The following is a 71,605-nucleotide window of genomic DNA, read 5'->3' as shown; positions in this document are numbered from 1 at the left end:
CGGTGACCGATATGAAAGAAAAATTATAAAAGGCGGTCAAATGAATAGGTTGCATCATGTTGGCAAGAAAACGTCAATGTTGCTAGGAAAATTGGTGAATTGTGCAAAATTTTCTAATACCTTGAAAATGACATTTGGGTGATGGTGACGCGAGGGGGTGGATGCGTCAAGGCGGGCCCCTCATCACATGCCTCCACCAATTCCTTTTGTTTTAAAAGGGAGAAAAGAAAGGGAGTGGGCCCAACCCTTAAGCCCTGAAAGCAACCTCTTCCATTTTGGCTGTAACCGGGACCCAGTGCGGTGTCATATTGGAGAATCTCCCGTCCCCCTGTTCCCTCCAAACGCGCCCTTATCCGCCGTTTGCCCAAATCTAGAAGCTTTTCTAATTCACATTTGTTTTTTTTTTTTTTGAAAAAATAACACATAAAATTATCGTGATATAGGACGTACCAAAATATTTTTACCTCGTAGTACGAGATTTTAATTTTTTACACGTCATGACATACCATCTATATTTCCATAAAAAAAAATGGACGATAAAAAGTTGACCGTGTTATGTGAAATAAACCACATGCTACCTCACGAAAATATGGTGTAATTATTCCTCTTCCATTATATTTCTGCAAAGCGTAAAGGTATTCATATTACAAATCTTACAAAAACTGCTCGTTTTTTATCAGAAGCTTGTGATTTAGTTTTTGAAAAAATGCACCTAGTATATGTGCCACCCTAGTATGTGGGCCACCCTTATGATCGGTTTTGATAATCATGATGTATTTATTTTGATAATCATGATTCGTTTAATTTCATATGTATTTATTATTTCCAAATATTTCGAATCATGATTATCAAAATAAATACATCATGATTATCAAAACCGATCATAAGGGTGGCCCACATACTAGGGTGGCACATATACTAGGTGCATTTTTTGTGGCGGTAAATAAATTGTATGCAGTGGAGTGTAAAAAATTCAAAATCTAATATTATATAGCAAAAGTATTTTGATAAATACTATCTCGTGTAAATTTTCAAAATTTCATATTACACAGTGTTATTTTTACTTTTTTTTCCCCACTATTTTCACATTTGTTGTTGGAAGTTTTCTCAACTTCACTATTATCGACCTTCGAAGGGGTCTAAACAATTGATGCAACTGTTATAAAGGGCCATCTATCCCATCCAAAGGCTTTAAAAATCATTTTGTCATTAGCGTTCGTTGAATCGGACCAAATCGATTCTCAACGTAAAAGCAGGCAAATTCACCCACGAGCATGTTTCTTTTATGCTGAGGACTACTGAGTTCAATATAAAAATGAGGCAAACTTTTTGGCATTATAGTAGTCGGTCGTGTGATAAATTTCTTTATGGGTTGGATTAGAAAAATAGTTTATCAGCTGTCGTAATTACAATAATTAATTGTCTTTGGTCCTATAGTCCTATTAATTGATTATCAATTATATAAGATAAAGATATAAAAACTAAAGAGCGATACGATGAAGTGCCATCACACCATCTTTTTACCTGATTGTTATTTCGACTACTAGAAAATTTTAATATCATTAATGAAATCGGAATAATTCTTAATTACTATATATAGAAAAATGAAAAGAAAATTCTCAATTCGCGTTGATATTAAATATCTTCTTGAAAAATTAAAAATTCTACCAATTCATGGATAAATATTAAAAACCCTATATCGATAAATTAAAATTTTTTACAATAAATATCAAAATGAAATTTTATTAACTTTTTATGCACTCACATGACGCCCCGGGTTGCACATAATTTTCACGTATCTGCTAATTGTGATGGCAACCAGCAAACTCTTTATGGCCAAACACAAACCATCAAACACTTTGTACTTTTATTTTGGAAAAATAGTGTTTTCACACCAATATCGAGTCCACAGCTTTATAGAAATTACAAAATCGCACTTTCATGAATAAAAGCGAAAGTGATAAAAAAAAAGTTTAAAAAGAAAAAAAAGACGAAGAAAAGGAGTGGGGAGAAAATCTTCACTGAAATTCACAGCGCGTCGTCTTCTTGCGGTGGCACCGAGAAAATTTTACCGTGACAAGTGACCGGGATGGGCCCCACATGAAGGGGAGAGGCACCGTCAGATCGGATGCTCCAATCACCGTACATGTGTGGTCGCAATAGACGCAGGCACAATCAGAAAAGCGTGTAGCAGAATCCACAGAAGCCCCGCCCATGTGCGAACCCTGCCACTGAAGTCAGAGGCGGACCCGGGTTTCCCGCCCCGTGCCAAATTAGCCGTACCACACAGAATAGAATGCCAAAAATATTTATCTAACAAATAAATTGCAATTGTTTTTTTGTTTTTTAAATTGAAAAGCAATTCATTCATGAAAAAAGGGCAATTTTTAATTTTTAAAGAGAAAAGGCAATTTTCTTTTTCGACAAACAAATAAACGGAATTAACCCAATATGGCTGATCTAGGAGTTTAAACAGCATGGCTTTCTAGAAAAGCATTAAGTTCGAGTTACCTAGAAGATAATACTTTATATTCTGTTACGCACTTGTATAGCTGAAATTACATATTTAGAGCGCTTATGTGGTATATACATGGATCGTGAGAATTAATCCGGTAAAATTTAAAGCATTCATTATATTATGAGTTTTGGGGGGATTAAAAGTTGTTTTGCATCGATAAAATATTAGTTGTGCGGTAGTAATGCATGTTCAATTTCCATAAGAAAAACACAAATTCGGATATCAAAAAGTGTACATTTTAGGAGTGAAAATATCTTTTAATACTCGATCTCCAATAATTGTGAAAGTAATCTCCCATAATTTTATTTTAAAAATATTTATTTATGTTTGCTAAATTATAATTATCACGAGACTTTTTTTCTTATAATTATTAATTACATGTGACGGGTGTGCATGTTCTTTTCCTTTCGGGTTTCTTATATATATGTACTAGGAAAAGAGAACCCACACTTCGCAGCGGGATAACAACAATTTTAATTAAGTATTAGTTGAATTAATTAGAAATTATTCAACTATATGAATAAATTTATTTAGATAAAATATCACTAATTAATGTTAATATTATACTTTTTTATCATGATTATGTATCATCTTTGAGTTGTTGAAATATCTTTTTGAATTATTAACTATATTTCATAAGCCATGTTACATGTGTATGAGCTATGAAATCCTGGACTCATTGAAAACAAAATCAATATTCGAGGAGTTTCAATTTAGATATTTCAGTTTTCTAAATAACATATTGGAATTGAATAATTATTTTATATGAAGTTTTCAATACTTGGATTATTTATGGAATATTAATGATAAACACTTTATATATATGGATCTTATATCAACTCGAGAAGATAAATAGATTAATTTGAAAATAAGAAGTAAAAGTCCTACATATGTTTTTTAAAATAGGGTGGTAAAATAGTATCTATAATGATTTCGTAAAATTTTAAGTTTTCCACAAAAAAAAATTAGGAAAAACTTTTTAAGGATGCAAAAATATTGAAAAAGAAAGTAAGGTACAAAATAAAATGTGATTCTTTCTCTAGAACATACAACTTATGGGGTCTATACCAGTTAGGGCTACTTTATATAAACTAAATAATATCTATTAGTACTATATTTTTTTAAATATAATATATAATATAAAATTGGTTAGGTCAACATATTGAATCCTCACTCTCTTGAGAGTATATTTTTCTTTATTACTTCCCCTTTGTAGAGCTTGTTGTAATTCTACTTTAGCTTAAAAAAATAGAAGATAGAAGATACTTGGGTTAACTTTATTAGAGCAATTTCTTTCTTTTCTTTTTCTAATTAAAATATTTAATTTTGGGAAAAAGCTGAGGTTAGTAATGGACACGTAAAATGAGGGAGCCAATCATGCGGCGCGTCTTTTAAAACTTTGATAATCTCTTTGTCCTTTTTATTTACTTTCTGCCCATTTTTATTATTTTAATTTCTTTTGGGTTAAGAAAAGTGAAAGAGCCCACTCGGTCGTGAGACACGATTTGGAAAAAAGGGGAGTTGGAAATTCTTGTCATTTTCCGGTTGATTTTTTTTTGCCGGTGACCAGATTAATTTTAGGGATTATTACGATATATATTTTATTATTTTATTATTTTTTCAAATCTATAGTATGTTTTAAAATATATCTAAAAATGTCTATGATTTACAATATATTTCAAATCTATCACGCCGTTAATTTATCCGTTAATAAAACGTAAGTAGGCTCAAAATCTATTCATAATTTTAATTTTTTCTCAAATCTATCATAAGGTTTTAATTTTTTTCTCAAATCTATCCCGAATAAAAGACCACAGTAATAAGAATGGGCTCACTTACGTTTCACGTTAATAATATCGTTAAATGTTGACGGAGAAATTAACGTCAGTATAGTTTTGAAACCATGTATAAAAAATGGGTCTTTATGGATAATTTTTAAACTATGAGATAAATTTGAGAAACGGGTGATACCATATCTAGCATAATAACCCTTAATTTTAATATACTCCCGGTATTTTAAGGATAATCCCGGAATACTCTCCACAGTTTTACTTGCCTCAAAGTACTTCCTAAGAATAAGCAAATCCCCTTAATTCGCTCAAAATCTCTAAATACCGCTAAATGTTTGAATGGAAAGAGAAACATTTATTACAATCCACTTGACACCTCAACAATGGCATAATAGAAAATAAAAAGGAAGAGGGTGTAACACAGTGGTACACGTTCTCGCCTAACACGAAAATGTTCTATGTTCGATAATCGGTGAGACTACATGTGTCAATTTATTAATTATTAGAATTTTTATTTTATTATATTAAATCTATATGCCTCCATTATAATCGAAAAAAATAAAAAAAAATAAAAAAAAAACACAAAGAAAAAGGAAATTGTGGTGAAAAGGAATTAACTATCTAGATATGATTCTTCCATCTTAGAATAGGTTCTCTAGATTTGCCTTAACCAAAAGACCGACGGTAGTGGTTCTAAATTGTTTTCATCAACGAAGAAGAAGAAAAAATTGGACGTCTGCAAAGGAAAATGCGGTCTGACATATGTTAAATTTGTATTGTGGCCCCAATTAAGAGTTATGAGAATTGCACATGACCCTTTATAATTTCCAATCTGCTAGCAGTATTAGAGGTTTGGAGTAAATTGAGATATTGCGGAGTATGTTAAAACAAAGAAAACTATAAGGAGTGATTTGACACTACTCGAAAACTACGAGGTTTATATTGAAATTTTAACATTTGTGCCAATATCATGTAGTATTATGATTTTGCCGTTTTTGTAAAACTGAATAATTATGCTGAGTTTGATTTGTAAGTAATATTTTAAAATCAGATTTTGATTTTGAAAAAAAGTGGTGCAAATGGTTATGTATGTGACCACTATTTGACTTTGTATGAGTTATGTGATTTTGATTTTGAAAAAGAGTGGTATAAATGAGACCCACCCTTTAACTTTGTATAAGTTATTTTGTTTTGTTGTGGATAGAATTTTGTTTTGTTGTGGATATAATTTTATTTTGTTGTGGGTAGAATTAAGTTAAATTAAGATTTTAAAATGCAACTTTGAATCCAAACGGAGCAGTAATTGTGCTATTTAGTGCTTATTCCCATATTTCCATTTATAATCAATTATGCTTTAAAGGTTTTGCTGTGAACTAGGAATTCGAAATTCTCCATAAACTATCGTCGAATGTAGTTCCGACTTAGCAAGGAAAGGGAAAATTGGGATGTCAATGATTCAGTACATATATTTAACACATAAACACTCAATGTGGATTTAGTAGAGACAATTTGAAACTCTTTTTTCCAGCAAAAAAAAAAACTCTTTTTTCGACAATTATAAGGTTATAAAGGGTTAGTTTAAGACATAGTTATAACTGTTTCTATCACATAAGTTTCCCTAGAAGAATAACTTCATCCATTAATTCACTTCTTCCAACGACTTGATTGTGTAAACGTTGTTCTTCACTCTTTCGAAATTCATAATTTTGTTTATTCATTTATCGTAGTACTTGCATAAAAGTGGAAATAAGCGTTGTATGTTGAATAGGAAAAACATAAACCGTTCTTTTAGCGATAAAATTTATTATCCGTTGTCCACACTTAATTAGATTTCTCAAGTTATTAGGTAAAACTAATTTACATTATGAAATTTGTTAGGTGTTATTAGCCACAATATTTTTTTGATGAGTTTTTAACTGTAAAACTTTCTTTTATTTATACTTTCATTAATTTCTTTATTGCGAAACATTTTCTTACAATCAATCTCATCATTTTTCTTTTGATCTCTTAAAAAAAGTTTTGCTAGACTGAAAGAAGTATGTATTGTATCAAATATATAAGCTTCGGGTTAGCAGCCCTTTTATGCATTTACGGTACTATGCTAATCAAATATTATATTTTAGAAATAATTTTCAAAGCAGTAATTAATTAAACCAATTTACTGCAAAAAAAAATAATTTATAATATTGATATTTAATATGAATTATTTTTAAGAACAGGAAAAGTCTCACTTAATTAGTACCTTTTTTTGGGTTAACAATGCTCAATTTAATTGGTATCATAAGAAACTTTCATAATTATATATGTACATCTATTTATTGATAATATATACGCACATGCAAATACAGACTGAAGTCTGCAAAGAGTACATTTATGGAGGTCTCTTTTGAAGTATACTTACGAGTTTTCAACTAATTAAATCGATTATTATTCATAAATTATATTCCTTCTCAAGTCACTTCACCGCTCATATAGCAACACGGCTTATTAATTTTTTTTCTGATTAGTTTTTAAAAGGCAGCCATTTCTTTGGGACTACATCTTCACGATCTTCAATACAGTTCTTTTTCTCTTTGAGAAAATTTCTTGTATTCACAAAATTTACCTTAGGAAGCTAATTAAGCTGCCTAATTAGCTAAACGATACGCTAATACGACCCTTATTACTGGCTACCGCACTCATAGCATCTTGCCGGACATCAATCCACACCCTCGAGAGCTCCAGCTCGCCGAACTTTGATGAAGAAATTTCTAAGTTTGCCCTTCAAACAGGAGATTAGAGGATATGGACTATTGCCGTAGTAGGTCACCCTCCCGATCTCGATTGATCAGTTTCGGGTCATTTCCCATCCCCTCTGCCCTAGATGTACACGGCGACGCTCAGTTCCACTGGTCGGGGCAATACCAGTGGAGTGTCGGGGCTTGCTCGTCCGAGAAGAAATTGCAGGCCTCGTCCCCGAGGAAATTGTGCTCCTCCAACTTCACGTAGTGCTGCGGGTAAAGCATTAGATTGTGTTGTTGGGGCTGGAGGACCCCGACACCCGAAGAAGAGATAGCAGCATTGCTGGGGCTGCTGCTCGCCGCGTTTTCTTCGTTTAGGATCGCGCTCGAGTCGCTGTCAGATGAAAGGTTGGGCTCCTTGGGGTCAAGATTGGGCAGAAGGGTCGGGGTTGGTTTCGTCTCCCCCATCAGCTTCGTGTTCTCAGATTCGGAAGCAGCAGTCGCTTCGTCTTTGAGGGAGAGATTGCTTTGATCGGAGTTCTCGTTGAGCTTCGATTTCAGCTCCCTGATCTGCATCAAGTCCAGAACAAAGGTTACGAAAACGCTGAACTATGGCATGACTTGTACATAACTACATGTAGAGAAGCTTAATAACAAGATAAAGTTCATGCACACAATTTATCTATATATTAATATTTTTACTTTTTTTTTTCCTGCATACAATGATTACTCGGATCTATTACTAAGAAATTATAAGTTTGATTCCTAATCATTCATATTTAATTGTACTTAACAAATTACCTCGTACAAAAGCGATCTAAGCGCAAAATTCTATTGCAACCATGAAAGTGTCATTTGGTAGCTTATACCTACAGCTCGTATGTTTTTATGGAGATTAATTCACACAATTATTCAGGATTTGAACTCGAGACTTCCACTCGAAACTCGCACGAAGCATGATCTTCATGCCCCGTTCCCTATCTATACTATCCCTAACTATCCAGCTTTTTCTTTTTCTAAACTTACTAACCCAAGTAATTAAGTGGTGGAAATAAAAAAATTAGCAACGTAATTATTATATATGGAAGATTAAAAATTAAAATAATTAAAAGAATTTCGGGTATTGTCTTTCACCTCTTTGAGGAGGGCGTCGTTGTCGCGTTGGAGGGCGTCGTAGCTGAGCTTGAGGGAGTCGTAATTGGCCTTGAGTACGCCGTAGTCGCGCTCAAGCTGCTTGGTCTTCCACCGGGCGCGGCGGTTCTGGAACCAAACCGCCACCTGCCGGGGCTGGAGGCCGAGCTCCTGTGCCAGCTTCACCTTCCTCTCCGGCTCCAGCTTGTTCTCCACCTCGAAGTTCTTCTCTAGCGCCTTCACCTGCTCCACGCTCAGCCTCCTCTTCTTCTCCGACGGGCCCCCCACCACCGCCACCTCCTCACCGCAACCATCCTCGTCCAGCCCTTCCAGCATTGACTGGAACTCCCTCCCGTATATCGCCGCCGCCGCCACGGCCGCGCTGCTGCTCCTCGGGCTGCCCTGCTCCTCTGTTTTTGAGGTAAAAAGGAAACATCAGAATTACAGCTGGAAAAAACACGTTTTTTTTTTTCGTATAGAGGAAGTTGTAAAATTTGGAAAACACCTTTTCCCTCCACTTCCCCCTTTCATTTTCAAAGCTTCACTCGGAACAGAGCCAGCCACGGACTGAGCTCTGCTTCGGTGCTCAGGTATTTGAATTCAAGAAAGATGTGAACTTTAATGGTTCGAGTTTGTCTTTCTTCCATTATTGGTGTGATTCTGTCTGCTTACTCAAATGGGTTGCTCTGAATTATGGAAATAAGATGATAAAGACCTGTGGCTCTGCAGATGGACATGAGAGCACCCAAAGAGTCTGAGCTGCCAAGCCTCTTCATTCAATTTGAGCTTTAAACAGACAGTTCTCAACTTCACTGCGATTGAATTTCTCTGTGTTTATATCGATTGGATCTTGAGAGAAGAGCGAGAGAGGGACAGATGGCTTCAAGATCAAGACTTTCTCTCACTTGAAAGCAGCGATTTTGGAACCAAAAGCTCCCATCTCTAAGACCAGACGAAATGGCTACGACAACGACAAAGACCGTCCCTGCAACTGCCGCAAACCCTCTCCCCTCTCAGGCCTTCCTCACCGTTCTCACTTCTCTTTAACAACGCTTCCTCAACCTCTGAACCCATCAAAAGAACAAAAAGAAAAGAAACAGCGCAATTCAAACCCAACACCACAAAGAGAAAGCAAGACCAACACTGCAAACCAATGATGACCCACGTCTCAAGTTTCTTCTTTTTTTGCCCCCCCCTCTCAAATTTACATCATTACTCAATCAATTGCTCCATGGGAGTCTAGGACTGTTCATCTGTAGAGAAAGAAGAAAGTGGATGAGGAGATCTTCAGGGGGACTGGGAGGGAAGATGGGAGGGGATTGGGAGGGAAGCAGCAGCCAACCTAGAGCACACTCACAGAGACCCCCTTTCTTTCTCTCTGAGCTTAAATAACACCAAGAGATGGCGTCAGGGCAAAGGGGCAATGGGTTAGAATCTGACTGGGGTTAGGTGCAGCGCGGTTGGCATTTCGGGCTAAATGAAATGAACCTAAAATTCGCCCCAAATCCAAATCCAAATTCAATTTGCTTTGCTTTTGCCCCTCTCCTCACCCCCACCGGATGTAGCCGGTCGCCCCCCGGTTCCTCTCATGAGATATTTTGTGGTTACGATGCGTTACGTGGTGCGTTTGATTTTAGAGTTAAGTAGAGTTGAGTTTTGATTTTAATTGGGTTGTAATGATTGTATTGTTGAATTATGAAAAAAATGTGAAAAAGTAATGAATAGTTGAGAGAAAGTAATGATCGTATTGTTGAATTGTGAAAAAAGTAATTGATAGATGAGAGAATTTAGTATTAAAAATTGAATTGCATGGTTAAAAAATTAAAGAAAAATGAAAAGTAATAATTGTGTTATTGATTTTTGTTGTGTAGTAAGTAAAGTTAAAGTTAAAGTTAAAATTTTAAAAACTTGATTGCAAAATCAAACGGGTAAATGTCTCCCAATGCATAACGCCATTCTGCAAGCTGAAAAATTATTTTTTAGTATTTTACAGCTTGATTATACGCATCGCAAATTAAGCGTTACGGATGTATTTTAATTCTTTAAGAAGAAATCTCTCATAATGACTTTCTTATTATTTTATCGGTTTCTTAGCCTTTTCTGAAACTAGATGCAAATTTTCAATTTTCACATCGTGCTTTGTTTTTTCTCCAAATCATCTCTCAATTATCTAGGAACCGGATCACATTTTGTTTCGAAAAATTTCAAAAATTTGTTTGATGCATAGCGTTGTGCTAACTTATGCTAATTGAACGTTGGCACATTAACACACATTCATGTTGATTTATTGAACTTGGATACAAAAATTTCTCATGTTTAAATTGATATGGAGAAATTGGTTGAAGGTAAAAAGTGGATCTCGTTCTCCAATTTCGCCGACGGAGTGCAATTGGGCTCAATGAATCCCTTTTCAAAACATTGGGGGTCAAATTTGATTTCCACCGAAGTTCAATGAAACTTGCACCATTTTAGGGGGGCAGTAAGAACTAAGAAAATTAACCCGTATTTTAATATTTTCATCTTACGGATAATTATCAATGGCCCCCAACTATTAATGGAAAAATATTTCCACTGGAATTTCATGTCATGGTAATTTGACCCCCTATATTATACTTCTGCTGTCATAATAAGACTAGTCTTTATCTTTATGTTTAAACAAAATCTGATATTGTTTTAACTACTTAGGAGCTTTAGTTAAGGACATGAATTACTTTTTAAGACAACTGAAGGTTGGTAAATGAAGAACTGATGAGATTCTGACTTACCATTATATTACATGATGCAGCGATGTGGCATTTATATGGTCACATAGTCAAAGTTTAATGAAGGATAATGAATATTGAATATTGAATAAAAAGTTTTAATTACACTTTCTTGTGCTCCTACTATAATTTAAGAGATAACCAGATAATTATTTATATATTAACTTACTAGGAACATAAATATTGAGACTATGCCTTATCTTTAGACTATGACAAATTACTTATTTATAGTACAGAGTGGTCTCTTTTCTACAATTTTAACATTGATAGATTAAATTGTTGTAGTGTATTATGGACAACATTTATTTACAACTTGTTTGTAGATGTATTAAGTACATAAACATTATTCACCCAAAGAAAGTGCATAACTATTTCAAAGTAAAGTGGAGTTAATTTCATATTTCAAATTCGATTATCACTAGTGAAACTATTGATACCCATTTATTTAAAATTTTATTTTCTTGTCATAAATTCACAAATTTTCTTTGTAACTGAAAAAATGAGCTCAATCCACGTACTATGACTTTCTCTCGAAATCAAACTATGATTTTTTTATTTATTTTTATTTCAAAGTTATTTTCTTAGAATTTACAAAGGCAGTTTCATTACAAATCCGTGTAGACCGAGGAGCTATTTCAGCAAGAAATTCAACAACATTCCTACCAAAGTCATGCCCAAGCTTATCTTTAATGTAATCATAGACGGGAATTTTGGTTCGGGGGGGGGGGGGGGGGGGGGGGGGGTTAAGAGAAGGGTCCATTCTCCATTTTTGAGGATAAAGGGGGGTAAATTGGTTAAAATTTAAGTTGAGAGGGTAAATTGCCCAGTCCCCAGAATTGGGGTGTCCCGCGTTAATTTTCAAAGACAATGGGCTTTCTGGAAGGCATCTCGCTTGAACGGAACAGCTCCACTGAGAGCCCAGAAGAGAAGATTTTAGCAACGTCACCGTATCATCGCCGTCACTCGTCCTGGTCGGTGTGATCAATCGCCTGCGTTCGCACGTAGTTTTATTTAGTTTTCAATTTATTTTATAATTTATTTAATTGCTGGCTTGTTACAATTTTAAATTGTAATTATAAATTAGCGTAGGCCGGTTTAGCCGTTTAGGTAGTTCAACAATTCTTCAGGTTTCGGATTTGAGTATTGTGAATGAAAATAAATCGGGATTGGCATAAATTTACTCTCTAGAGGGTCAATTTTCCGAGAAATTTTTATATGTAATGGATATACCACATACCAACAAAAGTGTTGGTTGAGTGGTAAGCAGCTCGCCTCCGTAAGGAGGTAAATACAAGTTCGAATCTCGAAAAATGCACTTGTTGGGAGGGAGAATAACTTATGCTCGATCTCCCGACTGGATTAGTCAGACCCCGTTGGGCTTCTGGATACCAGGTATACACTAAAAAAAAGATTTACCATATGACAATACAACAAGCCAATTGTATTCCTCAATTTCTCTTGATTTTTTAGTAGTATCAACAAAAAAATTATTGTTGACAAAAATATATTATTTTACGTGTCTGGTGATGCAGTGCTACATGATACATCCATTAAACACATTAAATTCTGCAATCTCCTCAAACTTGGATTAGTGACATGATTAGGGAAAAGAAAATGTAATTATTTATAATTGTCCACAAAGACACGGGTAGATGCACCCGCAACAATTTTAGTCCACTGTACATCCTTCCAATACATCCTTCCATTAATTTTAGTACGCTTGCTTTTAATTGCTTCTTCTCGACATTTGGACAAGCAGCTGGTTTACGTAAGATTTCATTGAGCCTACAATTTAATTTAATAGATGGAAATATTCAATCCAAAAGTATATATCTTTCAATAGGTGATGGGCTGAAAATCATTATTATTCTCAACACACATTCACTTATAATATGAAATGCCTACTCTCAGCTCCCACTCTCTCATAGGTGATGGGCTGGAAATCATTATTATTCTCGACACAGATTCGCTTATAACATGAAATGCCTACTCTCAGCACCCACTCTCGCATGAGAGGACCCGAAGATCGAAAGAGCCAAATTCTGGTATATATATATATATATATATATATATATATATTTCTGTCAACCGCAGAGGAGATCATGAGCAGTGTTAGGATAATACCAGGCAGATCTATGGGAGGGGTTTGGCTTTCCCAGGCTGTGATAAACATCGTGCAAGTTGGCTTTCATTCTTATTAGCTGTTGCATTGCATACTCATCATGTTGCTTGAGCCCACAACCCCTACCCACCATACACACAGAGATTGGATCCAATTTTCGTGATAGGCGGAATCGATCACATTTGAAAATGATGAGGATTCGACTTAACGTATCAAATCATAGAATTAAGCTCGTGTCAATACGTGTTCAGCATATTTTTATCCATACGGTGAAATTAGTTTAGACTATATAAAGGAGAGTTCTCGAGGTGAGTTTGTGACGACGCATCTTTTATGGACAACAACACGTGTGAAGATGGGTACTTGTGAGAGTTCAATGCGAAAAACAAACACCACAGAAAAGGAACTCATATATATGATATATATATATATGTGTGTGTGTACGTGAGTTGTGGTCATGTTGGGAACTCGTAGTCCTCACAAAAAGTTCCAAAAACAAATTTGGTCGGTGTTTCCTAAGGTTCACAGGAAATCATAATTTCAAAAGGCCATTAGCATGACAGGGAAAAAGAACAATTAAGTAAAATGTGGTCCCGATGACCGTCCACTTAAACGCCGCATGATATATTACCAACGCACATGTTGATTGAATGGCTCCGGTAATTCTATATATATATAAACAATTTATGTTATAAAAATCGAGCTCGATTTCGCTTGGTAAAGGAAAAGGAAAACAGATCGATTTATATGTTTTTGGACCATCATGTATGGCTACACCTACCCGTTGAGTATATGCCCTTAAGCTTTGAAGGAGATCCTCGCTGCAGAGAGGATCGGTATGGATGTAAATGGATGGAGCTTTTCTGCATCTTACGAGTTACATATATTATTATTATTATTATTTTAAAAAAAAAAGCTCCTGCCAAATAAACTGAAACTGTGTGCATATTTTATTTTATTCATTTATTCATGTGTTTCTGTCGAAAGTTGTCAGAATTTTTTGGGGAGTTCGATTTTATATTATGGGATGTGCCTACGGAGATCTTCTTGAAGTACACAAATCAAAGCACATATGGATACTAGGAACTGACAATGTGACATAGTTTAATAAAGACATATGTCGTTCCTCTTAAATTACCGTTTAGTAATCATCTTCTGTTCTAGATTTAAGGAACTCATCGGCCCATGCTAGCGGGCGAGGAAATTAATTAATGCAATATTTAAACTGAAAATGTAATTACATAAATATAAACCAATCAACCGCGAGGATGTGTCTAAACGGGGAATTGAGCTCCGAGTGACGAACTTTATGCAGTACAAGGCTTTGAATATTGAAAAGAAGGGCAAATATTAATCGCGTTGATTCTATCGTGCCTTCCCAGATATGCATGACCTGTATAGTGCCTTAATAATGGCATACAAGAGGCAAGTACTTCTGTGATTGGCTTTGTTAGCTAGATTCGTACTTTGTCTCCCAAATCATAATCATCACAAAAATATGTGATTGAGCACATGCTCTCATATAATTAAAAGGCAATACATATATATTATATCTTACCTTGGATAACTTCGTACTTTCAAGTTTTTCTAATGTTCCACCTTATTATAATTTCATGAACCAATTTACTGTCCTAATTTCAAGGAATTAAAATAAAAAAATTCTTCCTTAATCCAGCAAATGAACATGAAATTACCACCCATTTATTTTTTTTCTCCATTTGTGCGCACCCGAATTTCGTCTCGTCGGGCACGCGTGAGCGCGCCTACGCAACGCGGCTTGGGAGTGTCCACCTTCCCGGGGACGCGCGACGGACGCACGTGAGAAGGAGTCGACACTTGCCATTTTACGACCCGGAGGTCGAGGGCCGGCAAGTTACCCGGGTCTAGGGGTACGGGGTACACCTAATTGCTAAGGCATATGGTCTGCGAAACCCAAGGTTCCGAATTCGGGGGTTCTGTTACGTGCGAGCCTATATCTTGCATGCCCTATTGGTACTCTAGCTTGTCTAGACTTTCCGTTTTAATTTAATTACCGCTTAATTAAGTTCCGCACATTTTACGCGTTTTGACACCGTAAATTCGAATAACTACTCCGACCGTCCACTCTCCGACCGGAATTCTTACATGAATAAATGTATAACATAAACCTTACATTGTTCCCTCAAATAAAATACAAATTACAACAACTGAATCCCGGTCGGTTCGCGTTCGGTTATTATTCCACTCGTGGCTCGCCGTGTGGTTTGAGTGACCGAAACCGAAATTAAAGCAACGCGGGCTCAGAGAGCCGGGGGTCAGGTCCAACCGAACCAACGGATGGCGAAAGAATCGTGTGACTCTTGATAGCCGTAGGATCGGTCGAGCTCCGGGGTCATGTCCGGCCGCGACTTACTTACTCGATCCGAGTCGTCTTCCACATAGACACTACTAGGAGCGTAGCAGTAAGTCGAAACAGGACCCGATTCCGCACTCGGGTTGCGCGCGCTAGGTGTGTGGGGGCGTTGGACCCCGTGATTGACAAAAGAGGGTGTTGGACCCTGTGTATATCGTATTCCTAGGGATCCGGGCTCGACTTGTAATAAATAAACAGAAAACAGAGAGTTGTGTATTTTAATGTCGTGTTTACGTGATTAGCCAATTCGTGCGGGATTTCGATCAAAAGCGTATCTAATTATTCACATGTACATATGAACAAGCAAAATCAGTCACGGCGGAATTTAATTTTGTCAATTTTAAGTCCGAATAATTAATTAAACCAATTTTGATGTATTTAATCGATTTAATTCTCTTAAAGCCGAGTGAACATGAGATTGGTTCGTGTGAATTCGTTCTCGCTTCAAACAACCGGTTTTAATGTCGAGTAATTAAAATGTTCCAATTCGTGCTTTCGTCGGTTTAATTAAAACACAATCATTTATTTATTTTTTGTTCCATTTTTCCTATTTCTCAATTTTATTTTTTAACACGACAATCACAAATTATCACCGCAATTATCGAATTTATTCATAAATTGAGTCCTACGCATGCCACTAAGTCGGAATAATATACCTAGTCTCGGTTTAAGTCGAAAAACAGTGCGGTTGGACCGGATTGGAGGCGGTCTGAACAGTGCAGACCGGCTGGACAGCAGCTGGGCCGGCGAGCTGGGCCGAACGGACGGGTGCTGGGCCGGGTGCGGCGAACTGGGCCGGACGCGCGGGCTCTGGGCCGCGAAGGGAATTGGGCCGCAGGAGGGCGCGCTGGGTCAGGCGCTGAAGCCGGGCCGAATCTGCGGGCGAAACGGGTCGCGCGTTCCGGGCTGAACCCGAGGCGAAGCGGAACGGGTCGGATCGCCTCGGCTGGATTGGGCAGAGCGGGCTGGGCCGAATCTGCTGGGCTGGACCTACACAAACCAAAAGATGGGCCGAGCCCGTGAGAAGGAGAACGCCGGAGAAGACGAAGATGGGCGGAGAGGGGGTGTCCGGCGACCGCGGGCAGCGGTTCCCGCCTCTAAGCGCCGCGGCGACTGCGCGGAGAGGCGCGGGAGACGGCGGCGACTACCGCCTGGGCTATGCCGTGCTCGGGAGGGGCATTACGAGGCTCGGGATTGTCTCGGTCGAGAGGATTTTTTTGAATTTTCCAGCTCGATTTCCAGATTTTCCGGCGAAGGATTTTCGAGTTTTTCGCCGGAAATCGGTAGAGTTGAGAGGAAGAAATGGAGGGGGTTTGTTCCGGGGAGTGTCGCCGGTCCGTTCCCGAGGAGAAATCGGAGCGAGGGGGAGGGATTCCGAGCGTTTTTTTCGGAGATTCGAGAGTCGGGGGCCTTGAGTCCGAGAGAGAGTCTAGGGTTTTGGGGGGGCGGCCAGAGAGAGAGAGAGATCGGGGCCGTGAGGGAGATAGCGGTTGAGGGAACGTGCCGGGGAAGCGAACGGTAGCGTGTCGGACGAGCGTGTCAGCGATGGCAGGCGGTCGCGGTGGGTGGGCAACCGCGGCGTGTCGGAGGTGGCAGAGGGATTTCAGTGGAAAAAGAGGAGAAGAAGCGGGGGGAGAAAAGAAGGGAAGGAAAGAACAGCGGGGGCGGAAAGGAAGAGGAAGAAAAGAAGAGGGGGCAAAGTGGAAAGAAAGAAAGAGCAGGGGCGAAAATGAAACGATCAGAAACTTCTGACCTGCGTCAGAAATTCTGAGGGTGTCAGACCGGTCTGATGCCGATTTGATCGGTCTGACGCCGATCTGACCCCTGCCCGATTTTTTTTTTTTAAAAAAATAAATAAATAAATAATGCCATCCTTTTGTTAGGGTGGACCAAAATGGGGTGCTGACAGCTTGCCCCTCTTTGGTTGCGTGCTCGGATAGAGGATGCTGCCAAAGATCATGAGAAGCACCCCATCGGATGCGTGGGAGAGAATTGTGCAAGTGCATGGACCCTGCAGAATAGTAATGATGGAACTCGGCCCTACATAAGAATAAAGGTGAGACTCGGCCCCGCCGAATGTTGGAGATGGGACTTGGCACTGCGTAAAAGTAAAGGTGGGACTCGGCCCTGCAAAAAAGTGATGACGGACTCGGCCCTGCATAAAAGTGAAAACGGGACTCGGCCCTGCATAAAAGTAAAGATGGGACTCGGCCCTGCAGAATATTGAACAAGGGACTCGGCCCTGCATAAAAGTAAAGATGGGACTCGGCCCTGCAAAAAAAAGTGATAACGGGACTCGGCCCTGCATAAAAGTGAAGACGGGACTCGGCCCTGCAAAAGAGTAAAGATGGGACTCGGCCCTGCAGAAGAGTAAAGATGGGACTCGGCCCTGCAAAAAAAGTGATGACGGGGCTCGGCCCTGCATAAAAGTAAAGATGGGACTCGGCCCTGCATAAAAGTAAAGATGGGACTCGGCCCTGCAGAATATTGAACAAGGGACTCGGCCCTGCAGAAAAGTAAAAATGGGACTCGGCCCTGCAAAAAAAAAGTGATAACGGGACTCGACCCTGCATAAAAGTGAAGACGGGACTCGGCCCTGCAGAAAGGTGAAGATGAGATTCGGCCCTGCAGAAAAGTGAAGATGAGACTCGGTCCTGCATAAAGGTAAAGATGGGATTCGACCCTGCAGAAAAGTAATGATGGGACTTGGCCATGCATAAAAGTAATGATGGGACTCGGCCCTGCAGAAAAGTAAAGATGGGACTCGGCCCTGCAAGAAAAGTGATGACGGGACTCGGCCCTGCATAAAAGTAAGGACGGGACTCGGCCCTATATAAAAGTAAAGATGGGACTCGGCCCTGTATAAAAGTGAGCGCCTACGTATCCCGTGAGACCGGGAATTAGAGTCTGCCATAGTTCTTGCAGCTTGGTATCTGTGATCCTGACATCATTAGCAAGTCATAGTGAGTTACTAAAGATGTATGGGCGTATCAATGCTATGAAGACAACGTCATTGTGACGCACGATGCTTCAGTTTTGGGTCCCCTGGGTGACCCGTGAAGAATTTTGCTTTGACAAATACGATTGGATCCTGCTTTCGAAGGCCTCGATGCGAGGCCTTCAGGGGTTTTTGCCAGCCATGCATGGGTATAGTAAGACGTCCTCAGTGATGCCCTAGCGACTCTATGGACTGTTCGACGCGCTCATCGGTTTAGGACCCTTCTCGTCAGGGTAGCGCAGGGCGACTGCATTTGTGACCCGCATGGAGGAGTCCCGTGCAAATTTGATCAGACCCCGGCCTAGTCATTCCAGAGTGTTATGACTAGACTCCCGGAAAGGAATGTCTGGGATTTTGGCTTTGTAGTAGCCGATTGAAGGGTGGCTGTGACCCATTTGGAGTTATGTAAATGACAAGGAGAAAAGAGAAAGCTTGGGGAGCACGTTGCCCTAAGCTAAAAGGATACACGGGTTCACGCCTTCAGTGAGATGTACCCCCTTTCTCTTACGTCCTTCCGTTGGTGTTGGCTGTCTTGAACTGCTTGGATTGCGTGCTTGGTCGCCCACTGTGCTTGAGAAAGAATCCGCTTTGGACGGTTGAGTTTGGTAGGAGAGCCGATCGGGGATCGCCTTGGAGTAGATAACCTAGCCATTTCCCTTGGGGATCCCTGGTCCGCGCAGTGTGCGATAGCCTAGGGTGACCGTTTTGTTTATCTCTCATATTACTCTCCTTTTGCTACGGTCACCCACTTCGGGGCCGTACCTCTTAACCTAAAGGGGATAAGCTCTCCTTTTACCACGACTGTCCGCCTCGGGATTTTCAATCGTGCCTCTCTCTTACCCTAGCTTTTGCCTAGGTCGCCCCGAGGGGTTTTCGACCTAGCGGGCTCGATTCTTTTGTCTCTCGAGTTTGTAAGGGCGAAGGATTCAAATGATTCGACCTCCGAGTGCATTGTCGTCTGTCTCCGTCGAGGAGTAGTGTTTGCTACTTCCCCTTTTTTGTCGGGGTTTATTGACTGCTTTTGAATTGGCGGAGCCGGTGCTTTTGGTGAACGTCGGCGTTGCCTTGTTTGTTCATTGGCGGGTTTTTCCCGCGTCTTTTCTCTCTCTCTTCGTTGGCGATTTTTTTTTCTTTTCGCTCTGTTTTTTTTTTCTTGCAGTTGGGGTTTGTTTTGTGCCCCGTGTCTTTGTTTGAAACTCCTCGACCTTGCCTCGCCGAGGCCGCTTTGGTGTGCTTCGCCTCGTGGAGACTCGTTGCATGTTGCTAGCCCTATTTTGTGAGGACTGGCTTTCTTGGAAGTTTGACTCTTATGCACTCGGAAGCCGACCTTCGTGTCATTTGCCCTTGCAAGCATTACAAGTGAACTTCCCCTATTGTCTAAGAAAAGAAAATGCGAGACTGCTCCGTGAACAAACAACTGATGTTGCCCCTGTACGAATGTTAGACGGGGATGCCCCGGTCTTCATTTGTTAAACTGGCCCGTGGCAGGCTCCTGGTGGGATATCCCCGATCGTTTCTTGCTGTCCTTATGGTGCGTGCCTCTCGGAGGGTACACGCTGTTGGAGTTGTCGGATGTTCGAGGAAGACGGTCGCATTGATGCTGAGTGATTCGCTCGATTGTCCTCGTCTTCGGCTTCGTAAGGGGTACTTCATGGTCGGACCCTTTTCCTATCAAAGTAAAAGGGTGAAGGGCCCGATAGAGTTCTCGATGAGGTGTGAACCCGCGAATCGCTCTTTGCCTGCGACCGGCATGTCCCTGTGAAATACAACAAAGGAAGTGATGGATCAGGCGATTATGCGGTGGAATGTGTGGCAAGAAATGTGGAGCGGACCCATGGGAAATCCCTTCGTCCATCGCGTGGCCCATGGGTGCCACGCATGGGGGTCATTCGTTCCCGGGAAACTAGTTATCACCACACTGGAGTGGTTAGAAGGTGGCCGGGGGCGGCATGAGTGTACTTTCCTCCGACACGGGTAGGTAAATGCAGCCGTCCTAGAGATCGAGGAGCCGGGTCCCACGGGGACATGCGAATCGAACAGGTTCGAAAGAACCAATAGGGCGTCCTGAGAGCTGTCCTAATGCCCCTTTCTAGTCAGGAGTCCGTCTGGGAATGCATTCAGATAAACATAAAGAGCGAGTTTAGGGAAGAATGTGTGTTTGCAAGGCGCATGGTTCCCCTTCTGTTGGTTAATATCCACCGCGGTGGGTGGGTCGGCATCTCAAAAGCGCAGCTCGAATAACACAAGTCACTGTGTCGGTTGGTTGCATTTGAGTGGAACCTAGCAATGAAAATAATTATTTTCAGCAGGCGAAAGTGCTTGAAATAAATTAGGAGAAAGAATGTACAGATGCGACGATTTCAAAAACATGCGAAGTTATTTTCATTAAGATCGACATTTGTGTTACAACAACAAAAAAATCCTCTTCCGCCGTGCGGCTTATAGTTTCGACTGCACGTAGGGACCGTTTTATATAGGTAGTCTCATGGGAAAATCAGCTTTTCCTCTTCGGCCTTGTCCTTGCCCCTAGGGCAAATACCGATCAGATTGATAGCCGCGTCAGAGCTTGATCCATGGTCGGGGAGGGAGTTAGCCTGGGCATTTGGTGGCTTGACTTCATTGAAAGAGAGTCGGTTCTTCTCAATCATCTCCTGCAATTTGCCCCGGAGGGTATAACAATCGTCCGTAGTGTGCCCCGGAGCGCCCATATGGTATTCACAATGGAGATTCTGATCCTGATTCGCAGGATTGAACTGAGGATGAGGGGCCACGGGTCTAATTTCCTTAGCTGCCAAAAGTTGGCGATAGACTTGTGACTGGGGAACCGGCAAAGGTGGGTATTGCAGACGCGGCCTAGCTTGCCCTCCTTGTCGAGGTTGCAAAGTTGGGGCTCCTTGAGCCGATGGCGGACTCCTAAAGTTAGGGGCCTATTTGGAGATGCCCAGTGAGGGGTAGGCGCGTAATTATGATCGTATGGTTGCGGGGCCCGTGGCGGAGGATAAGCCGGTGGCGTCGAGTAGTTAATCGGCAGGGCCGGGTATTGCTGCTGGTACTGCATGGGGGTTTGGCGTCCAAGGCTGACGGCATTAACAGACGCGTCTCTGCCATTTTTGTTACTCGTTGGTGATGGCGCAGTAGTGGCATTCTTGGATGACTGCCCCTCCTTTCCGGTCGATCCTTCTATCTTCCCAAGCTTGATGCCCATGTCAAGTTTCTTCCTAGCATCGATCAGACTGGAGAATGAAGAAGTATGGGCCAATAGGTGCAAGTAGTGGGCCCCTGTGAGAGTGGAGTGAAATAACTGGATCTGCTGCGCTTCACTGATCGGGGGGACATGCTTCGCCACTCTAGCCCGCCACTTCACTGGGTAGGCCTCGAAGCCCTGGTCCTCGGTCATTTCCATTGTACTGAGCTCCAATAGGGTCGGGGGCGTCTCTGCACAGTACTTGTACTGGTCGATGAATTTGCCCGATAGGTCCGCCCATGTAGGGATATCCGCGGCTTTCAGTGACATGTACCAGTCAAGAGCCGCTCCCGCCAAACTGTCCTGGAACGTGTGGATAACGAACTCTTCGTAGTCCCAGTACTGCAACATCTTTCCCCTGTAGTGACGGAGATGGTGACGAGGGTCGGTCGTGCCATGTTACCTTTGGAATTCAGGCACCTTAATCTTCGGGGGTAGCCGCATACCCGGGAAAAGACTCCAATCGCCATCACCGGCATCGAGGCGGGAGCCACCTGATTGTAGGGCTTTGATGTTCTCTTCCATCTTCTTCAATCTCTACTCTTGCTCGACCTCCGTCTCTAGGAGACAATTTGTTGGTGGAGCTGCGAAGGCCGCCTGAGTTGGCGTGTTTGGTTCAGAGACAGGGATATTTACGGGAGGTGGTGCTGGGTAGGAGAAGCTGATATGGGGTTGTGGAGCTTGGAATGCGAGAGGCTCGGATGTAAAAACTGGAGCGTGGAGGTTTGGTACCGGGAAGACCATCGGCGGAGGAGCTGCGTAAACAGGAGCCGAAACCGGTATGGACATTGGCGGCGGTACAAGAGTGGTCGGATCCGACGGTGGAGGAGGAATGACCGCCGAGAGAGTCACCGATGGCGAAGGGACACTGGCCGGGTGACCCGTCGGTGCGTGTATTGCAGGTGCTTCAACACCTTCCGGAGCATGGGTCGGCGGGACCCAAGGGTTTGGGTCGACCGTTGGCCCGTACCCTGGAGGCGGAGTAGAGTTTGAGGAGGCGCGGTTTGGGCCCTTGAGCAAGGCCATGAGCTCGGCCATGTCAGCAACCATCTGGTTGATCGTACCCCTCAATGTGGTGATGTCGCCTTCCAATGTGACGATGCGGGCACCATCAGTGGAGGTGGACGGTGCTCGAGTTTCCGGCGATGGGACTGGTGGCGGAACTACTCCCGAGTGTGTCGGAGGCGCGCCCGCAGGGGTTGGTGGTAGCGGTGCATGAGTCATGAGCGGCTGAGAATAGACCGGCGTTGGTGGAGTGCTTTCCTCGAAACTAGCGGGTTGGTTGTTTTGCGCCATCCTCAATTGCCGACGAGTGGGATAACAATGTGGCGCCAGTTATGGTTACCTGCGTCCCACAAGTTTGTAAGTTGCAACGCGAGCGAGTTCTGCTAATTATATAAATGTACAGGACAAATATAGAGAGATGTGGTGTATGAGATGCATGAATTTTAAAAGCTAATGCCGTCATTCGCATTGATCCCCGGGGTTCGAAAATAAATGTAATTTTGAAAAACAAGCCCTAAATCGATCTTCCACCGCGCTCGAGGCGCGAGCGACCACCTCCATGGAAAGCACCGGTTTCAGGCAAGGGCCTGGTGAAGACTATCCTAAGGTGCATGTGAAGGCTTCCACAAGCCCTCTTCCTAGACCTCTCCAGGGAGGTGTTCGCTCAAGCGAGCTCCTGATCGCGTCTCTGTAGCTTGGTGCGGATCCGGGAGAGCTCCCTCTAGAGGTCACGGTTAGTCGGTGAATTCCTTATCTTTCTCAGCAACTTAACGGCGAAGGTGATCGATTCTGATGTTGGTGAAAATACCATGATGGCTGTGCCTAGAGTAATGGATATCCTGGCAAGTGTGTCGATCTTGGTTTGCGGAGACTCGGTGGGATCCTCGTGCGCTGACAGACTTTGTCGAGACGCGAATCAAGAGACCGAGTGTGGCATCCCTTACCAAGATGAAAGGAAGATCAACTCAAGACTCATCAATGCGAATGACATCCTAATTTTAAAAATTTACATGATGCATGTTTACGAAAATGTAAATGTCCACGGCTTAATTCATGTTACAAGTTATATGTACATCGCTCTTAAAATAGAAAAGGATTCAAATTGGCACACAGGCCGACTCGATAGACTGTTGTCGGCGTCGGGTTGAAGGCTTGCATGGAGGCATGGCACTATGCATGGTTCGGTGCTACAGAGACCGTGCTATCTATGGATGGGGGCTCCCGACTCAAGGGTGTGAATTCCTTGAAATCGAGCGAGGATCTTTGGGGGCCGGTTCGGTGGCATAGCCGACTCGATCCGTTCCCTTACTCGGAACCTCTGACTAACCTAGCTTCCTATTTTGGCGCCCGTGGGATTTCGGACAAGGCACCTAAAGCTAGCATGATATGCAATGCATGCGTGAAATAAATGTGCGTAAGTAGATAAGCGGTAAACGACGGAAAGAGGTAAATAAACAAGCAAGCAAGCAAACGGGATTGAGCCCAAACCCTCTAGATGTCCCCAGTGGAGTCGCCAAGCTGTGCGCACCCGAATTTCGTCTCGTTGGGGCACGCGTGCGCGCGTCTACGCAACGCGGCTTGGGAGTGTCCACCTTCTCGGGGACGCGCGACGGACGCACGTGAGAAGGAGTCGCCACTTGCCATTTTACGACCCGGAGGTCGAGGGCCGGCAAGTTACCCGGGTCTAGGGGTACGGGGTACACCTAATTGCTAAGGCATATGGTCTGCGAAACCCAAGGTTCCGAATTCGGGGGTTCTGTTACGTGCGAGCCTATATCTTGCACGCCCTATTGGTACTCTAGCTTGTCTAGGCTTGCCGTTTTAATTTAATTGCCGCTTAATTAAGTTCCGCACATCTTACGCGTTTTGACACCGTAAATTCGAATAACTACTCCGACCGTCCACTCTCCGACCGGAATTCTTACATGAATAAATGTATAACATAAACCTTACATTGTTCCCTCAAATAAAATACAAATTACAACAACTGAATCCCGGTCGGTTCGCGTTCGGTTATTATTCCACTCGTGGCTCGCCGTGTGGTTTGAGTGACCGAAACCGAAATTAAAGCAACGCGGGCTCAGAGAGCCGGGGGTCAGGTCCAACCGAACCAACGGATGGCGAAAGAATCGTGTGACTCTTGATAGCCGTAGGATCGGTCGAGCTCCCGGGTCATGTCCGGCCGCGACTTACTTACTCGATCCGAGTCGTCTTCCACATAGACAATACTAGGAGCGTAGCAGTAAGTCGAAACAGGACCCGATTCCGCACTCGGGTTGCGCGCGCTAGGTGTGTGGGGGCGTTGGACCCCGTGATTGACAAAAGAGGGTGTTGGACCCTGTGTATATCGTATTCCTAGGGATCCGGGCTCGACTTGTAATAAATAAACAGAAAACAGAGAGTTGTGTATTTTAATGTCGTGTTTACGTGATTAGCCAATTCGTGCGGGATTTCGATCAAAAGCGTATCTAATTATTCACATGTACATATGAACAAGCAAAATCAATCACGGCGGAATTTAATTTTGTCAATTTTAAGACCGAATAATTAATTAAACCAATTTTGATGTATTTAATCGATTTAATTCTCTTAAAGCCGAGTGAACATGAGATTGGTTCGTGTGAATTCGTTCTCGCTTCAAACAACCGGTTTTAATGTCGAGTAATTAAAATGTTCCAATTCGTGCTTTCGTCGGTTTAATTAAAACACAATCATTTATTTATTTTTTTGTTCCATTTTTCCTATTTCTCAATTTTATTTTTTTAACACGACAATCACAAATTATCACCGCAATTATCGAATTTATTCATAAATTGAGTCCTACGCATGCCACTAAGTCGGAATAATATACCTAGTCTCGGTTTAAGTCGAAAAACAGTGCGGTTGGACCGGATTGGAGGCGGTCTGAACAGTGCAGACCGGCTGGACAGCAGCTGGGCCGGCGAGCTGGGCCGAACGGACGGGTGCTTGGCCGGGCGCGGCGAACTGGGCCGGACGCGCGGGCTCTGGGCCGCGAAGGGAATTGGGCCGCAGGAGGGCGCGCTGGGTCAGGCGCTGAAGCCGGGCCGAATCTGCGGGCGAAACGGGTCGCGCGTTCCGGGCTGAACCCGAGGCGAAGCGGAACGGGTCGGATCGCCTCGGCTGGATTGGGCAGAGCGGGCTGGGCCGAATCTGCTGGGCTGGACCTGCACAAACCAAAAGATGGGCCGAGCCCGTGAGAAGGAGAACGCCGGAGAAGACGAAGATGGGCGGAGAGGGGGTGTCTGGCGACCGCGGGCAGCGGTTCCCGCCTCTGAGCGCCGCGGCGACTGCGCGGGGAGGCGCAGGAGACGGTGGCAACTACCGCCTGGGCTATGCCGTGCTCGGGAGGGGCATTACGAGGCTCGGGATTGTCTCGGTCGAGAGGATTTTTTTGAATTTTCCAGCGCGATTTCCAGATTTTCCGGCGAAGGATTTTCGAGTTTTTCGCCGGAAATCGGTAGAGTTGAGAGGAAGAAATGGAGGGGGTTTGTTCCGGGGAGTGTCGCCGGTCCGTTCCCGAGGAGAAATCGGAGCGAGGGGGAGGGATTCCGAGCGTTTTTTTCGGAGATCCGAGAGTCGGGGGCCTTGAGTCCGAGAGAGAGTCGAGGGTTTTGGGGGGGCGGCCAGAGAGAGAGAGAGATCGGGGCCGTGAGGGAGATAGCGGTCGAGGGAACGTGCCGGGGAAGCGAACGGTGGCGTGTCGGACGAGCGTGTCAGCGATGGCAGGCGGTCGCGGTGGGTGGGCAACCGCGGCGTGTCGGAGGTGGCAGAGGGACGTCAGTGGAAGAAGAGGAGAAGAAGCGGGGGGAGAAAAGAAGGGAATGAAAGAACAGCGGGGGCGGAAAGGAAGAGGAAGAAAAGAAGAGGGGGCAAAGTGGAAAGAAAGAAAGAGCAGTGACGAAAATGAAACTATCAGAAACTTCTTACCTGCGTCAGAAATTCTGAGGGTGTCAGACCGGTCTGATGCCGATTTGACCGGTCTGACGCCGATCTGACCCCCGCCCAATTTTTTTTTTTTTTTAAAATAAATAAATAAATAAATAATGCCATCCTTTTGTTAGGGTGGACCAAAATGGGGTGCTGACACCATTCACATAAGAGGCTCATGAATCAAGTACATGAAAATAAAAAAATCATAATAGCTAATGAAAAGTACGAATAGTCTCACCACGAGTATTAAATTTGTAATCTCATAGTTAGAGATATAAAATTAGGGAGGTTAGCTTTGGCTCCGCTCCTCGTCGAATTTCTAGAAAATAATGATATACCTGGAAGATGCAAAGCTTTTGAGTTGGACAAAAAAAAGTTCAAGACAAAATGTTGAGTATGGGACAATATTTATTGCGGCAATTGACTTTGGCCCCGACAAAGACTTCTCCATTACATTTCTTGATTTCGCACTCTCCAATCATCATATTTAACGCCAAAGAAAATCATGAACGAAATCAATTCATATTGCATTAAATATGGTCGTAGTTAGTAGGGTTAAAATTATCAATTTATGATTATATAACAATGAAATTTTTTTAATTGGATATTATTATATAATTACTTATATTGAAAAACAATTAATTGATCATATATAGGACCAAAACATAAACTATTCGCATTTGAAAGAAATTAAAATATATTGAGTATAAAAATGTATAAAACAGATTTGTAAGAGAAATATAAAAAAATATTGAATAAGTCAATAGTCCAACTTCATCTAAGGTTATTTTTCAAAGATTATTGTGTAAAATTTGAAACTCTTGTTTGATATTTTAATGATTCTTACGAAGCATTTTATTTTTAGAAATATATATATAAATAATTACTTTTTCATAAAAATTTTCTAAAAAATAAATCACTAATTCTACGAATTTATGTCATAGAACTAAAATTGACTCCTATATTAGTAAATGATCTCATGATCTCTCATTAGTGAACAAAATTTCGAAAAATTAAGAGAGTTGATTTAATCATGTGATTTTTTATTTATTTATTCGGATGTTAACATAATTTCTATTGTAAAATTAAAATTGTTATTATTACTTATAAACTTATTATAATATAGAAATTGAACAAGGATGTCACAAAAATTACATTTTAAAAAAATTGGTAATGAAGTAAATATATATCATAAGGATGTCGTCTACAACAAATCTCTCAAATATATTTACTACTACATAAATATATAATATAATACTTACTAATTAGGACTATTTGTTGCAAAATATATATTGAACTATGCAAAATTAGTCTAATTTTACTATTTAATTATCATATGAAACTTGAAATTAATTATTAAAAATATTTTATTGTGTTAAGAAGCCAATGTATTTTCCAAAATTCAAAATAATTATTTTAAAAATGATATAGAAATGTTTTAAACTCATAATAAAAATATAATTTTCAAAAAATTTATGGTTTTATAGATGAAAAATATTATGACATGGCGCTAAAAGCTTAAACTAATAAATAAAATAAAAAAATAAAATTTTAGAAATAAGAATCTCATAAATATTGTTTTCAAAGACGAGGGAAATGAAGTTTTATTCTATTACTAAACTTAATATATGTCAATCTATATTGATAACTAACAAAAATAAGATGATGCATATCAACTGAAATCAAAATATTGTCATAATAAATAACTTGCTATATGCTAAAAGAATAATTGACTAACTCTTATTTTTAACAAAAAAATGTTAAGATAATATTTAACATTATAATTAATAACTGAAATTTTTTATTATTTTTAATTAGAAAATTTGCGTTTTAAAATTTATGTAATTACAATAAGAAATGATATATGAATATATGAAAACGAATCCGCGCAACGCACGGTACAGAAAATTAGTAAAATCATATTTATGAAGGATGAGCCAAACTTCAAAGACAAGTCGTCACATATGGTTCTCGATTTGGTGCTTGTGATGATTAATTACTCGAATAAGAAAAAGCTAACCAAATTTCCCGCTCGCAATGATTGGCGTATGTATTTGCCCAAAAATGGCAGCTGGAGAAGCACCGTGCATGACTTAGGTTGTTTTCAAGAAATTGGAGGCTTTGGAAAATCTAGATGGGAAATCTTTCTATTTTGAAGAATAAAATTATATAGCTCTGATTAAAAGCAATACACAACATTTATATCTCTTCAAACAAAAAGGCTATGCAGGTCAAAACCTTTCCTTGACAAATGTGACAAGTAATCCCCTGATATCTAAAACGAACAATTTCAGCAATATGTGTAGTAATCGAGAGAAGTCGTGGTACTTATAATAAGAACAAAGCTAATAATGGGGTTTCCGCGGCTTAAAGTTGCGGCTGACGGAAACGTTATAATATCATAAAAGTTCCGAGACAAAAGTAAGTGGGAAAACAATTGGAATTCGTTGGAAGTTAGTGTACCTGTTATTAATTTACTGAATGACTTTGCCCAACGTACGTAGCTTCCGCCAATAATCCATCGGTAATATATGGTGGAATAGAATCGTTTGCAAAATTCTATTGTAAAAACTGTGCTATCCTGGTTTCTTTAAACATAAATGAGAAAAATACAGTAGGAAGTTTCATAAGTTTTTCATTTTTTAGTTTTTTGTCCTATGAGTATCAATGTGACTCACGGTCGTATCCCGTCCAATATGTTAGACGCTTTTGCTTTATTCGTGATTGAGTTTTGACGGGTGATGTTGTATACATTAATGACGTCAAATATTTTTTTTCACCCCCGATGTCTCGGGCTATATTAAAAGGAAGAGGCCCTCGCCGGCGGCCCCACCCAGAGCTATTTGGTCTGAGACCTGAGAGTAAAGCTTGGGCTCAGTAGCCAGAGGGCTCCAACTTGGCCCGCGGCACAATAATCCAGCCCGATATGAGCCATTATTATTATTATTTTAATTTTTTTTTGCAAGTGAAAAATATTTTACGTTTTTAACGTCACCATGATCACCCGCTAATACTCAATTACAAAATAAAAGTATCTAATGGACTAAACTTTAGAACTAAATGAGTACATTGATAACATTTTTTTTTTGCTGGGAAGGTTATAATGAGTCCATCGATACATACTGAATAAAAAGTCAAAAAAGGACATACTGGGAATTTTCACTGTGATATTCGCAAAAAAGAACTGAAGGCAATTGATGAGCTTGTGGATGTTACCGTAGGAGTTATCCCATATTTCTATTGTACCACGTGACAGTGCAATTGAGCATGATGAAACACCTAATCGACATGTAATCACATGAGTAAGTATAATTACGGAATATAATATGCGCTTTGCTATCGATCTGTTGCAAGCGATATATAATGAAAGTAAGAGATACTTTCTCCATCAAAACACATACTTAACCTAAATCAAATTGCTAAAAAACAAGCAAGAAGTTCTGAAAAAATACAAGATTCGTATACCTCCTTTATAACCGAAAAAATAATACATAATGCAATGGGAACAGCCTTAGGCGTTATCAACGGGCTGAAGGTTTGTCCTTTTTTTCCTTTTGTAGTGTGGGAAAACAAGTCAATTTTCACGGTTGGAAAAACAAGCAAGCATGTCGGGGAATCAAACTCTCGTTCTCAATATATGTGGCCACTGGTGACGTTACACCCTAATGTTTTAGGAAAAAAATTGTCATACTTTTTCCTCACGACAGCCACAGCCAGCATAGTGCGTGGGGTCCAGACCTACTACCCTCTAGGATCGCGACGCGTGTCATTGGTCACTGGACGAAGAAACTTTTATACAAACACTCTTTATAATATGTGATGATATAATAATAATATATGGATATATGCTAATTAAGTAGCCCTCCATGTGATCTTTGTTAAGTCCCTCTCTGTTGAATTTAAGCCTGAAAGGTATGTTTCCTTATGACAAGCAACTCTCCACTGTAAGGTTGAGATGGGAAAGGAGGATTAATTCATTAACTAGGAGGTTGAGTTCCTAAATAGTCCCACAATACATTTCGATGTGGATCGAATTAATTTACCGGTAGGAGCATTATAATTAAACCCCATACTTGAAGGGCATGCTAACGAAGTGTTGAATATTGTAGAGAATAATTCTGCCTTTGGTTTCTCACATAGCTCTAAATTACGGGTGGGTTTTTAGGAAGAAATCTTACTCACGTGTAGATGGATTCATTGGTGAAGTTGTTGATGTGCGATGGACTGCAGGGCTGAAGCGCAATACGAGACCAAATTGATAGACCCATGAAGCACAGATAATATTATATCGCAGCCTCCAAAAAGGACCTAATGCACTTTTCTTTTAGTTTGTTTTATTTGATAACACTAGATACGTTCATGTAGGATAATTAACCAGTACGAGCTATACGAAAAAAAACTCTCCGAGTGAGTGCAGTGATACACGCATTCATCTAATAAACTAGAGATTCCGAATTTAATTCTCATTGTGGAATTATTTATCAAACTCATGAACTTTTCTTATTAAAAAAAAACTCCGAGTGGAAACTACTAAGCTATTCAAAATTTAAAAAATAAAAAGAGCTAGCTAGATGATATATGTATGTGTATATATATATATATATATATATATACATACACCAGATGAATTAACACATACGCAATATGGACGGAGCCGCGAAAATTTTTCCGGAGGAAAATATTTTTTACTGTATAGATAAATATTTAAACGAGAAAATGAAATTCATTGAAATAATATATATATCTATATATTATATACGAGGTCTCATTACCTATAAACTATTTAATAAGATTCTTTCGTCGTCAACGTTATAACATAATATATTCCTAATTATAGGTAACTTAATCAATAACCGTTATTCAAGAGTCTCCTAACTTATTCACAGGTAACTTTTATCACAGGGAAAAAAAAATTGGTTCGAACAATGCGTAGCAATTGGTAATATCAATGATAAACTACACCAACGGATACGCAATATTACTCTTTATAAGAACTAACTTTTACGGTAAATTTTAGGAAAAAAAAAGTATAGTTTTGGTCTTGTAATTCTATTTTATTTTTATTTTCATCCTTTTTTCTATTTTATTTTTATTTTCATCCTTTAACTTTCATTTTTTTCTATTGTCATCCTTCCGTTACTTTAACCGTTGGTGTTGTTACATGAAATCCTATTAGATATCTAATAAGACACATGGATGCCACATCCTCATTTCAAACTAAAGGGGGGAAAATGTGAACATATAAGAAACAATTATTGTAATATTCTCTAAATATATACGAACAAAATATCCGTCCAGACCCTAAAATATATATATATATATATCGAAAAAAGTAATTCATCGAGAGGCTAATAAGAATCTTGCATTTGTAAATCATCATAAGCTAGTAGAAGGAAAGAGGAAGGAACGTAAATTGGAAACTGGGAAGAGGGAGAGCAAAGAGAGAGAGAGAGTTGGAGAGGAGAGAGAATACAGAAGTATGTGAGAACCGAGAAGTAGATCTCCGAAAATTTTGCCAATGGACATATTCATGTAAATTCCAATCTCCTCGTTTATGTTCGTTTGAGGACAAGACCATCCACAACCATCAATGTTGATCAATCCCAGGGAGGAGAGGAATGTTTCACCTTCTACTAATCATACATTTAACAATTAATTTGCATTTTTGTATTTCAACTCAAAATAGAGATTGTTCTTGTATCCGTAAAAAGATTCAAAGAAGATTCAACGTTTTTGTTTTCACTCAGTCAAGATTTAACTCTAATTTCAGTGTTCATTAAGGGAACGGATGAGCAGGTTTTTGAGGCGGAAGCTACGAAGCGGGCCTTACTACCGATATCGAAGGAGGAAGCGTGAACCAACACCCACGAGCAGCGGCAGAGAGCGTCGAAGGTTGCTACCATGGTTGTCGTTCTTCTTCTTACCTCTCCGTATCTTGTAAGCTGTTAATCCTATTACGAGAATGGAAAATCAGTCGAAGAAGAATAAGAATTTTATTTCCTATTTCTTTCCTTTTAAATATTTATTATTAATATTATTTGTTGATTTTTCCTTTCTTAAAATAAGGATGTAGACACATATCTCAATACGTGGCATCGAATCTGATCTCATGTCAACCAAGTTAACAGTAAAGGTAACGGAAGGTTGCAAATAGAAAATCGGCAAAATGTAAAGGACGAAAATAGAAAAGAAAATAGAAAAAGGATGAAAACAAAAGAATGACTAAACCTACAGGACCAAACTATACTTTTCCCAAAATTTTAAGAACTAGCTTTTAGAAAACATAGTATAAATTTAATTTCCAATTCTTTTCAAATAGCAATAATGGTATATTTAAATTAATAAAAATTTCTCTCCCACACCCACACTAAATTCAAGATTTAACTTGCAGATAAATTTTTGGACGATATATATATATATATATATATATCTATAATAGAAAGGAACATTTCACCACTAGTTTTTGCAATTTCTAAAACTCAATTAGCACGCAAATTCTTCCCTTCTTAATTTAGTAGAGGCAAGTTATAAAATTTTTAGCTTTCACATATCAGGGGCAAAATCAAATCGTAAACTATCTCAAGAGGAGCATTTACAATTTCTACAGGAATAAAATTTTAAAGTTTCATAATTTGTATATATTTTATTTAGATCGTGGAAAATTTGTATGCTATGCTCCTCAAGAAATGAACTTGATGATTTTCACTTATATATAAAACTATATGGGAATTTTGCTTCTCTGGGATTATGGGGTGTCCACATATTAGGTTGAGACCCTTTTTTATTTAGGCAATCTACTTACTACAGAGCATTTCACTGAGTTTCGAAAAATCGAATGGAATTTTGGATAAAAGAAAATCAACAAAAAGAATAAGAAAAAAGAAATAAAAGAGAGAAAAAAAACCCTCGGGCAGCCAGCGAGGGGTACGTGAGATGTCGCGAAAGGGAAGGAAAGCTATAAACTTTGAAAACTTGCTTTTTCATCAACTCCCATGTTCTTTATAGGGCATGAGAGGGACTGGTCCCTTTCTGTGATGGGCTATCCCTCCTCCAAGCCAACCTAGGCCCCCTCCCCTTATAAAAGTTGAGAATCTAATAAGTTGTTGCAAGACAAGGAAGGAAAAGAGAGAAAAAGAGAGCAACAAAATTAGGAAATACTATTTTCGCTCGAATTTGCTGTCAATTTATTGATAGGAACTAAATGTCATTCATACGTTAACTTGTTCTGACCACGAAGTGATTCTAATGAATTATGAACCTTTAGTTTGCAAATAAATTCCATTAGCTGATACTACAGTTCATTACTCGCTTGGCCATTCGTAATTAACTGGAAAATTTATTTGAGTGGGGGCATGAGCTTTATTAGGGTTTGTAGACACCCTAATGGTGGGCAACTTTTTCCCTCTTTTCTTTTGTCCTTCTTTTGCAAAATTTTCTGTCTAAAGCCAAAGGCTAAGTTGAAAAAAGTACGAGAAAGCAGAATCTTGCAGCTCCTACACTGTTTTTCTCCTTAATTCATAGGATGCACATAGTCACTAGCTCTACTCCATCATCGGTCGTCGATCGATGGAGTCATGTCCTTCGACAAAAGAAAATTTAGGGCTGTCTCTTTTATATTTTTGAGTAAAGAAAGGAAATAAAAGCGTTGCCCATATAGACTATGATTAAAGAAAGTCATTATGAAGACTTTGAAAGGCTTTGTCTCGTGAGGAATATTTTATCATAGAAAGTTCATTGCGTGGAAGACTTATGGCACGTTCAGAATTACCCCTAGCTACCCTTTATCTCGATTTTGCTTTCGATGAGAATGAAAACAGTAAGCTTTTGTTTTTTTTTTCCACGATAAAGATTATAAAAAGAATTTTTGTTTGTAATTAACCTTGTGTGAAGTATTGCTCTGATCGAGTAATTAAACTCATGTATATATATATACACACATATATTGAAAGATCGCTTAAGGTCTTTTTGCATAGCAATTGGATTAAGCTTTATATTAGCTTTCATGTACTCATATGGTAAAAACTTAAGGGTGTTTTCTTTTGCTTCTGGGTCAGGAGTTTTTGTTTTCCATTGTTACAACTTTTAACTCAAATTTCGCTCCACTTTTAATCTTACATAGAGAAGTGGGAACTATATGCTTTATATATATGCCAAATATGTCAAATCTAACTGTACTTTTCAATTCGACTGGTAAGCATTCTAAATCCCCTCAGGAGTGGCGATGGATCTCTTGGATTAAGCCTTCCCATGAGTGGCTTAAGCTTAATACCGATGATGCATCAAAGGGGAACCCAGGTCCCGCAGGTACAAATGGTATTATTCGGGATTGCGACGTACAGGATATGGGTGAGTGGTTTTGCACATAAAGTAGAAATGTCCTCAGTCGTGATGGCTGAACTTTGGGGTGCTTTCATTGGTTTGGGGCATGCTTGAGACCTTGGACACAGGCAGTTAATTTTGGAGGTTGATTCGGAGACGGTATATGATCTCCTTAAGTCCGCGCTCCACAATTAGCCCACCTACTCGAGGCTATTAAAGGTTTACTCAAGCGGGATTGGTATATCGAGATTCAACATACTTTCAGGGAAGGTAACTATTGTGCAGATTGGATGGCTTGTTTGGTGACTCAGCTACCACTTGGAAAATTCTTCTTCTCTAACTCACCGAATAGTATAACTATGCTACTCTTTGGCGACACTGTTGGGGCCTCCTTACCCTGCTTTTTGTATGATGTAATTTTTTATTTATTTTGTTGTTGTCCTTTTCTCGAGCCTTGGCTCTCATTAATTCACAAAAAAAAAAGAGAGTATACTTTTCAAAGTAAAATAGACTCTCTCCTTGTTTGGGTAATTTCACCTTCAATTTCGAGATGAAAGTTTGTTTTTATATTTAATTAGTAAACTGATCACGAGCATTTTACATGAAGATAATGTCACTTGTAGTGTATATATCCTTACAATATAAATTATAATAATTACAAGAATGCACGAAATCACATCAAATCTATATTTTTCATTATTCAAATGATAGTAAATTATTTCGTTACTTTTGAATTTATTCCGGTCTTATATGAATTCTAAAATTTCTTTCATTAATAGTTAAAATTAGAAAATAAATGAGAACATATAGGAAGTAAATGATAAGTCTAAATAAATAAAAATGATAAAAAAACCCTAAAGAAAAAGATGACTATAAATACTGAAAAAAAAAATGTGTACGGTACGGTATGGTAAATTCACATATTGGCGAAATGTGAGACCTATGTTTCTTTATTTAAGTAAAATAGGAGACAAATAGGTATAATAAATGTAAAGATAAAGAATTAAAAGGAAATTGAGTGACATATTTAAAAATGTGTTTATTAATACATGATACATGAGTAAATTGACAATTTCGTCAATGACTTACGTATATTGCATCATCTGAGTCCCTGAAAAAAATGTCACATCGAATTCGTCTCTGGTCACATTGAAGTCGTCCCTAGTCACATCGAATTCATCCCTGATAATATCAAGTTCGTCCCTCATCACATTAAATTCGTCCCTAGTTACATCAAATTCGTGCTTGGACACATCGAATTCGTCCCTAGTAACATCAAGTTCGTCCCTGGTCATATTAAGTTCATCCCTGGGCACATCGAATTCGTCCCTGGTCACATCAATTTGGTCCTCAGTAACATCAAATCCATCCCTCTGTCAAATCTATCGTTAACACTGGACGGAAAACATCGTATTCATCAATATCGTCCTTCTATGTAACTGTTCAATTTATTCCCCTTTTTTTTTGTCCCCTCTTTTATCACTCCTTCTCGTCTTTGATTAATAACATAAGAACCTTTTTGATATGTAAGGACCTTTTTTATATACATCAATCTGGATCTCTCACGGAGTTATAACGGCAAAGGACCATGGGATGGATTTGATGTTACCAAGGACCAAACTGATGTGACAGAAGACCGAATTGATGTGACCAGGGATGAATTCGATGTGCCCAGGGATGAACTTGATGTAATCAGGGAGGAACTTGATGTTATTAGGGACGAATTCGATGTGTCCAGAAACGAATTTGATGTGGCTATGGACGAATTTGATTTGACGAGGGACAAACTTGATGTTACCAGGAATAAATTCGATGTGACCAGGGACGACTTCGATGTGACCAGGGATGAATTCGATGAAACATTTTTTTCAGGAACTCAGATGATGCAATATGCGTAAGTCAGGAACGAAATTGCCAGTTTACGCCATGATACATATATATCTAGTTATAGATCACTAGTCATTGGAAGAATTTGTCTTATATGTGGGGACGTTACTGTAAGGAAAAAAAAAAGAAATTGGATGATATATTAGAAAAGGTTAAATTATCTAAAAAGATACGATATTTATACTTTTTCCTAAATATAACACGATCTTTAAAAAACAGTACAGAAAAATACGATTTTTGTATTTTCCCTAAATGTAGCACAACATTTGGAGAATAACATAAAAAAGGGCACGACATTTGCATTTTTTTCCTAAATATAGCACGACTTTTAGATTTAGTTGCGCATTTAGCATAATGTAAATTATTTAGTCAAGTTTTAACAATAACAGCTAATGTACTGGTAACAGTGCCACGTAACAGAATATGATTGGATGAGTAAACCCAACATGATTGGAAGATAACAACTAATATGTAGCTAACGGTGTTAGGTACCACTCGTTCAATCATGTTGTGCTATATTAAATGGTTAACTCCCGCTAGCTGTAATCTTTACATTTGACAGAATAATTGACGCCGTGCTAGAATCACAACTCAACCTAAAAGTCGTGCATTTCCGTGTTATTTTTTAAAGGTCGTGATATATTTAGAAAAAATTACAAAGGTCGTGCATTTATATGCTACAATGCAAAAGTCATGCTATATTTAGAAAAAATGCAAATGTCGTGCCTCTATGTGTTATATTTTAAAGGTCATACTATATTTAAGAAAAAGTGTAAAAGTCGCGTTTTTTTTTATGTAATTAGCCCTATTATAAAATATGTTTATTATGTAAAAAAATTATTATATATATTTATTTGTAAATTGTTACTCAAATAATGAGTGCAAGGATTTATCTTACAGTAGGTACAGATTTGCGCATTCTGTGAGTTTGAGAAGTCATTTTATAAGTAATGTAATTTTTTTAAAAAATTTTTTTAGAGAATTTTTAATCCTTTTCACGAATTAAGAAAACAGTTAAAAATAAAACTTCTAATATTTATCATTTATTTTAATTTATTATTAAATATCACAAATAATCTGTTAAGAATAAAATAACTAAAAATCAACAAAATCTAAATAAACAACTATCAAAGTGGAGCTCTCGCTATTGCATGGTGTTTTGTTATAATTTTCATGTGTGTTTAAATATTAATATAGAAACGAAAGATTTAATTGTATATTAAATTATAAAAAATACGGTAATTAGAAATATATAATATTATTAGTAAAAAGGGAAAAATCATCCAATAAAACTACGAAGAACAAATTTGCAATATAAGGAGAAATAACTTGATTTGAAGAGATTATTATTATCGATGAAAATAAATATATATATATCATGGAAAATAGATGATGCATACATAATATGAATAAAAGGTATAATAGAGATAGGCGTCATTTAAAATATATAATAGAATATCTATTGCGAGAGAAACATGTTAAGGTAAGATGCATGAAGAAATAATACGAAGAAAATAGTTCAAAAAATGAAGCCACTGTAATATTTATAGGTCATTTAATATATTAAATATTGAAATTCGAGAAAAGTTTTTTAGTTAACGAGAGATCGTTTAATGTTTCAAATCCTTGTTCACAAGGAATGTAGAAGAATATCTTACCTTCATGAACCGAGCATGTAGAGTATATGTGGGAAAATTTATTTAAATTAAACCAGTAAATATGAACTTTTTTGAATTTATTAGTTCTTATACATGAAAAGTCATATGACGATAGTTGAGGATTTTATAATTTGACTTACGTGTACCAATCTTGTTCGACTTACTGGTTTTTCTATTTTATCATTGATAATCGATATAAGCAAACTTTTAGCAAATGAATAATAATAAAAAAAAATAGTTGAAGAACGCAACTAACATAAATAAAGAAAACTAAAAATTAAATTTCGAATCGATACACCGAAACAACGGAATTAAAATTATTTTATATATACAATGGAGGATAAAAATAGTCTAAAATGCATGAAATAAATTAAAATTTATCTAAATATATTGAACTTCTAAGAAAGGTCTATACGCATTGAAATATGGAATAGGAATTGAAATATGCATTGTAGGTATATCCAAAAAAATATGGAATAGGAATTGAAATATGCATTGTCCGTATATCGAAAAGTAAGAAAAGAATTATGAAAAGTTGATAAATACGTTATTGAACTCTATATATTTAGTTTACTAAAAAAACACTCCATATATTTAAAGCAGTAATAGATTAAGGACCATTCTATTTGTTTATGGTACTAGCTAGTAGCTAAGACTATACATACGGGTAAAATGGCGTATTAATCACTGGTCGAGTATATCTAAATCATAAGGCCTAATTGGGCTTCAGCCCGTAACCCACCGAGAGTAAAGGCCCCCCTTATCCTAATAAACCACGAGGACTCTGAGTTTAATTTTTGTAAGTAAAATTTCTATACTTCTTTGTGTTTCTTTTTCTTTGTTTTTTGGGTAAAAGAGGAGTCTAATATACTAATTAACGAGTCTCCGGAGGCATTCGGTTACAACTAGTAAATCAAGTGGTGACAATACTAATTACATTAGCAAACAAAATATCTCAAACCCCAAGAGGTGGGAAATCAAAATACACTATATTAAAGTAGTCATCACGGGTAGTCTTGGCAAGAAAATTGCGACTATATTTGCTTCACGGAAAGTGTGGGAAACCTTAAGTCCACCAGTCTTCGTAGGAGGTTGCTACAATCAAATAAGATAGGCATGAGAAATAGATTGTCATGCAAGGATCCGGAAATAAATGTCACATATTATCTGGGCATCCAATTCTATAATGAGAAATTGGATGCCTAAATTGTGAGCTAGGATAAGCCTATCCTGAAGTGCCCAGTATTCCGCAAATAAGCTCTTTGTAATACTAAGGATCTATGGAATCCATGGACCGAACCTCCTAAATGTTTTCGACGAATGCCTCTCGCGCCAGCTTTGCCGGGTGAACCCACCGCCGACTCATCGGTATTCAGCTTTATCCATCCTTCGGGTGGGAGGCACCGTGAGGTGAGACTGGCACAACAATCCTTTCTCAAGCTATCGTAATACAAGTTGAAGAGAAGAACTCAGCAGAGAGCTCAAGGCAGTTATTGATGTAGTTGCCCATGAAGAAAAGTAAGATAAAAAAACATACTTGTTCCTTTGCTTCCAAAGAAGCCAAACTGCGTAAGGGAAAATGATCTTCCATAGGATATTAAGGAAGTGACTCATAAGAGTTGCAGTTTAGATTTACTCACTCCACAATGGGGAGAGAGACAGTTCCTCTTTTTGACGTAGGAATACTCAGCTCAGCCCAAAACTTTCGCGCCACCTCATATTCATTGAGGATATGCGGTATGGTTTGATCTGGGTCACTGCAAATGCTACAGCTGAGCGAGATATTAAAGCCTCGTGCTGATAAGTGAGCAGCAGTTGGAAGCCTATAATGACATACAAACTGGAGAAAGGACTGAATGCGTAGGATGGTCTGGATCTTCTAGATCAAGCGCCAATCTAATTTAGTATTTCTCGCGGGGCGACCACATGCTAATGCATTGGTCGTTTTTGTGGAGAAGCGACTTGTAGGAGAGTATTTCCAGACCAAGCAATCCTGGCCGCTCTCCCCCAAGAGATTACGAGGGATGCTTCTCAATTCGTCTCCTATATCCAGGGAGTTCAAAAGATAGTCGTCTCAATTCCCAAGAGCCATCCACATCAAGTATATAAGAAACTTTTGAGGGCAGATGGAGCGGCTCAAACAACAATCGTTTAAACGTTGATATCTCGACCATTACCGACCACCTATATGCTGCCCAAAGAGCATATTTGCAAACTTGCTTTAAGGGCAAATTTGTTTAAAAAGTTAGCAGTACAAGCGGAGATCTAATTATCAATGTACTTTATCCTAAGGATTCGAGCCCAAGGTCTATTTATCTTTCCCGTGCTGTCCGAGAAAAACCTCTTAAGAGGGCGAGATTACTCCCCCCCACACGCGGGATGCTAAGGCCACCCCCATCCTTGGGGAGAGTGATCTATCCCAACTTCACAAGTGGATTTTCTTATGGTTTTTCGTGGATCCCAAAGGAAGTTATGAAAACTAAGACGATCAATGACATTGCAAACAGCTTGAGTGACAAAAGTGCATTGCATGGTATGAGATGGAATAGATGAAAGCACCGAGTTAACATGAATGGTTCCCCCCTGCAAAGGAATGGTGGCTAGCTTTCCAACCATCTATTTTTTTCTTTAAATTTATCAATTTTTTTCTTTAAATTTATCAATGAGAAAGGAAAAAGGAGGAAGAACTAGCAGCGGACATATCCGTGGGAAACCCCGATATTTAGGAAGATCAAGGGACTCTCAGTTAGCTAGGATATGAGTGGCTCTACTTCTCATTCTATTGGTGGTATTAGGAGAGAAGATTATTCTAGATTCATCGAGGCTGATTTTTTAATCTAGAGAGCTCCAAAAAGAGGTCAATGGTTGATAGAAGAGATACAACGCATGGCCACGCGAATGAAATTATTAGGAAGCTGAAAGAGTTTAAAAATATTGTGAATGAAGCTGAAATTATTTCCCTAATTGTTTTACCCATGCATTCTAATATCCCCTTACTTTCAGTAAATTGATGAAAACCACCCTACACCCCCCATCTCCGCCCCTCTCCCAACTCTCACTATTCAATTAATTTATATTATTTTAGTTTATTATATTATCATTATCATCTTATTAACTTTGAATTGATAGTCATTTTGCAAATGAAGACGAGTGCAAGTCATTGTCATGCTATAACATAACAATGTTGCCGCTCCACATATTAATACACGACATTTGCGCTATATCTATATTTACTCGAGTTACTACCGTCATCTTCCTACTTCAACTTAGCGCAACAAACACGATACTTTTATTGCCAATTACTTGCTTAAAATTTTCGCATAGCAGAAATGGAAAAAAAAAAAAACAAGGATGGGGCCCATCTGAGGCCCAATGTATATTTGTTTGGGCTTGAAGGCCCAATGAAAGGACGGGCTCGTGGAGCCTTAGGAATATATATTTTTCTTTTTTATTAAAAATTTTCTGTCATTTATCTAGAAGTAGAAAATAGAAAAAGTAATAATAAATAAAATAATAGTGTGATCGAAAGAGAAAAGAAACGAAGCTCTGGACTAGATAATGGCTTCGCTCGGCGCCCATCACTGTTCATCCATGGCCTGCTATGGCTTGCGGTATGTTCCTCTTTCTCTCTCCATTTCTATCTCTAATTCGTTCATTCTTCGGCGGGTTTCAATCTCTCAATGTTTTCCGGATTTGTTTATTGGGCAAGATGTAGAATTTAGCTGTAAAAAATTCAGCCTCTGTTGTTGTTCACTCTGATGATCACACAAATATAGTTTGAATTTGGCGGGACAATATTGGTCTAAGTTAAGGAAATGGAAATTCTTGTGTTGGATCATTCTTGTTCTGTCAGCTCACAAAGACAGAGAATTGCCAAGTTTCTGTTGGGTTGACAGTGGGTTGTCCTAGTTTTTTCGAATGGAAGGTTTGTCGGGTTGGTTTGTTTGATGGGCACTTTGTTGTCTCCATCAGACCATCCTGTAAGAAATGCATACCGCTGGCTTATCTATGGATATTCAAATTGCACAGTGCTGGCACATTTAGATGCTTCCACTATAGAACCGTATCTGGAATTTATGCAATCATTTATACTCCGCTCACATTGGCTAGTTGACACTTTTGAGACCCAACATGTGGAAATCGAGTAAGACGTGGTGAATGAGCCCCTTCTGTCTTCTGCGACAGGACTTCAAATGTTAAGTAATTTCTTGTATTTGGTGATTGAGATATTCTGATGGTGTTTGGTACTAAGCAACCTAATAAATACACATCAGTACTAAAGCTTAAATAGTTGAGAGTTGCCTGTACATGCATTATGCAAAAGTTATGCTCATGATATTAATGCAAAAGTTAGCAGGTGATGATTGGTTTTTGGTCAAGGTGAATCTTCCTTGTACTGCTGTTTAAGCACGTAATGACAATTATTTTTTTCCCCCCAGAGGCCATACGTTTCTGCATCGTGCAAACTTGTACACGCCCAATGCTTTCAAGTCAGATCAGTTCTTTGGGATTCTGAAGAAATCGTGTATTGGATTGAAGAAAGTCGATAGAGCTAAATATGCACTAATCTCAGGAGATGGTGATCTCTTATCTTATCCTAATACTAATGGGGCTGCTACGCGTAATGCCTTCATAGAAGAACCGCCGGCAAAGGAACCTCCTGCTATTCATATAAATTCCAATTCCTTATCATTTGGAACTCTAGCAGCTGAGATAACTTCGACAACTAGTGGTTTCTTTTCCCCAGATGATGAATACGACTTGGACCAGCCTACCAAGGGATTTAACTCAATCCCGGAGGCCATTGAGGATATACGTCAGGGAAAGGTCAGGATTTGAGCTCGGAGCAATTTTCAGTGTATTCTGCCTGGTTATCAGATAGTGTTCCAACTCCCTTTTGTTTGAATAGATGCTAAAAACTGAGGTAATTCCTAATAATGGCTGAGATTATACTCGAGAAATAAGTTTTCTTGGCTGAAGCTTTGAAGCTTTCTCTTGTTTATTGACAAAGTCACGGAAGAAAGAGTACTTTAGACACATTTCATGTCAAGAAAGGAGCCATTGCCTCAGAGAGTTGGGAAACCACTTCCATTTTTTCAAGTTGTCTTTTCTTAAAAAACTATACAAAGACCTCGACACCAAGATGTGTTGGAACATGTAGTGTGGTTTTTCATTAGTTTCTCTGTTTTCCAAAGGGAGGAAAAAGGGGAGAGAGAGGTAAAATTATTTTAGTTCCCTAGAAACTTGCAGGATCTAAAAGTTGTATTTTGCTAATTCTGCATATACTGATGCAGCTAGTGATTGTTGTGGATGATGAAGACAGAGAGAATGAAGGAGACCTTATAATGGCAGGCTCGCTGGTGACACCTGAGTCTATGGCTTTCATAGTCAAGCATGGAACTGGGATAGTTTGCGTGAGCATGAAAGAAGAAGACCTCGAGAGACTGCAGCTTCCCTTGATGGTGCCGCAGAAAGAGAATCAGGAAAAACTTTCTACCGCTTTTATGGTCTCAGTGGTGTGAATCCTAACTTATAGAAGTCTAACCGCTGGTTCTGTCAAATGCTACTATGATTTACTCTTTGAGAAGCATAATAAGGACTAGTAATAGGTTCTTTGGATATTATAAAAAATGCAGAATTATTTGCAGACTTCATATTTTAGATGGTTAATCATTTGGTATGCAAAGAATCGTGAAGTTGAGGTTAGCACTAAGTTCGTATTTTGGCTTCTCTAAGGATGCAAAACGTGGGACTACGACTGGTGTTTCTGCTTGTGATAGAGCAAAAACAGTGTTGATTCTTGCTTCAAGAGATTCGCGACCGGAAGATCTCAACCGTCCCGGTCATGTTTTCCCCCTAAAATATCGGGAGGGAGGGGTTCTTAAAAGGGCAGGGCACACCGAAGCTTCCCTGGATCTTGCATTGTTGGCTGGCCAGGACCCAGTTGGGGTGTTATGTGAGGTAGTGGATGATGATGGTTCCATGGCTCGATTGCCAAGGCTACAGCAATTTGCACAGGCTGAGGGCTTGAAAATCATTTCTATTGCAGATCTGATCAGGTACTTTAGCAGTAATGTTGACTTATAAAATTATCAAAATCTCCTGCATTATGGTGTTATCAAAATTAGTTTTTCTTGGGGACTTGAAGAGATAGATTGTCAGAGTAGATTGTGCAAACTATCAATTTATATTAAGAGGATGGGATGATACTATGTGACATTATGCATATCCTGATTGCCTTAGTGCTTTGTTTCAATCAATATTATTACTCTTGCTTTGCTTTCTATCGAAATGTTCAGTATCTCGCTCTATGGTGTATGCAATACTTTCGCAGATATAGAAGAAAACGAGATAAACTGGTCGAGCGAGCTGCTGTTTCCCTAATACCGACAATGTGGGGCCCTTTCCAGGCCTACTGCTATAGATCACTGCTTGACGGTATTGAGCATATTGCAATGGTCAAAGTAAGTAGTTGACTTATTTGCACATATAAGCACTCCAGTTACAAAGTTAAATGCCATTACATTTGGTGAATCAAGATAGTCTTGCGGATGCTTTAAGCTGAAAAGAAAATTGAGACACGTCATAGAAGTGTACTAATGGTTCTACAATTTGGAGCCTTTTATGATATTGGTGTGCATATTGAAATAAAGTTGATGATATTTCATAATTGGATTGTTTTGCTCTGGTTTCCAAAGGGCGAGATTGGAGATGGGCGCGATATTCTCGTGAGAGTCCACTCTGAATGCCTAACAGGTGACATATTCGGGTCAGCTCGATGTGATTGCGGTAACCAGTTGGCGCTCGCAATGAAACAAATTGAGGCTGCTGGGAGAGGAGTTTTAGTTTATCTCCGAGGACATGAAGGCCGAGGAATTGGATTGGGCCACAAGCTTCGGGCCTACAACCTGCAGGATGAAGGGTGTGATACTGTCGAAGCTAATGAGGAACTCGGCCTGCCAGTCGATTCTAGGGAATATGGAATCGGTGCTCAGGTATGTTTCAGGAGAATTTTGCCTTCACGTATTCTAGTAGAGATTCTCTTTCATTAAGTAACAATAACTGTTCCTTGTTGTTGATTGCACGGCAATCTCCGTAAATGACAATTAACAATGGCTAGCAACTCAGTTTGTATGAATGCTTCGTAAAGAGGAATTGTCTATTCGGTTGTCATGTCAGATCATGCTTGACTCCGAGAATTTGTCATCTTCCTAAAGATTTCGTGGCTGACACTCTCCCTGGACCGGTCCCGGAAAGATTCTTTTCAGCCCCGATCAGACCCCACTTTAATTTGTTGTTCGTATCGTGACAATTGATGGTTGTGATAGATGTAGTCTAACCAGAGGAATCTGAACTTGTATTATTGTCCAGTCCCCTCCTTGTGTCCATTGTGCTGAAGTTTCTTCGACTTGCATTTGATTCTGTGCCTGATGGTGAAATGACTAATTGATCGCAGATATTACGAGATATCGGTGTACGCACGATGAGGCTGATGACTAACAACCCCTCAAAGTACGCCGGCCTTAAGGGTTACGGCCTAGCAATATCTGGGAGAGTCCCACTGTTGACACCGATAACAGCCCAGAATCGAAGGTATATAGAGACAAAGCGCCAGAAAATGGGACATGTATATGGCCCAGAGAATGGTGCTAGTTCAAGTGCTGCCGGTTCCGAGGATGTCTGATTATAGGCATGTAGGGCGGTGCCTTATTGACCCCGTTTTCGACAACTGCTGGAAGTTATTGACAAAAAATATGCGGGAACAATGAGTCATGAATTCTCTTCGGATTCATTCAACTGTCAAATTAGCAGTTATTAGATCTACGCTGCAGATATTAATATTTGTTCTCTGAAAATGATACTTTATTTTTGGCAATAGAAATTTACTAATTTAGTACCAAAAGAGTTCTATCAAACTTGTACAGAATATGAATCCTTTCAGAGTCGGCACAAACAGCAAAAGCTCAGCCGATCAGAGAGCTGGTTGCGTACGGAGGACTGGGCATAGGGTCTATTATTGGCTTCACCAGCGACTTCGACTCCTTGACCAACACGCAGGAATCTGAGATTCAGTGCTATAGAGCCAATGTTACGGGAATTGAAAATCTTGTTTAATCGGTGCGATCACCAGAATGGTCACGAGAATGAGTTGGCTCTAGTTGGAAAGCTTGAATACAGCTGCAGCGATGGCAAACGCAAGCAGCATCCTTTTGTATCTCAAGCTCGAAATGAACTTGCTTGCCGTTGATGTGCAAAGTGCAGACAATTATTCGAGAAAGACACCGCCAATTATCTTAATATTCCCGAACTAAGCTCACACAAAATTAACCTTTTTTTTTCGTATTTTCGTGCGTTCCCAGCAAATTTTCCTAGCTAATTTCTGTATTACGATTCTGCCCCGATGAGGTCGGATCAATGGTTCATCCCAAATATATCATGCCAACCCCGACGAAGACGTAAACGCGTGGAAGAAATCAATCCCAGGGGTGCTTTTCATGACTATTAAGGAAACATAGAAACAAAACGACGCGAAGCTGCCCGGTAAGTGCAGTGAATAGCTCAAAGTCAAGTCTTCTTCTGAAAGCAATAGCCCAAGAGAAAATCCTCAAAATCAATAATGCCATTTCCATTTTGAGTTGTTAACCAAAAATTTCCAGCAAAATCTCAGTGTCTGCTGGAAATCGAGCAGACCCTTCTCCTCCTTCTCCTCTGGATAATCTCCATGCTCTGTTCCTGTAAAAATGTCTTCCCCGAACAGAAGACTGCTACGTCCCAATCCCCCAAGTCCGCCCGATCACCCCACAACGACAGTGGTCTTTTGCATTAATTGCTTTGACGAGCGCCCGCCAAAAAAACCGATCCCCGATAGCGGGGAGGTCGTGGGGATCGTGATCGGGGCTTCTCTGTTTTGCGCTCTTCTGTTCTTGATAATTGCAAGGTACTTCCGGAAGAGGAACCTTAGCAATAATCATTCAAGAACAAGAAGCCCGAGTGACAACCCGCCGATCTTGTTCCACACCCAGGAGGATTTTCTCGACGAGGAGCAGGGGCCCCAGTTAGACCACCCCATATGGCACATCCGCACGGTTGGCCTCGACCGGTCGGTTGTCGAGTCGATTGCGGTGTTCAAGTACAAAGCAGGGGAAGGGCTGATTGAGGGAACTGAGTGCTCGGTCTGCCTCGGTGAATTCAGGGACGACGAGAGCCTCCGGCTTCTTCCCAAGTGCAGCCACGGGTTCCACGTCCCGTGCATCGATACCTGGCTCCAGTCGCACACGAATTGCCCCTTGTGCCGTGCCCCGATTGTAAGAGCCGGTGGCACGGATCAGGCAAGCCTTGAAGTGCCGAGCGCAGTTAGTTCAAGTTCTAACGGACCGATCGAAGAAGAGAATTTGCACAATCACGGAATCAGCGTGACAAGTAGTAATCTCAGCATAAGTCGGGTAGGAGATGTTGGGGCCGGTGAAAACACGATCGAGTGTGGCTCACCACGAATAGAGGACGGAGGAAAAATTATGGCTTTGCCTGATCCGGGGAAGTGTGGACTCCGAATAGTGAGCGACTTGGGAGATCAGCATCGGTTCGTGGGAGAGATAAACCAACAGGTGAGGAGATCGTTCTCGTTGGATTCTCCTACTGCCGCGGAGATCTACGGTGCTGTGTCGGTTGCAATGTGCGATCGGAGTCGGGGCAGCTCAAGGAGGCAAGCACTGAAGGTGAAGAACTCAAGCCTTAACACCAAGAAGAGTAGAATTGGTGCAAGTGGAAGGTCTAGCTTCTACCGAATGGTGAAAAGTTGCTCGTTTGGGCCTTCCCTGCCCAAGGAGCTCATCTCCATGAAGAGGTCATTCTCATCGAATGGAAATGCTCGGGTGCTCGGGCAGTGATCATCGTCCGGTATTGTCGTTCAAGTAAGAGATCTGAATTACTGAAACCGTAGATCTGATCTATGAATGCCCGGGTGGATATCAAAGCCATTATTAGGTGCTTGCTCGTTCTGTCTAAATAAGTATGAGATGGGTTAAGGATTTAATCTTTGGGCTTCCCTTGCGACTAGTGAAATATCAGCATATATATCAACATATTATGACTATATATTTGTATCGTCAAGCGGTCATTTCTCGCTAGCGTTGATTCTGAGCATCGTCATCGTTTAGCTCTTGGGAGATGTATGTTAAGTTTCTGCATCTCGCAGTTCATAGCGAGTCCCCCGATTTGCTTCATCCGAGTATATGATACTAGAACTGTCTGGTGCTGTATCCTCTTTGTCGATGAGTCTGAATCCCGGCTAACTAGTCTGCGGAGCAATATACTCCCACTGAGAGCTCAAGGACTGAATCATGTTCGATATCAGCTTATCCTATTTTTCGCAAGCAATTTCAATTAGTCCCTCCCCCCGATCAAAGCTCGTACTGCAAATTAAATTGGCAGGGAAGTATTAATTTTAGAATCTTTATAGAGCATTCCGTCTACTGATTAACCAACTAGAGATTCTGCATCTAAGTTTGCTTTTGAGTCTTTTTTTTTTTTTTTCATCATATCTCAAAGCGGTCAATTGCACAAGACGGGTCCAACACGATGGGGCTGTGCATGGACCAAGCCTTTGCGTGTCGGGCCATTAACCCATTGGGCAGCTAAATCTGAGCGGTCTGTTATCACGCAGATAGTGACTCATTCAAGTGTTTCAGAAGGGCCCTCATATGTCAACTAAATATTAGAAGCTTAAACCGACTGTCGTGCTAATGGACTATGTTGGGGAAAATGAGAAATTTCTTAATTGCCTGTCTTAGGGAAAATAACATGATCGTGCTATGGCTAATTGTCCACGACCTAAGATCATGTCCAATGGCGTCTCTCGGTGTGTCTCCGTTGCCACATGGCACTGGGAGAGATGCGCCATTGGACACGTTTCCCGTGAGAGAAGTGAGAGACGCAACGAGCGTAGGCCCCACATGGCAGTTGCTATACTCAACAGTCCCCTCCTCCCACCTCTCTTTTTTTCTTTTAACAAAGAAGCAGCCCGCTGTTCCAGGCCACGTGACGGGCAATGAACTTCATTTAGAGCAATATATTTTTCTTTTGTTTATTTTTAAATAAAAATTGTGGGACCACAATGGAGGCCCATCATAGACTGACCACTGGATTTCCGAGTCTCTTTTTTTTTTGAGTCATCGAGTCACTCTTTGATGTGGCGCTTACAGATAGTGGACTCATATTAGAGATCCATTGAGAGACCACCACTGTAATCATCAGTACGGTGGTCTAGTGATTAAGTTCCAAGCGTTCAAGTTGAACATTACGAGTTCGAACCTTATTGAGGACATAGAACTGCCATTACGTGGGTGTATTAGGGGTTGGTGGTGGCTGACCCATGATATTTGATCTATTGGGCCTTGGACTTAATTCATTAATGTGTTGGTGGGGCTGCGGTGACCAAGTTGGGCTAAGTCTTAGCGAGTTATGGTGAGAGGAACATTCCGTAGTGGTTAGGTTCCCTTAGTTCGGATAGTTACAGTGGACTAATAACCCGACCTAGCCTTTTTATTCAGTAAAAAAAAAAAGAAAAAAAGAGACCATCATTGTACATGATCTAATGGCTCTGTTGAACTAACCCATACTTATTACTATCGTGCTCCACATGTCACGATGATGATTCGTAAATGGAATCAAATTGGTCCTTATTACTCTTGGAGATGGAAAAGAAGATGGGAGGAGATTCTCGAATGAGGAAAATGATCCAATGACTCAATGAGACAAGATTCGCCGACTTACTTGGAAGGGCAAAAGGAAAGAAGACCATAACGGGGATCATATGTGTGGAAGAATATTTAGTAGGGTAAACCCCTCCCTTGAGACTATGTTAACACTCAATAACGTACTTGACAAAAAAACTGATGCTCCACTTGATTGGCCATGTTGGCTTAATGAGAGAAAAAAAAAAGAATTCTCTTTTGATCCCTAACCTTAATTTTTTTTTCACTATTTATCCTATTTAATTTCTTTTTTATTTTTTTTTCGGTTACAATAAGAGGCTCATTACCTAGTATAAGGAAATGAAAATGAAATCTAAATAAAGGGACATAGGTAGTCCTACTGATGAAAATTGAACTTGGAACCTCTAGGTTACCAAGTGAGGGTGTTAACCATTGCACTACACTCCTTTTCTTATTTAATTTCTTTTTTTGTTTAACCGTATTTTCAATGTTTACAAGATTTATCGACCTTCATGTTGCATGCCAATGGACTGGACTTGAATTCAAATTGCAAGAGACAAAGTAAATATACCGTGACACTTTGAGAATATTATTGAAAAAAATGAATTAGAACAAAAATGAAAATGTCATTAAAGATCGAGGACTAAAAGAACTTTTTTTTATTAGGTCAATAAGGTAAATGGGTTTTATTTTATTAAGAATGAGGTGGAGTATCATTCTTTCTTAATAATGGGTGAATTATTTAGCAGTATCATAAGAGAGGAAAGTGCAATTTGTCATGTTTATTAACATGAGAAGTCACTAACAGTCTGAGACATGATAATATTAAGGGTAAATTTCGACATACAACACAATATTTTGAAAATTTTCACCACATAGCATATATTGTATTAATTTCACCAAATTGCACAATATTTGAAAGTTTTTCAAGGCATAACATGACATTAATTTTTCGTCAATTCCTTAACGGAGAGTTCACGTGGTCGATGTTGTGGGCCCACCTTGCACATCTGGACTTTTTGTGGGCCCTGAAACTATTACATTATAGCATGAAATTTAAAAAAATTTCACAATATAGCACATATGGTATTAATTTTTTTCACTATATAGCTAGAAACTTTAAAAATGTTCACAATGTAGCACATATAGTAATAAGGGTGCGTATTGACGGAAAATTGACACCGTACTATGTCATGAAAAAATTTTAAAATATTGTGCAATTTGGTGAAATTAATATGATATGTGTTATGCGGTGAAAAATTTTTAAAATATCGTGTTGTACAGTGAAATTAACTCTAATATTAATTATTAGAAAAGAAAAAGAGAGAAAAACTCTCGCAGCCTATGAAAATTTGCTGGGTATGGACAACTTCACGGAATTCATGTAGTTGATCATACCAAGTTAAAGGCGCAGGAGTAGAACATAGTATGTGTCCAACTACTCTTTGAAAAAATAACTAATTTGCGCGAACTTCCCTAAAAGGAGATTGATACTTTCTATTGTTTTTTTTCCTTTTTTTTGATAATGAGTGTTATTTTGTCCCCCCCGGTACCAATTGAGCAAATGAAACACCATATTAGTCCATAGAGTAGGTAAGTCTAAACATGCTAGTCATAGAGATGTGGCTTAGTAGGAAGTATTATAGATTCGGTAATGACCTCATTGAAGGGATTAATTGTACTAATCAAGTTATAAAGAGAAAGGAAGAAGACAGAGAGCACTTGGGGAAATTCTATAGTGGCAGAAACCCATCTGATATAGTGACTCGAAGAATGTCTCCTCACTCGAAAACATTGATATAATAAAATTCCACGAATCATCGAAATGTAAAACAATTTTGAAACCTCGGAAAAAGGTTTTTGACTCGAATCTCATTTGTGGAGTTTCACGTGCACCTTCGTATTATCTTCAAGCCTCTTTTATTAAAAAACAAAGTATATATAAATAAAAAGGAAGAAAAGACAATCTAAAGCAAATAATATATTTGTAGAAGAAGATTGAAAAATTCTGTTTTCCCTTTCTCAACCATCAATCATTTCCATGGCCATATGAAACAGTTCACAAATTTGTCCATTTTTCATAGGACAAAAAGTAATGGAGAAATTTGGAGGCCAATCATAGTTAATAAGATCAATCACAATTTGGCGTCTTCCGTGATTCGGTTGAGTTCATCTTTAATCCCCTCCTTTAACTGTTTAAATTGGTGATTACTTCCAAATTAGGAAATTTGGTGCTACAGTTATACAAGGAATAATTGATCCGAAATTCAGGCTCTCCATGTCAATCAAGTTCGTTTTCACGAGTTTAAGGTCAAGCATCGATCAACACTTCTCTCTCTCTCTTTTTTTTCCCTTCTTCCATAAATATTCTTGACGACCCCCTAATGTATAATCTAGAATTGGTCAGATCGTCTGTCAAAGGTTTAATTAGTTAAAAATACGATTCATTCCGCCATCCAAAGACAATATAATAAGTTAATTACTTGCACAATGATGCTCGACCATGTGACCTTGAACAGCATATGTTTTGACATTGAACACATCTAATGAAAAAAACAAAAAAGAGACATTGAGCACATCTAAATACAGATTTTCTGTTCCTTGCTTTGCTTGAACCCATACAAATCTTAACCTACTACACAAAAAAAAAAATCCTTATTATTGGAAAACAATCTCAACATAATATATGCATTTTTTTTAGTTAACTTACTTAACCAAATTCCAATGCTAGCTTAAAATAAGTAATATGTATATATAAGGAATATACATGTCTAATCTTATTGTAATAACTTATTAAACGCAGCAAGCCTGCTCTTGGATCCTAGCCACCAGCTCATGCACAGCAGCTGCAATCTCGTTAGCCGAGTTCAGCTCACAACTTTCTTCTACCTGTCCCAAAGTCCACCATTCACATTTGAGACAACATGACCAATAAACAAAAGCATTCAGCCACACCCAACCAAAAAAAAAAGGGGGGGGGGAAAAAGAAATTGAGTCCACCAAAATATTAATTCAACCAATTAATTGGACAGTAAGTAGAGTACAAATTTTCACAAAAAAAAAAGTAGAATATATTAACTTTTTTAGATGTATTTAATTTGCAAAAATAAATTATCAGCGAATTGTTTTTTTTTTCTGGTGTACCACATAGTATTTGGAAGTCCAATAATTCCGGACTAATCCAGGTCCGACATGAATCGGTCCATTAAAAAATAAAACTTTATCAATTGTGTATTTTCTCCAATTATCAGCTAATTAATCTATTTATCTGAATATATATGCATGCATATCTTTTCATTGACTAATAATTTCTCTACCTTAGCGCTGAAAGAGAACAGGACCACGGGATCAGCGGCTGTGACGGTGAGATGGAGGACGTGGAGGCGGAGGGAGTGCAGCCCCAGCACCATCTTCAGCAGTTGCGCCGGCTGCCTCCTTGACCTCACCTTGATGTTCGCATGGCCATCTGCCACAGTCACCTCCACGTCTGCTATGGCCGCCTCGGAGCTTGAGCTGCCGCTGTGCCGAGTGGTCGTGGTGGAGTACTGTGGGAAGGTGAAGAAGTCCGAGAATATCGACGGTGAATGTTGTGTCGGCGATAGGTTTGTTTCTTTGAGGGCCTCGAGGGAGTGGTGGAGCTGCTCCAGCTCCTTCACGAAATTAATGGCTCCTCCTATTATTGAAGCTTGGTCTCCCTAAAATTAATTATTGGAAATTAAAAAAAATACATTAACTAATTGTTGGTTAGTTAATTAAAGAATAAATTCGGGACATGAGAACCAAGTGAATTAACAAATTAAGAAAAAAACAAGTATTTTGTTTATGATTTTCCTTAGAGGTACCTCATTCAATTATTGTTTTTTTTTTTGAGAAAAGGACGTGTTAACAAAAATAGAAAATATGCATGTCGTTTGGCTAATGTTTTTATATTGCGGCAACAATGATGCAGAGGATAATGCTGAATACGCGTTTTATTTTCCATTAGCAAGTTTAATTTCACAAGCAAAAAAGTAACTAAGAGCGCCTTACCATCGATTTTTTTAAGGTTTGCCAAGAAACAAATTAAGTATGGGAATTCATTTGATCATGTCCAAAAGCGCAGTAGTCCATTATATAGCGTATGACAGATACATTCATGTACATTAGAATTTTCTTTGAAAATGTGCAAGACGATATGCTCCCACACAAAATCGGAATCCACTGCATCGATATCTGAATGTGAATGTGCATTACGTCACTTGTGTACGGAAAAGGCCATGCTCCGATATGTCATATGGTATCTATTGGGTAGTCTTGAACTAATTTATATGGTTCGTAATCGTAGATGAGGCTAATTATATTAGCCATGTAGAATGCATTCATATTTGGTAAGATTCCCGAAAGTATACTAGTGATGACTTAAGATGAACGGGAATGGGCCGACTTACCCTTTGAACGTAGGATGGAGGCATCATGGAGCGGAGGATGGCGAGGTAATCGTTCATCTGGCGCCGGCGGTTCCGCTCCACTGCAATGTGGGTCATCCTCTGGTTCTCCACTTCCTCCGTGTTCTTCACCGGTCTGGCCCTCCGCCTCTTCCTCCGAACTGTCACAGCCGCCACCGATGGGAAACCCCCTGTACCGCCGCCATTATCCTCTGATGACGCTGAGGAGTTGGTGCTGATTTCGCCCAAGTTATCCTTCAAATTGTCGGAGTTCTCTCGCGCAGTCGATGAAGAGTAATATTCGGAATCTTGATGATCGGCATCGTCCAAATATTGTCTGAGCAGAGAGTAGGGCCATGAATCTTTGCAACTAAATGGGTCTTGCTGAAACACAACCGTTTCCAAAGCCATCGAATTGGTTCGATATGTCTGGAAAAAAGTTTAATTATGAGAAACTTGCTAAGTAATATAATATGTGTGTGTGTGAGAGAGAGAGAGAGATTGGCAGAGGTCAGGAGGCAGAGAGGTGTTTAGAAAGGCAGGGAGAGTTTGGATTAGCTTACCACTTTGTATGGGCAGTTTGTCTCTCTTTTAAAGGAGAAGAGATGGACCAACGGGGATTCGCTTAGGTAGATTGGTGCTTTCTTTTTTGGTTATGCAACGTTTCGGGAATGAATATATCTTTTCCATTATCAGCGAGATTCATGAGTCTATACAATGAATTATAAATCCTATTAACTAATAAAGAGACATGTATGAATAGTTTCACAATGAGTATCGAACATGAAATCTTGATAACTAAAAGAATGTGTGCGTCACTGCGCTACACCATCTTTGATATTATGAGTATTATGAATATTTTGGGTTTGAATATTGTGAATGGAGGAAAATTGCGATTAGAAGGGTTATATCCTTTAGAGGTGTGTCCAACTTGGCTCAAACTTGAATTAATTAGGACTCATTAATTTTTTAAATACCAAGTGGTACACACTGAAAGTGAAGGAGAGATGGTGTAAAGATCAACAAGTGATGGACCAAAGTTGGTGAAATAGAAAATATCTGGTGATTGTATTAATAGAATCAATACAATTTCCGATAAAAAAAGTCTTAACAGTTTTTTTTTTTCGTTTATAAAGAAGACATGGAAGCTTAGTTAGAGATATGATGCCTTGATAAGAACCAAATCAAAAAATCTTTTTTTTATTTAAAGTCTAAAGGAGATAGAAATAGGACCTAATGCAGTAAGTCTCACACATCCTTCCCAAGAAATCAATATATTTTAAGTCTCCTTAATGAGATTAGTATCTTTTATTTGAATTTTTATTTTCTTATACTAAACTAATGAAACTCGTAACTATTAAAAATAAAAAAAGACAGACGAGAGTGAGAGCCCTCCATAACTGCCATTGTTTTCTAAAACTTTGATATTTTCAATTTCATGATAAATAACAACCGCAGAATATTTTCTCATAGTGAAATATCTTCAGTGGATACTTATATGTGATGGCATGGTACAATTAATTATTTCAAAACTCTTCAAAATTAATGTAACTCACCATAATTTTGTCTAATTTGCAGATATCAAATTAATTTACGCTCAAATAATTCACTTTAAAGTACAAATAATTCACTCAAGATATAAGCATATCAACTTGATAAATGAGGTATTCATATCACAATTGAAGTAATTATACAATCATTTTAGAGTGATTAAATGCCAGACCTTCCCTTCTACGTGTCCAGCAACCGGATACAAAAATGTGGCTTATTTATTAAAGATGGATATTAGAATAATTAGACTAAACAAGAATATTTTATCTTAGGATGATATCCCTGAAAAAAACTAAACAAGCTCATCGGATTTTCAGAAATGTTGTTAGAAGGGGACGGGTCACATTTAATGCTTTTGATTATGCTGCCCATGCATGTTTTATTCATAAATGAGAGCATATATATATATATATAGTAGTCATGGACACATTTATGAAGCATATAACACTATTTGTGGGCGCTACCCCCTTGGTACAGAGATCTCTCGTGAACGATAGGTGGCCAAAATAAATAAAGAATTTGCTAAATCAGAAAGACTCATAGGCATAATAAGGAACAACAAAGGGAGAAAGCGTGTGAAATACTGAAATATACTAGTTAATAAAGAAAAAAAAAAGAAAAAAAAGACGAATGGAGCTTAGTATAGTGGAGCAAGTTGCTGATTCGAGCAATCAAGGGGTCTCGCTTCGTAGATCCTCATCAATGTAACTCTTTGTACTCTTTTATTTCACCATTCCTATTCTTTTGTAAATCCGTGATCCTCTTTTATAACCGAAGAAATAAATATCGAATTCAAAACTTTTTAATTAGTCTAAATGTAGGGCGAATATTATTACAGGCTGGAAAAAGGTATTAGTCATTCAATTCCCTGTGGATGCCGAAGATTTGAAGCAAAACATAACGTAAACCCTTTTTATGGGGCGGACAACAGAAAATTAGGCATGAATGTCTCAGGAAACGCAATTCCTTTTGTCAATCGTTCGAGCCTAGCTCTCCCACATTCTTTTAAGTCTAATCGAGAGTCGAATCCTCCTAATCCAATTTCAAAGAGGGACCCTGAACTAGGAAGCCAGTGAGAAAAGCGATTTGGTCCTTGAATTTGTCTCTCAATTAAATCCCGAAATGTTCTCAATTTATTAGTAAAGATTAATTTTTATTTGAGCATTAACTTGTTCAGATCACAAGTACTTATAATAATTAACTTTCACAATACATAAACGTTTTATTTGGTTATTTAATCAATTTAACAGTTGAAGTTCATCCACGTGACTGTTGACTTGGTGCGATGTAAAATTTATTAATATATTTTTTTTCCTAAGCGGCAACTTAAAATATTCTTTATTTTATTTTTAAAAGTAATTAAATTACAAAAAAAAAGCGAGGAAACAACAAAAAGTTGAAAAAAGGGGCAATGGTAGCTTGCTGCAAGCCATCATCGCCTCAGGCAAGGTTGCCTCCGATGAGTTCGATGAGTGCGAGCCGCATTATTTCCTTTCTCTCTAGGTGGCTCTGTTGATTATTTTTCTTTTTTTGTTTTATAATAACTTTCGATTGTTTTTAAGATTAAATTTTTTTATAATGCCACGTGTGCAATTTATTTTTTTTAAGGATACCCCATACAAAAATTATTAAATAGAGCATCAATTTACCGGTAATGTCAACAAAATTCAATTGCTGAATTGATTAAACAACCAAATAATATGTTTATGGCAATGTAAAAGATAAGATGGAACTGAAAAAGAAAAAAAGGAAAAAGACAAATCGAATATCAAGTCAAAACTTAAATGATCAAACGTGTACTTATTCCTTATTATTTCCCAAAATTTTTTCGAATAGTCTATCCAAAGGAACAAAGTTAACTTCTTCCCACCGAACGACGAAACTTGTCGACAAGGTTTTCATATAAAGGGGGACCGAGGACTCGAAACCATCATTGCGAGCCTGCCTTTACACAGATAGCAACCGTAAGTTGATATAGCCTATAGTTTTACCAATTAGGAAATTTCTGCCTTGAGGATTGCTAGTTTCACAAAAGACTTTTTTTTTTTGTGTGAACCTTAGTTTTCGGAAATCCAATTAGGTACCAACTAATCCAGTCGAACCGGATCGGCTCACTAAGGAATAAATCTCTTTCAGCATGGATTTTCTATATTCACAATGACTCAAACTCGAGACTTTGTTTAAGCGGAATAGACGCCAAATCGCTTGAACCAACACATGTTGGTAGTTTCACAAAAGACTTTGCCTTCAAGGAAGCAGTCAGTCACGAGCTTTAATTTGGACCTACAACTTCACATCATTGATGAAGGTTCAATGATATATAATTATTAAGGAACAACCCAAGAAATTTGTTCTCATATATATATATATATATATATACATGTTGGTGTGTCCGTGTGTATATATATATATATCCTTCCTATATCTATTTAATTCAATATTATTAACATAATGATCTTAGAACACGTAAGAAAATTGAATGAGGCAGATACATATAAATCTTATGTCACTAAAGAGTATATGCAGTTTTAATAAGGTTAATAATTGATTGATTAATAGAGTAGAAAGTCAACCTTCTTCATTAAAACTTTTTCTAATAAGTAAAGATGTCGCATTGTCCACAAAAAAAAGTGTAACTAAATTATTATCTTAAACAAGATTCTAATAACAAAACCACTGTAGCAGATCACGCATGCTATACATCAGCGAAACCGTGTGAACATGATTTGATATCAACTTGCATTTTGTCTTCTATATTCTCAAGAGCCTAAATAATATTCTGTGGGTTCAATTGATAATCTTCGGATAGACGATTGAATAATCGTTAGCTCCCGACAAGATATTGATTAATTGCCATGATTTGAGACCTTTCCAATACGTAGTAATTTACCGTTAGCTTCTATACTTTGGTTATGTTGAAGATATCTTACAAATTTTTTTTTTAAAGATGGATATATCTTTATATTAGGCTAAAAGAGAATTATAAGGGGGCTCTTCTAAGCTTCTACATGTCATTCATTCATAAGATAAAAGAGATATATTGTATTAATTTACTTTTAAAAATATTATATATATATATTAAAAAATAAAGATTAGGTGGGGTTTTAATGATTTAATATTTCAAATGGTAATAGGCTTCTACTTTAAGACCTATTTGTTTAAAGTTTTAACAAAGTTACTTTTTTAATTAATGACACTTTTTTAAATGTCAATAAGGAGAATTTCATATTGAACAATAAATTTAGTTATGTTTGATTTTTGAGAAATTCAACCACGTTAAAAAATACTCAGGAGTCCATCGAAAAAAAATCTAAGAATCCAATCTAATATTTTTTTTTGTTAATATATAGGTGTATCTAAATAGGATTTTTTCCAATTTTTAAATTAAGATATTTGAAATAATAATTCAAAGAATATTTTCTACATAACGTGATATTTCAAATTATATTAATTTTTCTATAAGTCTGTTAACTATTGTTGATTAATTAATTGTTGAGTAACATATTATTTATATTTATATGTTATTGGTTAGCTTTTTTTGTCATTATTGAGGAGTGAATATTTTAATTATCTTTCGGTGCGAAGCGTGGAGAGATTTCCCTGTATTTCCATTAAATGACAAGCAAAAGTTAATGCATAGAAGCTTCCCTGTGAAACGAAAGCAAACCTATAGACCTATATATATATATATATATATATAATTGTAGCTAGGGATATTGTAAGATCCAATCGGTGTTTGGATTAATTAAGGAGTTCTCGAAGAGCGTATTGGTTGACAAGGCTGTCGTTATCAAGAGATATCCATGAAGGAACGTCTTTCTTAGGAAATCTACAGATATGATTCCAAAAAGTCGTTGTTAGAAGGATGAAGATGGAAGGATAGAGATGTATACAAAAAGTTTATAGTCCCCTCTTGTAATCGAAAAATATATGCTGATATATGATTAAATGATTAAATTCTATAACTCTATATCAGCATTAGCATAAGTAGCTTTGTTCGATTATAAAGAAAACCCATGAATCTGATATGATGACATAAAAATCTGAATAACTAGTTAATAAAGGGTACGATTAGTTTGATCACGATAATCGAATATGAAACAATTTAATTATAAAATGAGATCGTGCGTCGTTGCACTATCCTATGCTATCTTTCTAATGCTAGCTTTTTGACATATTGATTTCGGTCATTCTGGTGAAAATTTACAGTATAAAATTAACTCCTCATTCTCAATAATTGAGAAATTTTTTAGCTAAAATCTCAAGCTTATTAGATCAAGCATGTGTTTTAGGTAGGAAATTCTTTACGCGAACACTCTAATATTGAAGAGAAAATCAAAATCTCCTTTTATTTTTATAGCATATGTCTCCTTTCTTACGGGGTTTACCGAGCTCACTATAGTTGGCTTTTTATCCATGGATACTTCAATATCCGAAAGATTATTTCAAGAGTATAGGACGTACACACATTTCATGTGCAATCCACAAGGTTTTGCGTTTGAGTAACCCCTTAAGTGCCCTAGCCATTGGTCCACGTTACTCATACGCAGACTTACTGGAATCCATAGATGACTTTTTGAGGCATTCATGGATTCGGGGAGATCAAACTCTTAATCTTCATAAGAAAGATGAAAAGGATAGATATACCCTTATAATTCTTAAATCAAATTGACAACAAAAGCCTTTTGTCTTCATTTTCAACCTAGCTAGCAAACATGTTAGTAATTGGAATTATTAATGTGCGGCCGAAGTCTACTCTCCAGCTAGCTCTCTCTTTGGCCTTTTCTAATTGGGTATTTGTTTGAGTGCACGTGTGAGGTAACATTATACGATGCATGCACCAAAAAATCAAACCGAAGAATTTATAAGGAGATATAAATAAAAAGAATAGCTGATAATATATGTAATTTCTTGGGGAAATAGCCTAAAAATTCAAATAGTTTCCTTAAATTTTTCAATCTATCAACTTTTCAAATTTTGGCATGAAAAATCAAAACGTTTTCTTCCATTTCCCCATCTACCTACCCGTTAGTTTTGACATTAACGAAGCTGTCGTGGCTGTTGAATCTGCCTATGTGGTTGATGGCAGTACACGTTAGCAGTGTGTGGTCCTTTTAATTCAAAAAATTAAATAGTTTGACATTTTTTCCCGATCTATCAAAATATCAAAAACTTGAAAAATTAACATATTTTCCATATATTCCATAATCTACTAAAATGTGGATTATAAGTTTGAATTACAAAATCATATATATGTATGTTGGTTTGAAAATTGAAAAATATACCCATATATCCCAACATTTGCACTTTTTCTCAATTTTATTCCAATTGACGAAGATGACATGAGGCACCCCCAATGTTTACTGGCGACGTCTCAAATATATCTCACTGTTAATATTCCATCCATTTTGGATAGAAAATCTGACATTGCATGTAATGATACTGACGTGGTAGTGTGTAGGTCACTCCTATGTTGGCCGACATGAAGAGTTCAATGGGCCAACTTTGAGCTACCAGTTTTCAGCGCTCGGGCCACCATTTTGCGAATGAGTTCTTGAATGTTATGGAAAGCTCATATAGAACTACGACTCAGAAGTAAGTTTCAAGTCATAAAACGAAGAAACGAGTAGAAATTCGATTTTTATCATGCAAACCAGAAATTTTGCATAATTATATCTCTCAAATCATACAACGAAATTACGAGCTGTCAATTGTTATAGCTTTCTTATGACATGAGGAATCTGACCACATAAATTTTAGGACAAAAAATGATTATAATGGAATTTACCATTTACGCAAAGGTCATCAGGTCAATTTCAAGCCGATTGGTCTCATCGCTCGGGCCACCAATTTGGAATTTCTTGGATGCTATAAAAAGCTAATATATAGGACTATAATAATTGGCCGCTCATAATTTCGTTTTACGGTTTGAGAAATATAGCTATACAAAATTTCTACATTGCGTTGTGAAAATCAAATTTCAAGAACAGTTTTCTAGCTCATTTCTTCGCTTTTTTGGGAGTTTGTGGATGCTATACAAAGCTAATATATAGAGCTATAATAATTGGCCGCTCATAATTTCGTTTTACGGTTTGAGAGTATAGCTCTACAAAATTTATGCTTTGCCTGATGAAAATCAAATTTCAAGAACAGTGTTCTAGCTCATTTCTTCGCTTTTTAACTCGAGACTTGCTTCTAAGTTGTAGTCTTATATATGTGCTTTCCGTAGCATCCAAGAAGTGGCAAATTGGTGGCTCAAGTGATGAAAATAGTCGGCTCGAAATTAACCCGATGAACATTGCATGAATGACGAATTCCATTAGAATCATTTTTTAGTCCTAAAAATTTACATGGTCAAATTCCTCATGTCACAAGAAAGCTACGACAATTGACCGCTCATAATTTCGTTGTACGGTTTGAGAGATATAGCTCTGCAAAATTTACTTTTTAGCTTGAAACTTGCTTATAAGTTGTAGTCCTATATGAGCTTTTCGTAGCATCCAAGAACTCACTCGCAATATGGTGGCCCGAGCAATGAAAACATGTAGCTCGAAGTTGGCCTGATGAACTCTTTATATCAGTCAACATAGGAGTGACCCACACACTACCACGTCAGTATCATTATGTGCAATGTCATATTTTTCGTCCAAAATGGATGGAATATTGACGGTGTGATATATTTGAGATGCGCCACTAAACGTTGGGGGTACCTCATTTCATTTTTGTCGATTGGGATATGTCAGTTATGTCTCAAGGCTGCAATTTCTATTTTTAATATTTCTGTTTTAATGTCCAGTTGCTTTAGTTGAATCAGTCATAGCACTAGGCCATGTATTTAGGAAGCAGTTAAGTTGTGGCTAAGTTAGTGAGAGAAGAAAGCTGAGGTTGTTCAGCTCGTTTGTTTTTTTATATATATAATGCAGTTAATCAATGAAAGCAGATTCTATTCTGCTTCCCCAAAAATAGAACTGTTTTCTCTGCGTGCTCTCTACTCTGCTTCTTCTTTTTCAGCTGTTTTTCATTCAAAGAGAACAACAGTGGTATCAGAGCTTTACTTCTTGAGGGACCTGTGAGTGAGTGAAACGAGAGACCCAAAAACACCGGGTGACCCCGAGGGATACACATGAGAATATGAGTGAGATGGAATCAGGATCAAGCACCATGTCTGCTCTTGCTCCTCCTGTGTTCGATGGAGAAAATTACCATGCTTGGGTTGTTCGAATGCAAGCCTACATGGAGGGGTGTGACTTTTGGGAAGCAGTGGAGCAAGACTACGAAGTGGCTTCACTTCCCAATAACCCAACCATCAATCATATTAAGATTCACAAAGAGAGAGTTACCAAGAAGACAAAAGCAAAAGCTTGCTTGTATGCTGCTGTTTCACTAGCTATTTTCACAAGGATCATGGTTCTTGGTTCAACTAAGGAGATTTGGGACTTTCTAGAGGTTGAATACAAAGGAAATGAGAGGGTCAAGGGTATGAAGGTGCTGAATTTAATCAGGGAGTTTGAGAGAATGCAGATGAAGGAGTCTGAGTCCATCAAAGAGTACTCAAACAAGCTGATCGAGATAGCAAATCAGGTAAGGATCCTTGGCACTGATTTATCTGACAGTAGATTAGTGCAAAAGATTCTTGTTTCTGTGCCTGAAAGATATGAGGCAACTATTGCTTCTCTCGAGAACTCTAATGATCTCTCTCAGCTAAAGTAATTGAGCTGATAAGTACACTTCAAGCACAAGAGCAGAGGAGGCTAATGAGGCAAGAAGGGAGCTGTGAGGGAGCCTTGAAGGTCAAATGGCAGCAGAATGAGTGGGGAAAGGATAAGAAGGGAAAGGGAAAGGGAAAGAAGAATGGAGGCAGTAGTGGTTCAGAAGCTGCTGCAAAGGACAGTTGTGTAGGGAATACGAGCAAGAACTCTACTTGTAAGCACTGTAGGAAACATAATCATCCACACTTCAAGTGTTGGAGAAGACCAGATGTGAAGTGCAGGAAGTGTAATTTAATGGGACACATAGAAAGGTTCCGCGGAGAAGGAAAGCAACAACAACAAAGTGGAGCTCATGCTGCAGCTCAACAAGAAGAAGATCAGTTGTTTGTAGCTTCATGTTTCTCATCAGCAACCTTATTAGATAGTTGGTTGGTCGACAATGGCTGTACTAATCATATGACTTATGATGAAGGACTCTTTAGGGATCTTGACAAATCATTAAAGTCCAGAGTGAGGATTGGGAATGGAGAATTTCTGGAAGTAAGAGGCAAAGGGACAATAGCTATAGAGAGCTGTGCAAGAGTTAAGCTGATATCAGAGGTGCTATTTGTGCCTCACATTGATCAAAACTTGCTGAGTGTAGGGCAGCTGTTAGAAAAGGGATTCAAGGTGTTTTTTGAAGAGGGCAAATGCTTGATTCTCGACTCAAAAGGTCAAGAATTGTTCAGAATAAAGATGAAAAAGAAGAGCTTCTCACTGAATCCATTAGAAGAAGAGCAAGTGGCATTCAAGTGTCAGGTCAGTGAGATTGATTTATGGCATAAGAGAATGGGGCATTTCTACGACAAAGGACTACAATACATGCAGAAGAATGACATGGCAATGGGATTACCAAGATAGGAGGAGCCGAGATCAACATGCACAACTTGCTTAACAGGCAAGCAGACCAGGTTACCTTTCAGAAACTCAACCTGGAGGGCTACTAAAAAGTTGCAGCTGATTCACACTGATTTGTGTGGACCTCAATCAGCTCCCTCATTGAATGATAGCAGGTATTTAATCATTTTCATTGATGATTTCACTAGAATGTGTTGGATTTATTTCTTGAAGCAAAAGACTGAGGTTGCTGAAGTGTTTTTCAAGTTTAAGACTTGGGTGGAGAATCAAAGTAGCTGTAAGATACATGTCATTAGATCTGATAATGGGACGGAATACACCTCTCAAAGGTTCAGTAATTTCTGTGAGGAAGCTAGGATAGAGCATCGGCTCACTGCTCCATATTCACTGCAGCAAAATGGAGTAAGTGAGAGGAAAAATAGAACTATTATGGAGATGACATGGTGTATGCTACATGAGAAGTCTCTACCAAAGGAGTTCTGGGCTGAAGCAACAAATACTGTTGTGCTCTCGCTAAATAGACTGCCTACGAGAGTATTGGAGAAAAAGACACCATTTGAAGCTTGGTTTGATAGGAAGCCAAATTTGAAGAATTTGAAAGTATCTGGCTGCCTATGTTTTTCTCATGTTCCACAGGTCAAGAGGAACAAGCTGGAAGAGAAGAGTGAGCAGGGAATCTTTGTAGGCTACAACTTGATATCTAAGGCCTATAGAGTATATCATCCACATACGAAGAAGGTTGTTATCAGCAGGGATGTTCAATTTTTAGAATATGAGAAGTGGGACTGGACAGAAAAGGAAGGGATCAGAGAAGAACAGGTTCTACTTGACCCTACTGAGCTGGTGGATGATGTTCCAATTAGAGGTACGAGATCTCTGACTGATATATACCAGAGGTGCAATGTGGCTGTTCTAGAACCTGTAGGATTTGAGGAAGCTAAGAATGATGAAAAATGGATAGAAGCCATGAAAGAAGAATTGGCCATGATTGAGAAGAATCAAACCTAGGAGCTGGTTGAGAAGCCTACTAACAGAAGAGTAATTGGAGTCAAGTGGGTCTTTAGGACAAAGCTCAATCCCGATGGCTCGATAAATAAGCACAAAGCTAGATTGGTGGTGAAAGGATATGCTCAGGTATGGGGAGTTGATTTTTCAGAAACATTTGTACCTGTCGCTAGAGTAGATACAATTAGAATGCTGCTAGCCATTTCAGCCCAGCAGAATTGGAAGGTATTTCAACTGGATGTAAAATCAGCATTCTTGAATGGAGTGTTGGAAGAAGAAATTTATGTTGAACGACCAGAAGGCTTCATTATTCCAGACCAAGAAGATAAGGTTTATCTGCTGAAGAAGGCTCTTTATGGACTGAAGCAAGCCCTTAGAGCATGGTACAGTAACATAGATGATTATCTACTGACCTTAGGCTTCATTAAGAGTCTAAGTGAAGCCACCCTCTATGTGAAGAAATCTAAAACTGAACTGGTTAAAGTCTCTCTTTATGTTGATGATATGTTGGTGACGGGAAGTAATGCTGCTCTAATTGAAGCATTCAAGAGAGACATGATGGATCAATTTGAAATGATTGGTCTTGGTGAGATGCATTATTTTTTGGGCATGGAGATCAAGCAGGGACAGAATGAGGTGTTCTTATGCCAGAAGAAATATGTAAAGGAGGTTCTAAAGAGGTTCAATATGGAGGAATGCAGGAGTATGAGCACTCCAATGAACCAGAAGGAGAAACTTCAGAAGATGGATGGAGGAGACCCTGCAGATGGGAAGCAGTACAAGAGCTTAGTTGGATGTTTAATGTATATCACCTCTTCTAGACCAGACATAATGTACTCAGTAAGTGTTTTATCCAGGTTTCTTAATTGTGCCAGTGAAACTCATATGAGATACTTGAAGGGAACACTTGCATTTGGGATCAAGTTCAGCAGAGTTGAGAAGTTTGAGCTGTTCGATTATTCTGATAGTGATTGGGGTGGCTCATTAGATGACATGAAGAGCACATCTGGTTACTGCTTTATGTTTGGGTCAGCATGCTTCTCTTGGTGCTCAAGGAAGCAAGAATTGGTTGCCCAATCGACTGCTGAAGCTGAGTTCATTGCAGCTACATCAGCAGTGAATCAAGCGGTGTGGCTAAGGAAACTAATGGAAGATTTGCATTTAAAGCAAGAGGGAAGCACAGGAGTGTTTGTAGACAATCAAGCTGCCTTAGCCATCTCATTGAACCCAGTGTTTCATGGAAGAACCAAACATTTCAAGATCAAGTATTATGTTCTTAGAGAAATGCAACAGACAGGTGAAGTAAAGCTGCTGTACTGTAGCTCAGAAGACCAAATTGCAGATATATTTATTAAGTCCCTTAGTGCTGGTTGTTTTAAAACATTAAGGGACAAGTTGGGTGTTTGCAGCTCTTGATCCAGGAGGAGTTTGTCAATTATGTCTCAAGGCTGCAATTTCTATTTTTAATATTTATGTTTTAATGTCCAGTTGCTTTAGTTGAATCAGTCATAGCACTAGGCCATATATTTAGGAAGCAGTTAAGTTGTGGCTAAATTAGTGGGAGAAGAAAGCTGAGGTTGTTCAGCTCGTTTGTTTTTGTTTTTGTTTTTGTTTTTTTTTTATATAATGCAGTTAATCAATGAAAGCAGATTCTATTCTGCTTCCCCAAAAATAGAACTGTCTTTCTCTGCGTGCTCTCTACTCTGCTTCTTCTTTTTCAGCTGATTTTCATTCAAAGGGAACAACATGATAAAATTGAGAAAAAGTGCAGATGTTGGGATATGTGGCGATATTTTTCAATTTTCAAACCAACATACAGTATATGACTTCGTAATTCAAATTTATAGTCCATTTTGGTAGATTAGAGAACATATAAAAAATATATTAATTTTTTGAGTTTTTGATATTTTGGTGGATCGGGAAAAAATGTCAAACTATTTGATTTTTCGGGTTAAAAGGACCGTACACTGCCGCCTCGTGTGCTGCCGTCTGCCACATAGGCAGATTTAACGGCCACTTCAGCATCGTTAATGCCAAAACTAAACGGGTAGGTAGATGGGGGAAACAGAAGGAAATGCTTTGATTTTTTACATCAAAATTTAAAAAGTTGGTAAATTGAAAAATTTAGTGAAACTATTTGAATTTTTAGGTTATTTTCCCTAATTTTTTCGAAGTGCAACCCTATAATGATACACTGAACAGTTGATATGCGTTTTTTAAAAATATTTTCCATGTTAACAGACATTGCCATTGCCCGAGAAGCCGGACTGGCCGGATTGGTATGGCAAATACCATAGAGTTCAACATCATTCACTTCCGTATTTAAAAAGCATGGTATCAGATCAGGTTCCTTCTAGTATAATTAGGCCGTGTATCGATCCTTTTTATCCCATCAAATCGAGCGAGTCAAAAGACCTTGGAGACATTTAGAGTGTGTTTGGATTGAGAGTTGAGTTGAGTTGAGTTTTGGTTTTAATTGGTTTGTAATGATTGTATTGTTGAATTATGAGAAAAAGTGTGAAAAAGTAATAAATAATTGAGAGAAAATAATGATTAAGTAATGATTGTATTGTTGAATTGTGAAAAAGTAATGAATAGTTGAGAGAATTTAATATAAAAAATTGAATTGAATGGTTAAAAATATTAAAAAAATAAAAAAAAGTAATGATTATGATGTTGAATTGAAAATAAGTGGAGTTGAGTTCAGTTGAGTTGAACATTGTTCCGAAAACAAACACATTAGTCTCGTTTCTGTTCATTATTTGACTCCTTTCAAGAGTACTACAGGAAGAAGAAGCGAAGAAGAAGAAATTATTTTAATATTAGTTGTCTTTTTTGCTTTTCGTCACATTCTTGATCCTGTTACATGTGAATCTGATTAGGGATATTAATTAATCTGTGATCTTTGTGAGAGTGATTTTTGCGTTGAAGAAGAAGCAAAGGATTACGCGGGAAATCAATGATTAGAGACGTGGCCACTCGTGCACCATATCTCCAATAATATACCCGTGGAAGCTTATTACCAATATAATATAATTTTTACCTATATATATAGGAGCTATAAGTGCGCGGAGGATATATATATATACTACGTGGTGGTTGAATAAAATTTTAGAAATTACCTATACGGTTTAGTCTAAGGGGTTTTTTGCGTTGAGGAAGAAGCAAAGGATTACGCGGGAAATCAATGATTAGAGACGTGGCCACCCGTGCACCAGATCTCCAATAATATACCCGTGGAAACTTATTACCAATATAATATAATTTTTACCTATATATATAGGAGCTATAAGTGCGCGTAGGATATATATACTACGTGGTGGTTGAATAAAATTTTAGAAAGTACCTATACGGTTTAGTCTAAGGGGTTCTGTGCTTATATATATATTATATATACATATATATATATATATATAAGATCTCAAATTCTGTGAATGAAAAAAAAAATGATTATGAGAGTTTTATCCCTCGTTAAACTGACTCGACTTGAGCCGACCGTTGAGTTCTAGGAAGGAAAGTACGAAAGGGGCAAAAACAGTAACGATCGAGATATGATGCGTCTTTTTTAAGAATATGAGGAAGTGTGTGGTATCTGTCAATCGAGGTGGCGGGGGAGGGGAGCTTGGGATTAATTTCAGTTTAATAGGTGAAAAAATGATTGGGCGACATGACTAATTTTCTATTCCCTACTGCCATAATTTTGCTGCTTCTTGCAACAATTTCAGCCACATCCCATAAGCCAATTGAGCATCGCAACGCAAGCATTGTGTCCATCTATGATTCATTTCTTTTCAGTCGGACGGGGTTTATTCTTATTATCATTATCTTTATTGCTGAACCGTGCATGTATCAGGTAACATATGTGCGGTAGATATATACATAAAACTCTCTCTCCTAGTGATGAACATATGAGGTTTTCTATATGTTCATTTTTTATGCGTTAACGCATAAACAACGCAGGCATACAACGTTGTATGCCTTGTTTTTTGTTCTCTTTATTTGTTCAGCGCGCGTTCAAGTTTAAGAAATACAATTGCAAAGAAATACTGTCCTCTCTCTCCTTCATAGCCAATACTTGACTCTACCCGTGCGTGACAAATATAATGATTTTTTTCCAATACACTCTTGGTTGGATTGATTTGGAAAAGGAAGAAAAAATTAAGGCCATAAAAAATAAAAAAGTAAAAGTTGAAGATAAACTTAAAACGAGAAACAAAGGTAATAGATAGAATATGGGATTCAGAAGTTGAGAGAAGAGAGCAAAAGCCCTAAATAGCAATTAAACAGAAACAAGACGGGGTATGGAGGCCCCTGAAATATCGCCTAACAGAAGTGGTAAGACCCCATTAGGAGCTGAAAGGAGAATATGAGTGTCCAAATGGAAGTCGATCACCCTCCTAGCAAGTCAATCCGCACACGAGTTTCCCTCCAGACAATAGCGCTCTTTAACTCTCTTTTTTTAAAAAGAAAATTGCATTATATTTAAATGAGATAAAGGGTACTTTTGATTTTTTGTAATCACCTTATAAATTTGAGGCCATAATTACAAAGCCGACCATAATTACAAGGATGCCCGGCATTCACTTAAATAAATATATATACAATATAAAGCGGAGCTGTGGTGAGCCCAACCATATGGTTTTAAATATCTTTGTTTTTAAATGAAATTTTCTCTATTTTTTGAGTTTTTTAATTAAATAATTTTTAGAATATTTAAAAATATATAGATATAATTTTTGGGATCATGCATTATTTTCTCGATTTTTTAATTTTCTTTAAAAAGGATTTTAAAGTTCTTTAAAATTTTTTAAAGATATACATATAAATTTGTAGATTTACGGATCTAGTCATTATTATAATTTTTTCTTAAAAAAGATTTTTTTTAATTTTTTATTTTCTTTAAGAAGAACTTTTAAGTTTTTTTTTAAATTTTTTTTAAAGCTATACATATAAATTTGTAGATTTACAAACAGTCATTATTGTAATTATATTAAATTTTAAAAATATTTTTAAATTTTTAATGTTTCAATATTTTTAAAACAAAGTTCCCGATACACATTGTCATATATATACAAATTATATTAATGTATATAATTAATCATTTATGCCGCTTTCATTCATTTTTTTACTTCCTAAACTTTTGATAGGTATGAGATACAACATTGTTGTACGATTTAATAAACAAAGATCATATTTTAACATTGATAATAAAGATAATGAATTTGTGAGTATATTATATATATATATATACCGTATCTATCTATAAAACAAATCAGAATATATCTTTTTTAGACTTTATATGATAAAATATAAATAAGAAGTATTACCCACATAAACAGTGGCCTATTCAGTTCTCAAAGAATTGCTTGTACACGTGTGCTCTCAAAAAGTGCGTATACCACTAAATGCAAAGATAAATTATTCAATAAATTCTTTCCTACATGCGATTAAATTTATACAAGCAGATGTTCAATTGTTAGTATTTTGCTTTCTATTGGATGCGTGTAAGTTATTGATCCCTGATGGTTAAAATGAGTTTTTTTTAGGTTCTTTTCTGACTATTGATTAATATTTCCTCAATCTTATGTTACTTTTTCACTTTCATCTTGTCATGCTTAGAATTTTTCCTTTTCACGTTCTATCACGCGCAATGCACATGCACTAGTATAATATAAACGGAGCTGTGGTGAGTCAGGTCAGATAGCCTCACAATATTTGGATTTTATTTTTTAAAACATGTAGATGTATATTTGTGGGACCAATCATTATTTTCTCTTTTTTTAGCTTTCTTTGAAAAAGATTTTTCCA

General features: G+C 38.3%; 6 protein-coding genes across 7 annotated transcripts; 3 read left to right on the top strand and 3 right to left on the bottom strand.

Annotated features, from left to right (window-relative positions):
• Positions 1 to 6,712: 6,712 nt before the first annotated feature.
• Positions 6,713 to 9,523, bottom strand: LOC116200192 (homeobox-leucine zipper protein ATHB-6-like). The gene is made up of 3 exons (XM_031530948.1): positions 8,875 to 9,523; positions 8,163 to 8,569; positions 6,713 to 7,598 (listed from the first exon to the last, which is right to left on the bottom strand). Exons 1-3 carry the CDS (start codon positions 8,933 to 8,935, stop codon positions 7,188 to 7,190), a joined length of 879 nt encoding a protein of 292 aa, XP_031386808.1. The 5' UTR covers positions 8,936 to 9,523; the 3' UTR covers positions 6,713 to 7,187.
• A 12,691-nt stretch (positions 9,524 to 22,214) lies between these two features.
• On the bottom strand, positions 22,215 to 22,973 carry LOC116200361 (extensin-like). The gene has a single exon (XM_031531211.1). The coding sequence runs from the start codon at positions 22,971 to 22,973 to the stop codon at positions 22,215 to 22,217; it is 759 nt and encodes a 252-aa protein (XP_031387071.1).
• A 19,022-nt stretch (positions 22,974 to 41,995) lies between these two features.
• LOC116199570 (bifunctional riboflavin biosynthesis protein RIBA 1, chloroplastic-like) lies at positions 41,996 to 46,413 on the top strand. Of its 2 annotated transcripts, XM_031529968.1 has the most exons (7): positions 41,996 to 42,108; positions 42,937 to 43,324; positions 43,792 to 44,013; positions 44,234 to 44,556; positions 44,832 to 44,961; positions 45,196 to 45,492; positions 45,954 to 46,413. In XM_031529968.1, exons 1-7 carry the CDS (start codon positions 42,056 to 42,058, stop codon positions 46,179 to 46,181), a joined length of 1,641 nt encoding a protein of 546 aa, XP_031385828.1. In that variant the 5' UTR covers positions 41,996 to 42,055; the 3' UTR covers positions 46,182 to 46,413. The 2 variants fall into 2 exon arrangements, with proteins under 2 accessions (XP_031385828.1, XP_031385829.1); XM_031529969.1 differs by lacking the exon at positions 41,996 to 42,108 and having other exon boundaries at positions 43,307 to 43,421.
• Positions 46,414 to 47,044: 631 nt separating this feature from the next.
• Positions 47,045 to 48,756, top strand: LOC116199571 (E3 ubiquitin-protein ligase RING1-like). The gene has a single exon (XM_031529970.1). It carries the CDS (start codon positions 47,239 to 47,241, stop codon positions 48,382 to 48,384), a length of 1,146 nt encoding a protein of 381 aa, XP_031385830.1. The 5' UTR covers positions 47,045 to 47,238; the 3' UTR covers positions 48,385 to 48,756.
• Positions 48,757 to 52,690: 3,934 nt separating this feature from the next.
• On the bottom strand, positions 52,691 to 55,192 carry LOC116198995 (transcription factor bHLH96-like). Its single transcript, XM_031529278.1, has 3 exons — positions 54,639 to 55,192; positions 53,529 to 53,906; positions 52,691 to 53,100 (listed from the first exon to the last, which is right to left on the bottom strand). The coding sequence occupies exons 1-3, from the start codon at positions 55,044 to 55,046 to the stop codon at positions 53,005 to 53,007; spliced, it is 882 nt and encodes a 293-aa protein (XP_031385138.1). The 5' UTR covers positions 55,047 to 55,192; the 3' UTR covers positions 52,691 to 53,004.
• Positions 55,193 to 63,317: 8,125 nt separating this feature from the next.
• On the top strand, positions 63,318 to 63,896 carry LOC116200360. Its single transcript, XM_031531210.1, has one exon. It carries the CDS (start codon positions 63,318 to 63,320, stop codon positions 63,894 to 63,896), a length of 579 nt encoding a protein of 192 aa, XP_031387070.1.
• Positions 63,897 to 71,605: the final 7,709 nt, after the last annotated feature.

This window comes from Punica granatum, chromosome 3, assembly GCF_007655135.1.
Source record: "Punica granatum isolate Tunisia-2019 chromosome 3, ASM765513v2, whole genome shotgun sequence".
In the NCBI taxonomy this organism is placed as follows: domain Eukaryota; kingdom Viridiplantae; phylum Streptophyta; class Magnoliopsida; order Myrtales; family Lythraceae; genus Punica; species Punica granatum.
Note: the sequence above shows the minus strand (reverse complement) of the source record. Positions and strands in the feature narration are given on the sequence as shown.

Bases quoted from the DNA above. Each gene is read 5' to 3' on its own strand.
- LOC116200192 (XM_031530948.1), bottom strand. From the start codon at position 8,935: ATGAAGAGGCTTGGCAGCTCAGACTCTTTGGGTGCTCTCATGTCCATC. The intron at 8,570-8,874 runs GTCTTTATCATC...CCTCAAAAACAG, and splicing joins GTCCATCTGCAGAGCCACAG to AGGAGCAGGGCAGCCCGAGG. The intron at 7,599-8,162 runs GTGAAAGACAAT...GACTTGATGCAG, and splicing joins ACGACGCCCTCCTCAAAGAG to ATCAGGGAGCTGAAATCGAA.
- LOC116200361 (XM_031531211.1), bottom strand. From the start codon at position 22,973: ATGGCGCAAAACAACCAACCCGCTAGTTTCGAGGAAAGCACTCCACCA.
- LOC116199570 (XM_031529968.1), top strand. From the start codon at position 42,056: ATGGCTTCGCTCGGCGCCCATCACTGTTCATCCATGGCCTGCTATGGC. The intron at 44,962-45,195 runs GTAAGTAGTTGA...TGGTTTCCAAAG, and splicing joins AGCATATTGCAATGGTCAAA to GGCGAGATTGGAGATGGGCG. The intron at 45,493-45,953 runs GTATGTTTCAGG...AATTGATCGCAG, and splicing joins AATATGGAATCGGTGCTCAG to ATATTACGAGATATCGGTGT.
- LOC116199571 (XM_031529970.1), top strand. From the start codon at position 47,239: ATGTCTTCCCCGAACAGAAGACTGCTACGTCCCAATCCCCCAAGTCCG.
- LOC116198995 (XM_031529278.1), bottom strand. From the start codon at position 55,046: ATGGCTTTGGAAACGGTTGTGTTTCAGCAAGACCCATTTAGTTGCAAA. The intron at 53,907-54,638 runs GTAAGTCGGCCC...AATTAATTTTAG, and splicing joins CTCCATCCTACGTTCAAAGG to GGAGACCAAGCTTCAATAAT. The intron at 53,101-53,528 runs GTAGAGAAATTA...ACTTTGGGACAG, and splicing joins TGTTCTCTTTCAGCGCTAAG to GTAGAAGAAAGTTGTGAGCT.
- LOC116200360 (XM_031531210.1), top strand. From the start codon at position 63,318: ATGAGTGAGATGGAATCAGGATCAAGCACCATGTCTGCTCTTGCTCCT.